This window comes from Artemia franciscana, chromosome 9 (genome assembly GCF_032884065.1).
Source record: "Artemia franciscana chromosome 9, ASM3288406v1, whole genome shotgun sequence".
Classification (NCBI taxonomy): domain Eukaryota; kingdom Metazoa; phylum Arthropoda; class Branchiopoda; order Anostraca; family Artemiidae; genus Artemia; species Artemia franciscana.
The window spans coordinates 29,200,142-29,254,611 of NC_088871.1; the positions used below are offsets into that span (position 1 = coordinate 29,200,142).

At 35.5% G+C, this 54,470-nt stretch overlaps 2 protein-coding genes and 1 long non-coding RNA gene across 3 annotated transcripts in view; 2 read left to right on the top strand and 1 right to left on the bottom strand.

Moving 5' to 3' along the window:
• Positions 1-6,309: 6,309 nt before the first annotated feature.
• LOC136031242 (uncharacterized) lies at positions 6,310-24,338 on the top strand. Its single transcript, XR_010618473.1, has 2 exons — positions 6,310-6,542; positions 23,879-24,338. It is a non-coding gene; the product is annotated as an uncharacterized LOC136031242 (long non-coding RNA).
• A 7,227-nt stretch (positions 24,339-31,565) lies between these two features.
• LOC136031244 (diuretic hormone class 2-like) lies at positions 31,566-39,735 on the bottom strand. Its single transcript, XM_065710648.1, has 3 exons — positions 39,574-39,735; positions 33,708-33,806; positions 31,566-31,798 (listed from the first exon to the last, which is right to left on the bottom strand). The coding sequence occupies exons 1-3, from the start codon at positions 39,660-39,662 to the stop codon at positions 31,672-31,674; spliced, it is 315 nt and encodes a 104-aa protein (XP_065566720.1). The 5' UTR covers positions 39,663-39,735; the 3' UTR covers positions 31,566-31,671.
• A 6,344-nt stretch (positions 39,736-46,079) lies between these two features.
• LOC136031243 (thioredoxin domain-containing protein 3 homolog) overlaps positions 46,080-54,470 on the top strand; it is an 8,392-nt gene continuing 1 nt past the window's right edge. Inside the window, exons 1-3 of the mRNA XM_065710647.1 lie at positions 46,080-46,234; positions 51,674-51,948; positions 54,343-54,470. The exon at positions 54,343-54,470 is cut by the window's right edge and continues 1 nt beyond it. Coding sequence (XP_065566719.1) covers positions 46,209-46,234; positions 51,674-51,948; positions 54,343-54,455 — 414 coding nt within the window. The 5' untranslated portion in view covers positions 46,080-46,208 and the 3' untranslated portion in view covers positions 54,456-54,470. The remainder of the gene's footprint in view (positions 46,235-51,673; positions 51,949-54,342) is intronic.

Below are 54,470 nucleotides of genomic sequence, written 5' to 3' on the forward strand. Positions count from 1 at the left end.
CTTATTCAAGTATTTAGTTGGTATTTTGGTTTGGTTAGGTCGCGAATTTAATATATTTTTATATTAAATTCGGTTTTACCCCCCCCCCCTAATGTGCAAATATGTAGCCCAGATTTGTTTCTAAACTATTATATTTTCACCATATTTTGTTTGATTTCATTAGCATTAATCGAACTTCACTTCCCGAGTGTTTACTGTATAACCGATAAGTACCAAAAATAGTTTCAGAAACTACCGACTAGTCTGGATGAAACAATCTCAGAAACCGCTAACCTGATGGAATTTCGATTTTTTGGGTAAATAAACACAACTTGTATTGTCAGTTCTTTGAATTTTTAATCGGATGCTCCCTTTTTAATTAAATTGAAAGCATAGCTTTTTATAGATAAGATCAATGGCGTTCTTATGAGTAGATTAAACCCTTAACACCCCCCTTCATTATTGGAATTGTTTTGGACTAAGCCAGAAATGTAGGTGCTGCGGAGTGCAGCTCCCATCCCGTTACACAAGTATTTAAAGTGTAACATAAAAGATTACATTCATATGTGTACCTGCACAGAGAAGGAGTTGGACAACCGCCTTGAAAAAAATCTACTTGAAGAATTACATCTTGAAAAACCCGAATGATGCCCTTAAAATTTTTCTTCAGTATTTCCGACCCTAACTTTCCCCTTCGAAGAGAAATTTTAAGGGGTAAAATTTAATATTCAAACTTGAAAGTAAACGAGAATAGAGGTCATAGGGATCGCAACCTAAGTTTTGGGAAAGCCCTGGTTCGGCCAGTTTATAGTAATAATGAAAGAAGTTTGTAGGAAAGAGTCATACTTGTTAATAGAAATAAATCGATACTTTAGTAAACGAAGTTTAAATCATGATGTACGCTTCAGTATCTACTTTATGTACCGAGTCTAAATATGAAATTAAATTTAAAAAAAAAAAACAAGTTTTTTAACTGAAAGTAAGGAGCAAAAATAAAACTCGTACAGAAACTATTAGGTATATGAAAGTTGTCCTCTCCTAAACACCTCGCTCTTTACGCTAAATGTTTTGTACTTTTAAAAAAGCTTTTATTGTTCTAATTAAACGACCCATGTGTCTCAGAAACAGCAAAGTTGAAACTTCCGGGAAATATTGAGGGGGATAATCAACTAAATCAAAATATGTTGTGTGGATTTCGTCTTTCAAAAGGATATATCTGAAAAATCTTAGGAAGGGCTAAGGCTATTAAGTTAAAGCTTTCAAAAATACTAAAGGGGATGCTGAACTAAATCAAGGAACACGCTTTCTATCCAGGTTGTCTGATGGGTATGTCAGTAATTTGTCGGGAACGGTTGAGGGTATTATCAGTTGAAACTTTCAGGGAATCTTAAAGGGGATGTTGAACTAAATGAAATGACGCCATATACATTTGCGCTAGGAAAACACGTGTCTGTAATATATCAGGACCTTCTAAGGGTATCAAGTTGAAACTGTCTGAGAATGTTAAAGGGGATTTTGAACTAAGAGCAAAAGCTGCTATGTGCATCTAGGTTTTCAAAAGGGTGTATCTCAAAAATCTCAGAAAGGGTCTTGACATGAAGTTGAAACTTTCGGGATTACTAAAGAGGATGTATAACTAAATCAAAGGACACCTTAGTATCTCAAGACCAGCTAAGGGTATCAGTTTGAAACTGTCTGAGAGTGTTGAGGGGGATGGTGAGATGTATCCAAAGACACAATGTGCATCTACTTTTTCAAAAGGTTGTTTTTGGAAAATCTCAGAAAGGACTTAAGGCATTGAGTTGAAACTGTCTGGAATGAAAAAGGTGGTGTTCAACTAAATCAGAGAACACCTTGTGGATCCAGGGGCCTAAAAGGTGTATCTGCAACATATATCGGGAAAGGCTATGGGTATTATTAGTTGAAACTTTCAGGGAATGTTGAGGGGAATGTTGAACTAAACAGAAAGACATTGTATACACCAAGGTTACCGAAAACGCATGTCTGAAATATCTCGGATCAGCTAAGGCTATTAAGTTGAAATTGTCTGAGAATAGTGAGGGGATTTTGACCTATATGAAAAGCCACTATGAGAATCTAAGTTTTTAAAAGGACTTATTAGCAATATATAAGGAACGGCAAAGAGTATCAAGTAGGAGGGTCCAGGAAATGCTGGGAAGGCCTGTTAGACTAAATCAAAAAGCACTTTATGCATCCAGGTTGTCAAAAAGATGTTTTTGAAATAGCTCAGGCCCTGCTAAGGGTATTAAGTTGAGATTTTCGGGTAATGTTGAGGGGATGTTGAACCGAATCAGAAGATACTATTTGCTTCCAGTCTGTCAAGAGTTTTTATTTATAATATTACAGGAGCAGGTAAGGGTATTACGTTGATTTTTTTAGAGAATATTGTTTAGGATGTTGAAATAAATCAAAAGAAACTATGTTGATCCAGATTTTTTAAAAGGCGTATCTGAAAAACATCAGGAACGGCTAAGGATATTTAGTTCAAACCTTTAGGGAATGTTAAGGTGAATGTTAGACTAAATCAAAAGCCACCATTACATCTAGGTTTTCAAAAGGGCATATCTAAAATATATTAGGAACGGCTTAAGGTATTAAATCGAAAATTTAAGGTAATATCGACGGAGATGTTGGACTATATCAAAAGACACAAAGTGCATTCTAGTTGTCAGAAGACTGATCTGTAACATCTTAAACCCGGCTAAGGATATCAAGTTGAAACTTCCTGGGGATGTTGAACCAAGTCAAAGTTATTATGTTCAGGTTTTCAAAAGGGCGTACCTACAGCATATCAGGAATGGCTAGAGGTGTTAAGTTGAAACTTCCAGGTAATGTCGAGAGTGGTGCTAGATTAAATCAAAAGACACCAAGGGCATTCTAGTTGTCAAATCTATAATATCTCAGCCACGGCTAAGGGTATAAAGTTGAAATTTGAGGGAATATTGAGCAGGACTATGACCTAAATCAAAAGATAATAATGTACATATAGATTGTCAGTATACCATATCTACAATACATCAGTCACGGTTAAGGGTATAAGTTGAAACTTTTCAGGAACAGCTAAGGGTGTTCAGTTGAAACTTTTGAGGGATGTTAAAGGGGATGTTGAATTAATTCGAAAGACATTAAGTCCATCCAGGCTCTCAAAAAGGTATATTTAGAAAATCTCATGAATAGCTAAGGGTGCTAAGTTGAAACTTTCAATGAATAATGAGTGGAACCTCAATAAAAAGACATTATGTACATTCAGGTTGTTGAAATGACCTCTTACACACCACACCACGCTTATGCTCACTTCAAAGTTGTAAATTAAAAGAGAGCTGAGTAATGCCTCTGATCTATATTTATTTGCTTATTCTCATTTCACTAATGTGTAAAAAGGCATATTAAAAGAACATGCATATTAACAAGCATATATAAATTTCTATAATAATAGTTCAAACTTGAAACGACCAGAAATTACTATTAAAGAATGAATAAAACCCAGAGCTAAAAGAAAATTAAATAAATAAAAAGAAATTTTTTAACGAAAAGTAAGGAGCAACATTAAAACTTAAAACGAACAGAAGTTACTTCGTATATGAAAGGGACTGCTTCCTCATCAACGCCCCGCTCTTTACGCTAAAGTTTGACTCTTTCTCTTAACTCTAATTTTTAAAACAGTAAAAAACTTTAGCGTAAAGAGCGGGGCGTTGATGGGGAAGCAGCCCCTTTCATATACGAAGTAATTTCTGCTCGTTTTAAGTTTTAATGTCGTTCCTTACTTTTCGTTTTTTTTTTTTTTTTTTTTTTTTTTTTTTTTTTTTTTTTTTTTTTTTTTTTTTTTTAATTTCTGAACGTTTTTGAATCAATGCATGTTTTGATTTTGGCTCTCCGCAGATGAATAATTAAAACAAAATTTGCTTATTTATTTTTTTGGCTAAATGGCTTTCTCATAGTTTTGATCGAATGATTTTGAGAAAAAAAGCAGCGGGAGAGGAGGCCTAGTTGCCCTCCTATTTTTTGGTTACTTAAAAATGCAACTAGAACTTTTAATTTTTTACGAATGTTTTTATTAGTAAAAGATATACGTAACTTACAAATTAGCTTACGTAACAAATTTCTGTATTCTCATGTTTTTATTACGTATATGAAGAGGTTCACCCCCTCGCTCTTTACACTAAAGCTTAAATGTTGTTCCAATTTCTTGAGAATGACCCCTGAATCACAAAAGCCGTAGAATAAATAGTTGAAATTACTGAAAATACTTTAGCGTAAAGAGCAAGGTATTACGAGGAGCTGAGCCCATCATATGTGTAATAATTTCTGTTTGTTTTAAGTTGTAATGCTTCTCCTTACTTTCAGTTGAAAAACCTTTTCATATTTATTTTTTCATTGTTTTTTTTTTTTAATAATGCTGGAAAATCCTGCGCTCCCTTCATGAAAATTTTCTTCCCCATGGAAAGTTCCCCCAACATATCTCCCTCTTATCAACCCCCCCCACAACCTAAACATCCCCCTGAAAACGTCTGTACACTTCCAAATAACCATCACTATATGTAAGCACTGGTCAAAGTTTTTAACTTGTGGCCCCTCCCATGGGGACTGTGGGGGAGTAAGTCGTCCCCAAAGACATGGTTATAAGGTTTTTTGACTAGGCTGAATAAAATGGCTCTCTCAGAATTTTGATTTGGTGACTTTGCGAAAATAATTAGCGTGGGAGGTGCTAGGTGCCCTTCAATTTTTTTCGTCACTTAAAAATTGCACTAGAACTTTTCATTTCCATTAGAATGAGCCCTCTCGCAAGATTCTAGGACCACTGGGTCGATACGATCACCCCTGGAAAAAAAAAACAAATAAACACGCATCCGTGATCTGCCTTCAAATTCCACATTTTTGCAGATAGGAGCTTGAAACTTCTACAATAGGGTTCTCTGATACGCTGAATCTCATGATGTGATTTTCGTTAAGATTGTATGACTTTTATGGGTTGTTTCCCCCTATTTTCTAAAATGAGGCAAATTTTCTCGGGCTCGTAACTTTTAATGGGTAAGACTAAACTTGATTAAACTTATATATTTAAAATCAGCATTAAAATGCGATTCTTTTGATGTAGCTATTGGTATCAAAATTCCATTTTTTAGAGTTTTGGTTACTTTTAAGCCGGGTCGCTCCTTACTACAGTTCATTACCTCGAACTGTTTGATAAGATAAATTATCAGATCAAAGATTTGAATATGGATATTGATATAGATAAAAAAAATCCTACAACTATATAAAATAAAATGAATCATCGAGTCAAACATAAAATGAACAAATATTACTAAACACAGTAATAGGGTTACTGTCCCCTCCGTGTCCCATGGTCTGATAAAGGGCGCTTTGCTGAAAACCAAATATGTTTGAATAAACATTTTCTTTTATAGTTATAATCTTGAAAAATAAAAAATTCTATGAAGTAAAACTTGAATTGCGGAAATTTCCAGGAATAATATCATTATCTATTAACCGTTCAGATCATTTTATCCAGTTCTATCAAGTCATATTGATTATTAAGTTTTTGTTTAGATATTTAGATATTTTGAAAAATTAAACCACACTGTTTAAACTCATAGTTTCCAATAAAATGTAAATGATGCAATAGCCTTTAGAAGATTTCAGGGTGGGGTGGGTTATTAAACCTACTCCTGTTAGTAGACTCCAGTCGTTCCAGCCCGTCAAATTTAGGACAACTATGGATGTGGTATTAAAACAAACAGAAATCAAATAATAAAGAATATTCATTTCGAAATAGAAATAAAAACGGCATCATGACTTTTAAAAATATAAATAAGGATGCAAATGACTGTAACTGTCCCCTACTATTTTTGGTAAAGTTTTACTTTTTTTTTCCCCGATACTTCAAGAACAAATTTCACGAACGCACAAGGGCGTTGAATAAATAATGAATTTTTCACAATTCATCTAGAACGGAAGGGTCTGTTGTTGTGGATTTGATTCAAACATTAAAATTTGAATTCAAAATTTGTCCGTTAGTAACTAAAACACTTGCACCTACCCACTGACTATCTTAGTTGCACTCAAATTTCTTTCAGTAAAATACAAGTACAAATGACGGGGTAGTCATTCCCCCTCATATAGGATTTATTTCGTTTGAGTGTTAATGTTTCTCTTTACTTTCATTTGAAAAAAAATCTGTTTTTAATGCTCCCGTGAGAGTTGGATTAAGAGTTGAAAAATGGAAACCCGTGACTGTTTAGTTGTTTTGTAATCAGAGATGTAATCTTTTTTACGACCCATTCAGGCTCTATGATCGTCTGCTATTTTTGGATTTTTTTTTTTTTTGCTCTTGTTGTTTGAAGTATTGTCATAATCTTTCTGGAATGGTGAGGGCATGAACGGTGATGTTGATTTTTGGAAAGGAGGCTCAAGCTTATTAAAATAGTAAAAACTAATAATTTATGTGGAAATCATTGGAGAAACCTTGCTCACGAGATTTGGAGGGCATCGTCCTCGCCTCCCTCCTCTAGTCTGCTGTACTTTCTGAATACACGCGTTTTCAAGTAAGAAAATCCGTAATATTTTTCTCTTGATTTCAGTTTCAACAATTTTCCATGAAATTGAATAGGTATAGACTGTTGGTGCTTGCAATGGGCTGTTACTGTTTTTTAAGTAAATTATTACGTTTTTAGAGCAAATTTAAGGTCAGGATTTTTTATTTCACCTTACTTTTTGGCTGAAGATAGGTTTTACTGTCTGTTTATAGTTTTTACTCCGCTCAGATTTAATTTTATACTAGGTGTCGGTATTTTGGACTAGAATTGATAAAGATTGACAGTTTCCTGGGAAAAGTGTCTCTGTGGTGTCAGTACCAGACTTGTGTGCTTGATTGGAGTCCTATTCTGGACGTGGTTTATCTCATGCAATCTTCAGATGCATTTACATTTCTGTTCCAAGCTTTATTTTTCCCAGAACTGCACCTGATCCTTCAGCCACGTATTCAGAATGACGGAGTCGTGGGACACACTCCTTCCCTCCTCTTAAAATCTGAGGACCCTTTCAGTTTTTTAAGTTGGAATGTGTAAGCCATTGGATCATTCTTTAGGGCACACCTATCAAATTGATAGTATGTTTAGACGCACGAAAAAACGTCATGCAAGAAACTTCGATGAAAATCAAACATCACATATGAAATATTTATTTGTCACTTAGGATCACAACTTAAAACTGTTGAGGGATCACTTAAAGATCCCTTCGCAATAAGATTTTACTAATCCCGAGAGTTCAATAGTGTTAATTTGTGCAAATTAAGTATTTTGTAGGATTTTCCGATTTCCCAAAAGCTCTGATTGGCTTAAATCAGCACTAGCCAAACTTCGGTATTAGTAAGATCTCATTGTGAATGGGCCCTAAGATCGCCTTAGGTAATCCGTGAACAATAATGGACTGAATCAGTTACGATGTATCTGTATCTATAGAGACAGCTAGGGAGTTTTTCCCAAGGAACAGTACTTTGAGTCTTCCAATTGTATTCCCTAAATGATCCCTAAGCGATCCCAAGTAAAAATAGTGCAAGATTTCTTTGCTGATCAAATTAGATGGAACAACAATTCAGCTATGTCGTAGACTTCCCTTAATTTATTACCAGCAAGCTTAGAAATTCCTGAATTTTCAAGGCTAGGACTACTCCCTAAATAATTCCTGATTAATTATGAATATATGAAGAACATTATTTATATCTCTGTGAAGTTGGGGTTGATTTTATGGATGGGATATTGGTCCTAAGATCCCATTTGGTGGCCCAATCATACGCATTGAAAAATTTTTTACTGTGATTCCAATAACTTAGGACGGTTGGTCATTTAAGAAAATTTATAACAAGGGTGTCTATTCTTTGCGTCTATTTTTATGGCATTTGGTATCTACCAAGTGACATATAGCGATCGGAAATTCTGTCGGTTTTTCGGTCCCGGTTTTGCTAGTTTAAGCACTTCCAGGTATGCTAGGACGATGAAATTTGGCAGGCGTATCAGGAACCAGGCCAGATTAAATCAGAAATTGTCGTTTCCTCGTTCGACCATCGGGGGGGGGGATGATTAAATCTGAAAAAATAGAAAAATGAGATATTTTTGAATTACGAACGGGTGATCGGATCTTACTGAAATTTGATATTTAGAATGATATCGTTTCTCAGAAGTCCTATTCTAAACCCGAACCGGATCCGATGACATTGAGGGGAGTTGGGGGGCCTTAAATCTTGGAAAACGCTTACAGTGGAGGGATCGGGATAAAACTTGGTGGGAAAAATGAGGAGAAATCCTAGATACGTGATTGATATAACCGAAACGGATCCGCTCTATTTGGGGGAGTTGGGGGGGAGGGTCAATTCTGAAAAATTAAGAAAAGAGGTATTTTTAAATTACGAAGGAGTGATCAGATCTTAATGAAATTTCATATTTAGAAGGACCTCGTTACTCAGATCTTTTATTTTAAATCCCGAACAGATCCAGAGTCATTGGGGGGCGGAGTTGGGGGGAACCGGAAATCTCGGAAGACACTTAAAGCGGAGAGATCAGGATGAAACTTCGTAGGAAGCATAAAAACAAGTCCAAGATACGTGGCTGACATGACCGGACCGGATCTGCTCCGGATCTGGTGATATTGGGGGGAGTTGAGGGGACCCAAAATCTTGGAAAACGCTTAGAGTGGAGGGATCGGGAAGGAAATTGATGGGAAAAATAAGCAGAAGTCCTAGATACGTGATTGACATAACCGGAACAGATCCACTCTGTTTGGGGGAGTTGGGGCGGAGGGTGAATTCTGAAAAATTTGAAAAAATGAGGTATTTTTAACTTACGAAGCAGTGATCAGATCTTAATGAAATTTCATATTTAGAAGGACCTCGTAACTCGGATTGGGGTCGGGGGGGGAATCTTAAAAAATACTTAAAGCGGAGCCCCTGAAACTTCCCACCTAAAACTAGGTGGGAAGAATAAAAACATGTCCAAGATACGTGACTGACATAACTGGACCGGATACGCTCTCTTTGGTTGAGTTGGGGGGAGGGGGAGTAATTAGAAAAATTAGAAGAAACGAGGTATTTGTAACTTACGAACGGGTGATCAGATGTTAATGAAATTTGATATTTTTAAGGATCTTGTGCTTTAGAGCTCTTATTTTAAATCCCGACTAGATCCGGTGACATTGTGGGGGAGTTGCAGGGGGAAACCGGAATTCTTGGAAAACGTGAAAATTGAGGTATCTTTATCAAACGAATGGGTGATCGGATCTTAATGAAACTTGATATATAGTAGGATCTTATGTCTCAGATGCTCCATTTTGAATTCGAATCGAATCCGGGGACATGTGGGGCTGGAGGGGGAAACAGAAATCTTGGTAAACGCTTAGAGTGGAGAGATTGGGATAAAACTTGATGGGAAGAATATGCCTTTTATCCAATCTTTTATTTAAAAAAAAGGACGTTAGTAATTCTTTTAAAAACAGAAATACTAAAATAACTATTTAAAACTAGCTGCATAACATAAATCAACTAGTTAAGTTTTGTTACTTAGAAGTTATTATAGCTATGATTTATTACAGTTATTATAGAGGCTATATGGGTTTTGCGACATTTTGGTGTAGTAGAGTATACAGAGCCTGATTTAAATCTTTGGCGCCCCTAGGCCCAAACAATTTTTGTGGTCCTGAACAGAAGGCCACTGACGAGTGGTGAAACAAAATTAATGCATGAGAGAGGTGTTATAGAGTTCTCAGTTGCCATTCTTGGGAGACATCTGACAGTTTATAAGGGGTTGCAGAGTTCCTGTGTTGTTTTAAAATCAATCTTAAGTGAATTTTCAGCGCAGCAGCAAAGTGCACCTGGCACTTTGACGGTAAATCACATCAGTCCAGTTTTATTTTGAAAAAAAAAATCCCTCAGTGTTTTTTGCTGTTTTTTGCGCCCCTCGGCATTGTGCTCCCCTATTTTTAGATCGTGGCCTGGGAGTATAGCATACACGACAAAGAAGGGGTACCAAAAAATCTCGTACGGTTAGGTACTCTCTATAGAATAATTAAATAAATAAAAGTTTTTTTAACTGAAAGTAAGGAGCGATATTAAAACTTAAAACGAACAAAAATTATTCCTTATAGTAAAGGGGTTGTCCCCTCCTCAACGCCTCCCTCTTTACGCTAAAGTTTGACTCTTTGTCACAACTCTACTTTTTAAAACTATAAAAAAAACTTTAGCGTGAAGAGCGAGGTGTTGAGGAGGGGACAACCCCTTTACTATACGGAAAATTTTCTGTTGGTTTTAAGTTTTAATGTCGCTCCTTGCTTTCAGTTAAAAAAAAAACTTTTTTTTTTATTTAATTTCTGAACGTTCTTGAATTAATTCATGTTTTGGTTTTGACTCTCCGCACATAATTAATTAAAACTAAATTTGCATGTTAGTTTTTTTGCCAAAATGCTTTCTCATAGTTTTATTCGGAAAATTTTGAGGAAAATTAGCGGGGGGAGGTCTAGTTGCCCTCCAATTTTTTGATTACTTAAAAAGGCAACTAGAACTTTTAATTTTTTACAAACGTTTTCATTAGTAAAAAATACACGTTACTTACGAATAGACTTACGTAGCGAACTTCTATATGCTTATGTTTTTGTTACGTATATGAGGGGGTTCACCCCTTCGTCAATACCTCGCTCTTTACAGTAAAGCTTAAATTTTGTCCCGATTCCTAAAAATACTTTAGCGTAAAGAGCGAAGTATTACGAGGTGGTGAACCCTTCATATGCTTAACAATTTCTGTTCGTTTTAAGTTTTAATGCTGCTCCTTACTTTCAGTTGAAAAAACTTCCTATATTTATTTTTCATTGTTTTTTTTTAAATTATGCTAGAAAATCCTGCACCCCTTTCATTGAAATTATCTTTCCCCATGACCAGTTCCTCCATAGAAAGATCCTCCCATGTAACTTCCCTTCAACTTCTCCCCCCCCCCCCAAACGAAAAAAAATCCCTGTGAAAACGTCTGTATACTTCCCAATAACCTTTACTATATGTAAACACTAGTCGAAGTTTGTAACTTATAGCCCTCCCACGTTGACTGTGGGGGAGTAAGTCGGCCCCAAAGACATAGTTAATATGTTTTTTGACTATGGTGAATAAAATGACTATTTCAGAATTTTGATCCGGTGACTTTGGGGAAAAATGAGCGTGGGAGGGGGCCTAGGTTCCCTCCAATTTTTGTCACTTAAAAAGGGCACTAGAACCTTTAATTTTCGTTAGAATGAGCCCTTTCGCGACATTCTAGGACCACTGAGTCGATACGATCACCCCTGGGAAAAAATCAAACAAAAAAACAAACTAAGAGCTAAGAGCTCATATCGCACTTGTGACGAGGTCGGAAGAGCCAAGAGCCAAAAGCTTATATGGTATGAGCTCTAGCAAAATTCTAAGAATCAATAGATTGCTTTAAAAGGGAAATCAGAGGCTTAATGCAGGTCGGGATTTAAAATAAGAGCTCTGAGTCACGATGTCCTTCTAAATATCAAAATTCATTAAGATCCAATCATCCACTCGTAAGTTAAAAATACCTCAAATTTCTAATTTTTCTCTCCCTTCAGCCCCCCAGATGGTCAAATTGGGGAAAACGACTTTATCAAGTCAAGTTTTTGCAGCTCCCTGACACCCCTACCAATTTTCATCGTCCTAGCACGTCCAGAAGCACGTAACTCGCCAAAGCACTTTACCCCACCTCCTAACTCCCCCAAAGAGAGCGGATCCAGTCCGATTACGTCAGTCACGTATCTACGATATTTATAAGCATTTTCAAGATTTCCAGTTTTCCCCTCCAACTCCCCCGAATGTCTACTTGTCGGGATTTGAAATAAGAGCTCTGAGACATGAGTTCCTTCTAAATATCAGATTTCATTAAGAGGCGGTCACCCGTTCTTAAGCTAAAAATACCTCAATTTTTCCAAATTAACAACCCCCAGCTCCCTCAAAGAGAACGGATCCATACCAATTATCTCAATCTCGTACCTATAACTTGAGCTTATTCTTCCCATCAAGTTTCATCCCGATCTTTCCACTCTAAGGGTTTTCCAAGATTTCCGGTTTCCAAGATTTCTGTTTCCCCCCTCCAACCCTCTATGTCCCCGGATCCGATTTGAATTGAAAATGGAGCATCTGAGACATAAGATTCTTCTATATATCAAGTTTCATTAAGATCCGATCACCCATTTGTAAGATAGCTCGATTTTCACGCTTTTCAAGAATTCTGGTTTCCCCCTCCAACTCCCTTCAATGTCACCAAATCTGGTCGGGATTTATAATGAGAGTTCTAAAGCACAAGACCCTTCTAGATGTCAAATTTCATTGAGATCTGATCACCCGTTCGTAAGTTAAAAACACCTCATTTTTTCCAGTTTTTCCGAATTACCCATCACCCCTAATCCACTAAAGAGTGCGTATCCGGTCCGGTTATGTCTGTCACCTATCTTGGACCTGTGCTTATTCTTTCAACCAAGTTTCATCCTGATCACTCCGCTGTAAGCGTTTTCCAAGATTTCTGGTCCCCTCCCCCTAATGACACTGGGTCCGGTTGGGATTTAAAATAAGAGATTTGAGTTTCAAGGTCCTTCTAAATATTAAATTCATTATGATACGATCCCTCTTTCGTAAGTTAAAAATACATCATTTTTTCCCGTATCTAGGACTAGTTCTTATTTTTTCCACCAAGTTACCTCCCGATCCCTCTACTCTAAGCGTTTTCCAAGATTATAGGTTCCGTCCCCCCAACTTCCCCTTCATCAGGTCCGGTCGGGATTTAAAATAAGAGCTCTGAGACATGATATCCTTCCAAACATCAGATTTCATTATGATCCGATCACTCCTTTGTAAGTTAAAATACCTCATTTTTCTAATTTTCAGAATTAGCCCCTCCCCCCAACTCCCCCAAAGAGAGCGAATCCGTTCCGGTTATGTCAATCACGTATCTAGGACTTGTGCTTATTTTTCCCACCAAGTTTCATCCCGATTCCTCCACTCTAAGCGGTTTCCAAAATTTTAGGTTCCCCCTTCAATTCCCCCCAACGTCACCGGATCCAATTGGGATTTAAAATAAGAGCTCTGATTCACGATATCCTTCCAAACTTCAAATTTCATTAAGATCTGATCACTCCCTCGTAAGTTGAAAATTCCTCATTGTTTTTAATTTTTCAGAATTAACAATCCCCCCCAACTCCCCCAAATAGAGCAGATCCATTCCGGTTATGTCAATCACGTATCTAGGACTTCTGCTTATTTTTCCCACCAAGTTTTATCCAGATCCCTCCACTCTAAGCGTTTTCTAAGATTTTAGGTCCCTCCCCTCCAACTCTCCTCAATGTCACCGGATCTAGTCGGGATTTAAAATAAGAGCTCTGAGACACGATATCCTTCCAATCATCAAATTTCATTTAGATACCAACACCTGTTCGTAAGTTAAAAATACCTCATTTTTTCTATTTTTTGGGAATTAACACCCCCCCCCAACTCCCCCAAACAGAGCAGATCCATTCTGGTTATGTCAATCACGTATCTAGGACTTCTGCTTATTTTTCCCACCAAGTTTTATCCAGATCCCTCCACTTTAAGCGTTTTCTAAGATTTTGGGCTCCTCCCCTCCAACTCTCCCCAATGTCACCGGATCTAGTCGGGATTTAAAATAAGAGCTCTGAGACACGATATCCTTCCAAACATCAAATTTCATTTAGATTCCAACACCCGTTCATAAGTTAAAAATACTTCATTTTTCTACTTTTTCCGAATTAACGGGCCCCCCACTCCCCTCCCCCAGGTGGTCAAATCGGGAAAACGCCTATTTCTAATTTAATCTGGTCCGGTCCCTGACACGCCTGCCAAATTTCATCGTCCTAGCTTAACTGGAAGTGCCTAAAGTAGCAAAACCGGGACAGACCGACAGAATTTTCGATTGATATATGTCACTTCGTTAATACCAAGTGCCATAACAATAAAAAAAAAAAAAACAAATAAACACGCATCTTTGATCTGTCTTCTGGCAAAAAAAAAATGCAAAATTCACATTTTTGTAGATAGGAGCTTGAAACTTCTACATTAGGGTTCTCTGATACGCTGAATTTGATGGTTTGATTTCCATTCATATTCTATGACTTTTGGGGGATGTTTTCCCCTTTTTTGGAAATAATATGAAAAAAACTTCGTTTTCTTAAAGAGTTAAAGAGGCTGCGTCCCAAAGTCGAACCTTAAAACGTACAGGAATTAGAAGAGGCAGTTGGGGGGCTGCCGCCCCCCAAACCCCCAGCTTTTAAAGACTCTTTTGTACAGGTTTTTTTTTGTGGGGGACTTCATTGTTACTATTTACTAGTTTCGGCGCAATGGTTCTCCTGTCCTCTTGTGTTTAACATTTTTCGAAGTTATTCCATTATTCATTCATTTCAATTTTTTGTTAATTAAAAGAGGGCCTTTCCGAAGCCAAGAGCGGGGGGTTAGCAAAAACACAAAAAACCTGTACAAAAGAGTCTTTAAAAGCTGGGGGTTTGGGGGGCGGCAGCCCCCCAACTGCCTCTTCTAATTCCTGTACGTTTTAAGGTTCGACTTTGGGACGCAGCCTCTTTAACTCTTTAAGAAAACGAAGTTTTTTTCATATTATTTCTGTACGTTTTTCTACAATCCATGGTGGATGTAATTTAATAATTCCTGTACTCCTCGTACAGGAATTAGGAGAGGAACTTGGGTGGCTGCCGCCCCCTCCGCTTTTAAATCATTGTATAAAATAGAAAAAAATTAGGACTATAAGAAGACTATTAGGAGAGGCAAACCCCCCGCTTTTAAAGACTCTTTTGTACAGGTTTAATTTTTTTTTCTGGAATGGAGCTGGATTTTTATGATGCTTGCAGTCATTCTCGCCGTGCCGAGCTGATTATTTTGATGTACTTGAATGTTGATATTCGTAACTTTTAAGAATTTCAAAAATTAACATGGGACTATTAGACTATTAGGACTATAAGAAGACTATTGGGAGAGGCAAACCCCCCGCTTTTAAAGACTCTTTTGTACAGGTTTAATTTTTTTTCATATTAATTCTGTGCGTTTTTCTACAATCCATGGTGGATGTAATTTAATAATTCCTGTACTCCTCGTACAGGAATTAGGAGAGGAACCCCCCCCCCGCTTTTAAATCATTGTATAAAATAGAAAAAAAAATAGATAGAATGACCGAAATGTTTCTTTTGCTCATAAGAAGCTAATATTCTGTTATCTCTCAAATGATAAGCTGTCCAGGTGTTATCAAAATTTTTTTGATGTTGTGAAAAAAAACCGCCCGTAACGGACTTGAACCCTTGACCCGAGGATTAAGAGTCTCACGCTCTACCAACTGAGCTAATAACTTGCATGTGTGTAAATATAACTTCTCAATAGCTTTTAAAAATTTCAAATTAACATGGGCTCTTATGGAGAGAAATCCGTTAATTAAATAGCTAATGGGTGGTTTCTGGAAAACAGGGAAGGAGTTATCGGATCAAGCTGAAATTTCGCGGATAAGCTCCTGGGCCGTAGGGGACCTTAACTTGTGAATTTCAGCCCGATCGGACAACGTTTAAAAGGGGTGGGGGGGGGGGGGGGGGGGGGGTTGGAGGGTCGAAAACTTTCGGGGGGTTAAGATTTTCCTACGAAACTTTCATGGGCACTTACTCGGAGAATTCCGCATCGAATGAGTCTTCGTACACCCAGATCCGATGTCGGATGTGACCTGTAGGCGTCTAGGAAAAAAAAGTAAATGAATTTTAAGTGGCTATGCGTGGTTTCTGGAAAACAGGGAAGGAGTTATCGGATCAAGCTGAAATTTCGCGGATAAGCTCCTGGGCCCTAGGGGACCTTAACTTGTGAATTTCAGCCCGATCGGACAACGTTAAAGGGGGGCTTGGGTTGACAGGTCGAAACTTTCGGCCAGATTTTCCCCATGAAGAAAAAGTTGGAGGGGGATGAAATTTTGCAGGTTTCTTAGTTGGAGCTCGGGCTACGAAATGCATCCCTCCCCATCCGTCTGCGACCACTGGAACCGAAGATCGCTTAACATTGTCGTGTGTCGCCTCTTTATAGAGGCACGAGTGTGCCTCCTTGACTACGGCAAATTTTCTCAGGCTCTTAGCTTTTGATGGGTATAATTAAACTTGATGAAACTTATATACTTAAAATCAGCATTTAAAATTCGATTCTTTTGATGTATCTATTGGTATCAGAATTCCGTTTTTTTAGAGTTGTGGTTACTATTGAGCCGGGTCGCTCCTTACTACAGTTTCGTTACCACGAACTGTTTGATCTTTTTATAGATATCACCTTCACCGAAAAAGGAACAAGACATTTTTGGTCATACTGTAAATGCTATACTGTGTACCCTATCTTGCCATAGATAAGCGGTGAAGGTCAATCAATGAGGAAAAATGAAGATGGTAGAAAAAATTTCTTTCAAAACTAGGGGCCTTTAAGAATCTGACGGGCTGTTGAAATGTTTCTTCATGGAAGAAAACAAGAGGAAAAAATAGTAAAAGTAATGTAGTTTGAGTAGGAACTGCCATAGTTCGGTCTTCCAATCGAATGATATTCCATATTTGTATGTTTAGCATGTATAGACTGTGTTTTGGTCTCGAACCGGCCACACCTCCGTCAGCGAAATTATATTTTCGGGTTTTTCAGGGTCTCCAGTTACAAATCCGAAGCCAAGATTACAATACCACCATTTCAACAAGTAAAAGATAGTGTTTGTTCTGCCGGTCGAGTTTAAAATCCCTCACTTTATGCATATTTCATTAAAATGTAATTGTAATACAAATTCTGGGCTCCAGTTAGTCTCCCAGAATGTGTTACGAATAAAAGGGCAAATGCTTACCAAAAACCTATTCATCTACATATGAAACACCGGCATGGAGAATTCCAACTTTTTCCAAACTAATATCAAACTTAAGGAAAATACTTCAAGCTTGATAAAACATATACATAAATTTAGAAACTTTCTTCTGAAAAAGGTGGGACAGACTCTTGGAAAAGACAAGATAAGAGAACATGATCCTCTCAAGTAATAACTGGGAATGTTTGATAACTAAACCTTTAGAAAGCCAGAAAAAACTTCCATTTCCCAACTGTAAATTACGCACTATTCTTCTTTTTTGTTTTTCTTGGCAAACACGCAAGGTTACATTAACAACACTAAATATCTTAAAAGACAAAGCGTTGATTGAGTTAGACCAGTTTTATGGATGCAGAACGACAGATGGCCAAAGATTGCTCTTCGGCCATTCATCAGAGGTAAAACGAAGAGTAGATCGTCACCGAATGGAGTGAGAAGAGATCACAAGGAAGTATTTAAAGGAAATTGCAGCTTAACGGGGTGGGGGGATATAGTGTAAAACTTTGAATGGATGTAGTGGATAAGTCTGCGCAGCTGTGTTGGCATCTTGGTGCTGTAGTGAATTTTCAGTAGTTGTAGTTAGATAGAGGATTTGGGTCCAGTACGCACTTTTAGCGAGGAGGAGGTTTTCTCGTTCGTGCCTTTATCCTTTAAAATCTCGCAGTTTTTCCGTCACCTCAAGGTCCCCCCCCACCCATCCTTACGGGGTCAGGTTTAACTTGCTTTCACACTGAGTCAGTTAGCTTGTTCTTTCTTAGAGTCAGTTGGTAGCAGGGACTTAACTGGGTGGTTTGGCAACAAATCAGAACTTATCTCGTTTTTCCATCTATTTCCTATGGATCATCATGCAGATTGAAAGTCTTGATAAGATTCCAGTGTTAGAATAATGCAATATGAATACTTATCAGCTAAAACATATGGTCTTAGAGAAATATGTGCGTGTTGTGGCGGCCACGGACGAAATTTGTGCCTCCGACTTTACATATTTTATTCCTTACGTGACTTTAGTTTTAACAACTGCAAAATTCCCACCTATTCTACGAAAAAATATTAGTTAAAAATTGACCATTTTCATAATTCCAGCCCCTTTCCCTTGGAATGCATGGCTTATGCCTTCCTCCCTTTTGGCACTCTATTGGGGGTTTCACCCATTTTTAGTGCAAGAAGTGTCTCAAAATTTTGATCCAGTGGAAAGGGGGCTCCAAGAATACCCGTGGTCCAAAGGGGCATTGGAGCGGGTTGTGGTTTAATTGGTTTTGACTCTAAAAAGGGACATTATAGCTCAGAAGCTGTGATGACCTCTTCCTGATTTTCTTGAATAATCAATTCATTGTGATAATCCTTGGCAAAAAAAAATCAACGCTGTTATTATGTTGACTGTGATAATCTATAATAGAGCTTTGTGAAAAAAGAAATAACTTAATGCATTTTTAATGAAGTAGAATTTAAGTAGACATGTAGACTCATTTTAAGCTATATAATTTTCTTATTTCTTCTGAAGCCAGTGACACAGAATGAAGCATTGTTTTTTTTCGTAGTTAATGCAATATCATTTCATCGTCTTCAAGGTAAATCTTGAACTGTCATTAAATAAAAAAAAACTAGTTTTTTTTAACTGAAAGTAAGGAGCGACATTAAAACTTAAAACGAACAGAAATTACTCCGTATATGAAATGGGTTATCCCCTCCGCAATCCCTCGCTCTTTACGCTAAAGCTTTTAATGTCTTTAAAAATTGAATTGTGGCAAAGAGTCAAACTTTAGCGTAAAGAGCGAGGGATTGCGGAGGGGACAACCCATTTCATATACGGAGTAATTTCTGTTCGTTTTAAGTTTCGATGTCGCTTCTTACTTTCAGTTAAAAAAACTAGTTTTTTTTTTTTATTTAATTTCTGAACGTTTTTGATTAATGCATGTTTGATTTTGGCTCTCCGCACATAAATTATTAAAATGAAATTTGTATATTAATTCTTATTTTGGCTAAATGGCTTTCTCTTAGTTTTGATCAGATGATTTTTAGAAATAAGGGGTGGGGGAAGGAAGCCTAGTTGCCCTCCATTTTTCGGTTACTTAAAAAGGCAACTAGAACTTTTAATTTTGAACGAACGTTTTTTATTAGTAAAAAATATACATAACTTAAGAATTAACTTACGTAACAAACTTTTATATCCTTATATTTGTATTGTGACGAGGGGGTTTGTACCCTTGTTAATACCTCACTCTTTACACTAAATCGTAAGTTTTGTCCCAATTCTTTAATAATGACCCCTGAATCAGAAAGGCCGTAGAATAAATAGTTGAAATTACTTTAAATACTTTAGCATAAAAAGCGAGGTATTCTCCTCCTAAATACCTCGCTCTTTATCCTAAAGTATTTTTAAAACCCCTCATATGCGTAATAATCTCTGTTCGTTTTATGTTTCAATGCTACTCTTTACTTTCAATTGATAAAAACGTTTTCATGTTTATTTTTTCATTTTTTTTATAGTAATGCTAGAAAATCCTGCGCCCTTTTTATTGAATTTTCCTTCCCCCATGACATATTCCTCCAAGGAAAGATCCTCCCACGTAGCCCCCTCCCCTCAACCACACCCCCGAAACCAAAAAAATACCCCTGAAAACGTCTGTACACTTCCCAATAACCATTACTGTATGTAAACACTAGTCAACGTTTGTAACTTGCAGCCCCTCCCCCAGGGACTGTGGGGGAGTAAGTCATTCCTAAAGAGATAGTTATTATGGTTTTTGACTATGCGGAACAAAATGGCTATCTCAAAATTTTGATCCGTTGACTTTTGGAAAAAAATTAGCGTGGGAGGGGGCCTAGGTGCCCTCCAATTTTTTTGGTCACTTAAAAAGGGCACTAGAACTTTTCATTTCCGTTAGAATGAGCCCTCTTGCTACATTCTAGGACCACTTGGTCGATACGATGACCCCTGGGAAAAAAAAATAATAAAAATAAATAAATAAACACGCACCCGTGATCTGTCTTCTGGCAAAAAATACGAAATTCCACATTTTTGTAGATAGGAGCTTGAAATTTTTGCTGTAGGGTTCTCTGATACGCTGAATGCGATGGTGTGATTCTATGACTTTTAGGGGGTGTATCCGCGTATTTTCCAAAATAAGGCAAATTTTCTCAGGCTCGTAACTTGTGATGACAAAGACTAAATTTGATGAAACTTATATATGTAGAATCAGCATGAAAATCCATTTCTTTTGATGTATCTTTTAGCATCAAAATTCCGTTTTTTACAGTTTCGTTTACTATTGAGCCGGGTCGCTCCTTACTACAGCTCGTTACCGCGAACTGTTTGATTATGCGAAGTTTTTTGACAATTAATTTTCTCCGATATTGACGACATTGATATTCTTCTGTCATATTTGGAAAGTAGATCGTTGTGAACAAAATTGTGTCTTTTTGTTCTCTTTTAACCGACTTTTCTCAATTTAAGACCATCTTGTATTATCTCTAAATACTTCATAATCGTGATATTTTAAAGGGGGGGGGGGGAAATTGTAAAAACTCTCCCTCAGAACAGAGTTTTGGGGAGATTCTAGACAGCTTTGACTTTTGTCATTTTCAAAGATTTCACCTCCTATTTTTCTTCTTTTCTTTTCTCTTTTTTCAACTTATAGAGAAAAGCAAACTTCATTTTTTTTTTTAAGGTTTTAAACACGCCATGATATAAGGACAGTCCCTAAAAAGTGCGTGATTTTATATGTCTCTCAGGAATAACCTTAAAATATGACAGAACTGATATCAGTCATTGCTAAGTGGGCTTATATAATTCTCTCAAACCTTACCTTGATTTTGAGCAGCATTGCTAAGTAAACTTAACCTTTCAAATATTTTGAGTAAACCTTTGGTTTATATTTATGCAACTGTTCTATTGTTTTAAGTAAGCTTTAACGACGGGAAATTTGTAAAATTATTTGCTGAATGATGAAAATGTTTAGAACACTAGCGCAATTACAATAAATGTCACGATTTTGATTTTACCTTTTTTTTAAGTCTTTAGTTTATAGTATTTGTGGTACAGTGTACTGATTTTCTTAGGTCTCTCACAGCTGCTTCTTTGGTTTAATCCCTTTCTGAGCGCTCGTTGGAAAAATTATTTTTGTGGTCTTACTCGCCAAGAAAAGTTAAATGCACGAAGATTGCGAACAAATAAAAAAGGAATAAATGTTACTGCAATGTACCATTTCAAAAAAAAAACGCTTTTCTATTAAATTTTACGGCATGGAAATTTGGAAGTTCTAATAAGTAAAAGATGTCGCTAAGAGTAATTAATCATCAAATAATATTTCAATACACATAATGAGTTATTTTTTATTCCAAAACTTACTTCAAAGGATTGGTTTAAAAAAAATAATGTTTCGTCTTTGAGTATTACCTTCTCTTATATCTCTAGTAAACCTACTGTGATAAGCTGTATTAATCAACTTTTCAACAGATTATTTTAATCTATATATATAAAAATAAGTTGTCTGTCTGTGGATGTGTGGATGGATGTGTGGATGGATGTGTCAGGTGACGTCACCTGAAAAAACTGGATTAGGTGACGTCAAAACTGAAAAAACTAAAAAAAAGGCAAAAACTACAAAAAAAAACTAAAAACTAATAAAAAAAATAAAAAAGCTAAAAAACTAAAAAAACTATAAAGGTAAAAACCAATAAAAAACTAAAAAAAAACTGAAAAAAACTAAAAAAAGGCAAAAACTACAAAAAAAAACTAAAAACTAATAAAAAAAGTAAAAAAGCTAAAAAACTAAAAAAACTAAAAAAACTAAAAAAAGGTAAAAAACTAAAAAAAAAAAAAATAAAAAAAAACTAAAAAAAAGGAAAAAACTGAAAAATAAGCTAAAATAAAGGTAAAAACCAATAAAAAACTAAAAAAAAAAGGAAAAAACTAATAAATGACGACACTCAAAGAGAAAGCGACCAGGACAAAAAACTAAAAAAAAAGGCAAAAACTACAAAAAAACTAAAAACTAATAAAAAAAATAAAAAAGCTAAAAAACTAAAAAAACTAAAAAAAGGTAAAAAACTAAAAAAACTAAAAACTAAAAAAAAACTAAAAAAGGTAAAAACTAAAAGAACTAAAAAAGAAAAAAATAAATGACGACACTCAAAGAGAAAGCGACCAGGACAAAAGGAATGTTCGATTAGCAATCAACAAAGCACCGGGACACAGGGAGTATAAATGACGACCAGGACACAAGTAAAAAAAAAAATTAACAAAACTAAAAAGAAGGTAAAAACTACAAAAAAACTAAAAAGAAAAAAAAACTAAAAACTAATAAAAAAACTAAAAAATCTAAAAATCTAAATAAACTAAAAAAGAAAAAAAAAGGAAAAAAATAAAGGAGAAAAACAAAACTAAAAAACGAATGTATATACAGACCGGTACACCGGGATACAAATGACGACCGGGACACAGGGAATATAAATAACGACCGGGACACAGGGACACAACTACAACGGGGACACCGGGGGAAACAGGGGGATATAAATGACGACCGGGACAAAAAAACTAAAAAGAAATAAAAACTAAAAACTAATAAAAAAAACTAAAAAATCTAAAAATCTAAATAAGCTAAAAAAGAAAAAAAAAGGAAAAAAATAAAGGAGAAAAACAAAACTAAAAAACGAATGTATATACAGACCGGGACACCGGGATACAAATGATGACCGGGACGCGGGACACAGGGAATATAAATGACGACCGGGACACAGGGACACAACTACAACGGGGACACCGGGGGAAACAGGGGGATAACCTGACAATCTATTTATATGCAAAGACAATGGGACAGCAAAGAATGTTGTATATTCGCAAGTTTTACGTAGTTAAAACCATATATATATATATATATCTATATTCACAGGTGGGACATAGGGACACAACTACAATGGCGCGTAACTATTATGGCGCGTAACGACTTACGCGCGCGGGGGGGCTTGGGGGGGGCGCGAAGCGCCCCCACCAACTAGGTGTTGGGGTGGCGCGAAGCGCCACCCCAACAGCTAGTATCTTCATAAACATTCCACACAATGGAATATATCAGACAATACTTGTCCTTTTTCTATTAACCACCTGGCTTTTTCAGTAGTGCTTTTCACTTTGCCTCTTGGCTCTTGGACTATCAGTTTGTGCAATTTTATTTTTCCTGCTTCCGTGATTAGAGCAAACCTGAAATTTCTTGTGTAAAGAGTAAGAAAAATTGGAAATTTGAGATAGTCGCTTATTTTCTTTTTTCTCCACTCACTGTGGAATGGTGTTAAACATGGAAGTAAAGCCTAAGTATTCCCGTAAGTTTTAATCTATATATATGTAAATATACTGTTTGTACCTTTTTACCTCTGTTAATCTGCCAATCTGTTACCCAGTGGCGTACGTGGGGTACTAAGGGTAGCTTCAAAAAAATTGAAAAAAATACAAAAAAAGAAAAAAACAAAAGAAAACACCCCACGTGTCAAAAAGACGCGTGGCACGGGTCACACCGCGTGAGACGAGTAACTGGCATTGACACCCCACGTGTTATTGGGCAGCAACGCGTGGCAGAAGTCAGCAAGTATAAAAAAAAAAGAAAAAAAAATTCGTATGTAGGCAATGATCTGCGTAACGCAGATACCGATCTCCCGTTCCTCTGCCTTCGACCAGGAGTGACTTGTGTGGTTTGGTGCAAATTATCAGCCGCTTCCTGAGTTTTCTTCCAGATTTCCCCAGGTGCCTGTTTATAGCTGGGTGGAATTTTTGAAATAATCGGAAGATAGAATGCATATCTTTGTATACCTTTCTTTATATTTAGATCTTTTGTTCTTTTTTAGACGTGACAACCGTGTTTGTATAATAGAAAACATGGGAAACAAGGTAATGACTAAAATACTGTTTTCCAAAGAGTAACTTTTAAATATGGACTTCAACTTGATTCTTCAACAATTTTATCTATATATATGTTCTTTTTTAGGGAGAATCAGCTGTGCAATTTTATTAAGACATTATCATCATCTAGTGTCACCGTCACTCTGTACGAAGAGTCTTCGTTTTTACGGGACAAGCGACTGCTTTCATATCTATCAACTATTTTAGGACCATTGTGTGAACTCAAAGTTATTTTAGAACCTTCACTATTTAGAGGTTTAAGTGAATAGTTTTTTTTTGCTAGTGGAGATTCTTAGAGTGTAACTACCACGTTTTTTAGGTTGGTGTGATGTCGTTTTTGCGCAAACGTGTATTCCATTGACTATTATTTTCTAACGTTTCCACACAATTGCTGTCATTTTATTTTCAGGGCAGCAGTCACAAATCCCCCCTTTTATCGTGAACTAGTATATGATGTGTACAAGAAGTTTTACGTAGAAATTATATTGATCTTGGAGCATAAATGTTGATTCGTTGGAATTTTATAATAAAAAATGTAATCACTGTCCAGTTTTTATTTAAACTTTAGAAATATGACACTATTGAAATAACGTTAATTACATACCTCCGGGGGTGTGAGGGAAATTCCTTCGTCTCCTAAGATGTTCTTAAAGAATCCCTCCCTCATATACCAAAATACTGGAAGTACGAAGTTAAAATGCATTAAAAATTATGGATTTTGATCTTAATCTGTAATTTTTTGAAGAATTAAACGTGCAAAAATGTCCTGACTCTCCCATAGGTCTTGACTCTGTTCCATGGGTCAATTACATGAAGTGTTGTTTGGTCGCTTCTAAAAACAATAACATTTCGGATATTCTTGCGTCACGAATTGATGGATCCAAATTCTCACAAGTTTTTGTCTGTTTTGTTTTTTAATTTGTCTTCATTGAGTAGACCAAATGGACCCTCCTTGACATGGACTATTTGCCAAGTAGTTCTAAGCCGATTGAAGATCTCAAAATTTATTAGCTCAGTTTCAAGCGTCACGGAACGATACAGACAATTTTTTGCGAAATATGTTGAATTCATTAAGGTCCTACTTTCCCTGTCTACATACTCTGTGAGTTTATAGAGCCTATAAGAGACGAAAAAATGGTGATTCGTTGAAATGGGTCCATTTTCTAGTTCTAAGATCAATACAGTCAATATGTCTTTCTTTTCTGCGGTAGGGTCCACTTGGGCAGGGCCTGTGCAAGTAATTTTTTTTAGCCGAGTTGAAAAACAAAAACTATGGAACTTTTTTGAGTTGTTTGAGTCCTGAGTGGTCGCGAAAAATTGATGTTTGTCCATGTTCGGGTGAATTAAGACTGTTGTTTGTGCCTTTTTCTATGTATTGGGTTTCCTTAACCCAAAGCCTGGAAGAATTAAGCTTCAAGCCTTCTGGAAAACCTGTTTGATCCATTTTTGGGTAAACTGATTTCAGAGAGTTTTTTTAGGCTTTCACCTCTTCTCTCAAATGCAAAATGTAGGGTCTCCTTGCCACCTTTTGCCCCCTCCTCCAAAACCCATGAAACTTTCAAAAGGTTCAGCCACTCTCAATGTATTGCAGATTTTATAGCGTTCATTTACTTCGCTGTGAAAAAGAATTACCCAAAAGCCCCTATGTGGATCAACAAAGACGTGAAACTTTGGCCACATGCCCCCCTCCTCCCCATTAACACACATGTGTACACATAATTTGAAGTCCCTCTCCCTCCAAGACTCCCTGAAAAGTTCCAGTGACTCTTCCAAGTTATTCCCTGGATATTGAAGATGCACTATTTTGATAAATTATGAAGCATACAGTGACTTGCTCACAATTTATTACCTCATTGATCACTGTAAAAGAAAAGAAAATCATAGGTACTCATAATTTAAACTTTCAGACAGGTTATATACTCTCTCCCTGCCCATAATATTTCAAGTCCCCTCGACCTCTCCCTTCCCCTCCAACACTTGATCCGCTTAGTTGATTCTGAAATATCAAGCAATTAAGTATTTTGAAAATCGGGTCTATATAACACCTTTTGATTCAGTTAAGAGCGTTGGTTTTTTGGGAGCATATTCTGAGAAAATCCTTTGAAACATTGACCTAGATCCTTAATAGATAGAAGCTAATCAGACAGCCAAGACCAATTATGCCCGTCTTTTCTATTAAACCTATCTGTTGACAAAGGAAAATTTAAATAACTAGGAACCATTGCCTCCAAGGGAAGTGGGGCTTATGTAGACCCATGAACCATACCTTTCGGCTATTCCGAACAAAATGGCTGTCTCGAAATTTTTTTGTTACTAATGGTGGCTTTGGTGAAAAACGTCTTGGGGTGGGGGTAGTTGCCCTTCAATCAATTTTTATGACTTAAAACGCACAAAAAACTTCAATTTCCAAACAAATAATCTAAGTTTTTACGACTACTCCTTCCTTTTAAAGTTCCTGAGGAGAAAAAGTTTGAGAGTATCTTTTCCTAGGTGATACATTTGGTAGGATGTTCAATGTGTCGTTAACCAAGCTTTCTTGTTTGATGCTTCCACATTTCTAGAATGATTCTATGTTTATTTAAATCAACGATAGCCAACTACACGCCACTATAAAAGACAAGCAATCTCCCTTAGCAAAGGACCCAGGGACAGCCTCAAAGTCATCACCGCTGAAAACTGTCGACTCTAGAGTTTTGTTATACACTGTATTTTTCTGGATATTTCGCCCTTCTATAAAACAATGTTTGAGAATGTTTACTGGCAAAAAGGCAAAGTTGAAATGTTGGATCGGAAACAAGAGCCACAACTGACTGATGTATTCTTGAATGGCTTAGCAACGCACTGAGCCGAATCTGAAATCTCAACTTTTGAGAGTATGGTTCCTAAAGTTGAGCTACTAAGATTTAATATGTTACTTTCGGTAGTGATTTTGTAAAACAAGTGGACAATTGTTACATGAAGTTATACTGAGCAATACCATAAATTCAATTGTTGATAAGATCTAAAAACAATAAACCAGAACAAAGCCGGGGAATCGGGTGCACTGTTGTTATGAAAGGAAATCAAGATATTTTCAGAGAATTAAAGCAAATGCCATAATACTTTGGTTGATCCGCGAATGACATCGAGCACGGGAAGGTACTGAAATATATTTAGTTTAGATTCGCAAGGCATCCGTATTTTGAAATTGTAAAAATTATATGAATAGGGTTTTGTCAGGTTAAATTGAAGCCCAGACAACTCATATATATATATATATATATATATATATATATATATATATATATATATATATATATATATATATATATATATATATATATATATATATATATATATATATATATATATACTAGCTGTTGGGGTGGCGCTTCGCGCCACCCCAACACCTAGTTGGTGGGGGCGCTTCGCGCCCTCCCCCCAAGCCACCCCGCGCGCGTAAGTCGTTACGCGCCATATTAGTTACGCGCCATTGTAGTTGTGTCCCTATGTCCCACCTGTGAATATAGACAGATTTATATATGTGTTTCAAACTACGTAAAAATTGCGAATATACAACATTCTTGGCTTTCCCATTGTCTGTCCATATACAAAGCCGTATGTACTAATAATGACGTCATATGCAAACGCTCTTTTTACAAACAAACAAACATGCATACACACAACTCGTTTTTATATAGATAGATAGATAGATAGATACAATACAAATTAACTACGTAAAACTTGTGAATATACAACAGTCTTCGCTGTCCCATTGTCTGTGCGTATAAATAGATTGTCAGGTTTACCGACCCTCAAAGATGCAACATACAATTGTACATTGGTAAAGCAATCTGTATTAAGATCTATACCGCATTTTTCTAGTGATTGCCCTTGAGCTTTGTTGATGGTGGTTGCAAATGCTAATCGAATTGGGAATTGCAATCTTTTAAATTGAAAAAGCAGATCCGTTGGAATCATGGGAATGCGAGGAATAAGAACAGCCTCACCCTCATAAGGCCCTGTCAAGATTGTGGCATCTATTAGGTTTTCCATTGTTTTTTTTTTTACGGCAAGTCGCGTGCCATTGCAAAGCTTTGGTGCTGTAACTTTTTTCACGATTCACGATTTCGTACTGTAACTTTTTTCACGATTCAATTCTACACATGTCGAAACAGCAGCGATACGGTTAGGTGAAGGCATTCCCAAATCCTGAAGAGGTTTGTTTGCCATACGTACGCACAAATCTTCTATAATAACTAAAGTGTAGTTATAAATTTCTGATGTAAAATCAAAAGTCATATCTGACGTCTCTAACTGTTTTCGATTGAGTATATCTTCGGACATTTTTGACTTATATTTTCCCATAACTCTCTAGGAGCTGATGGAGAGCAAGTTGTTAAAATGATGCCAAACAATGCACGAATTTGACTTGGGGTTGACGTTTGACTAATGGGGAATATGGAACAACCCACTGGTTATCTACTTCGATGGTGGTACCGTTGCCATTGTAGGTTCTTCAGTCATTTTACAATTAGAAATTTCTCTTTCAACGGTCTTCTTACAATTAAAAATTTTTCTTTGAATGTCACTGATTTCTATCACTGATGAAGTACAATTGTAAAAATTTATGATTCTCGCCTGAGAATGGTAGAAGGGACCCTGCTTTATGATAAATTTGCCCTTTTACTTTGAAAGTAGACATAAATTGATCTGGATTTTCGATTTGGGCTCCAAACGACGTCATTTGGAAACATGAGTTGTATTGTCTGATTTTTGACAAAAAACGCTTAGATTCTGACGTAGTTCCAGTAAGGAAAGTCTTCAATGGCTCTGGTGGTGCAGCCAATAGAGGAAGTTTAACTTTTCCTGAGGCGCAACACATTCCCATTGTTTCACCATTGAATTTCAAGGCCTTGCAATAGGGACAAATTTTAGACATTGTCCCGATTTGAACACATCTACTCAAGCTATAATCATCGACTGGGTTGTACCTGAATGCCAGGCGATAACTTTCAGATTGCTCTGATTCCTCGGCACGCTTTCTTTTCTTACTTTCTCTATCAGCAGCAAGCCTGTTTCCCTGCTGGTCTTTTGATTCCTCGACACGCCTTCTTTTTTCACTTTCTCTTTTAGCAGCAAGTCTGCTTCTGCGTTGCTCTAGTAGTTCCTCGGCTAGTTTTTTTTGTAGTTTTTACCTTTTTTAGTTTTTTTCTTCTTTTGTATTAGTGTGAAATAATTCAGACGTCATATGCGGACAAACATGACGTCACCTGATCCACACACAGATCCACACACAGACAACTTATTTTTATATATATAGATATAATATGTATGATACTGTGAATGTCCAAAATCTGGTTAATGTCGAAATTCACCGGTGAACGTCCGAAACTGCTTTTTCTCTGATTGGATTCAATTAGCTCTGGGAATCAGCAACATTTTCATTTTTATGCAAGCTTTGATGGTAAAGGTTAGGTTAGATTAAATTAGGTTATAAATCTCAAAAATGGATTAAAAACCTAACCCATGAAAACCTCACCATGAAACCTTGCATACAACTGAAAAAGTTGACCAATTTTGAGCATGCACGGTAACATGCATATAATCGGTTCCACACTGTTTTTTTCTCCCTCTTCTGAGCTTCTAGTACTGGTTTCAAGCAGGCTGTTTAAATTCCCAGTTTCTTGTGCTAAAAAAAAGTGGGATTTGTTTTTGAAATAACCTTTTTTTTATGACGATCACTATACATGTGATCGAAATATTCAGTATATTTTTTTTTTATTATTATTTTAAATGTCTAATCAAAATATTTATTCTTATTCGAACTATGTTCTTTGAATTTACGTACGTCGCTCTTATTCTTAGGAAGATTACTTTTAATTCTTCTTTTAATATTGTACGTGGTTCCAAACTGTTTTCTTCTCCCTTTTCTGAGCTTCTAGTCCTGGCTTCATACAGGCTGTGTCTGAAAAACAAGTCGGATCTGTTTTTGAAATAATGTTGTTTTTTTTTTCTACACAAAACCTCTTGGAACAGTTCTACCCCTGGGTCCCTCCCGTGGGTATGCCCCTCTATATACATTACTTGTAGGACAAAAGCCTTAAGTGTTTTCCTAAGCTGGCACCAAGTCAATCATATATGACATTATACCCCAGAAAAGCAACTTTTCAAAGGATACGCCGGTCGAAAATATTTTGGCAAAAAATACGTGTACATTAAAATGTAGCTTTGTCAGTAATTGCATTTAATTTAATATTAAGTTTTGTTACTTATAAAAAGCATGTAGAAAAGCCTATATCAAGGTTATTGTCCCATTAGGGATTGTGAACCCTAAGTTGGTATCGTCAATTGAGTAATATTTAGGCTTACCAGGCTATTGCTCTTCGTTATAAATGAGTTTCAGATTATGGTTTCTTCAGTAGATATTCAACAGGCTTGTTTTGTTGTAATGGCTCCCATATCCTTCAAATTTACTTTTCTTCTATAGGTTGGATCTACTTTCTGTATGTTGTTCTAACAAGAAATCATTACGGCAAAGGGTTTGAGCATAGAAAAAAGCCATAAATCTACTCTTAAATGAGCAGAAATTTCATTTTCGGTTCCTTCAATTAGGGCTTCACATGATTCTGGGACATCTTCCTGTTGTGTTTCTTTTAGGAAAATCTCTAGGATACAGGTTCCAGAATTTACATTGTGTATAGGCAGTGAATATGGGAATTCTAGATTTTTAAATGACAGGGACTCTTTAAAGTATTGTGTGTTAGGTAGCGTATATTTTCATCTATCTTGATCAATTAAAATGTGCTCTGTGCTTGGTACAATATTAATAAAAGCAGTTTTCCCCCCAATAGTAACTGGAAAGCTTGTTTTTTTTTTTTATTGGTCATATATCGACTGTTGATCTATTTGTGGAATAGTGAAGGGCTGTTTTTTAACTCCACAATATGTAATCTTACTTTTACATGGTAATAATCCATGGAAGATATCTCCAGTTCGTTTGGCTGGTAGGGGAAATCTAAATGTTTGATGGACCGTTATGTTGTCCAATATGTCATTTAAGTTGAATGATCTGAACAAGTCATGAGATGGTTTTTTCTTAACATATAAAAATCTAGTTCGAATTTGGTTATGTTTGCTACTAGATGAAGTAAAGGCGTAGTTGCTATGTCTAGAGCAACATCTGTGACATTGGGATATGTTGTGAATCTATCTACCTTTTTTTACAGAAATTAATTATATTAAGTTTCTGATTTGTTTGTAAATATAGCAACTTTTGTGCGTGTAGGTTTGGGTTCAACCCACCACAAATGAAAATTATTAACTATCTTGGGCTAGAGTTTATTCTTTGCTAGGTTGCAGCAGTTGCTACATCCATGATTTACATGTCAACAGGATGCACCTTTGGGATAAATTGGACAGTTGTAAAGGTTGCATGTATCGGATATGATACTTATTATGGGAAAGGTAAGGGATATAGAATAAAGGGAGAGTAATTCATGGAATTGAAAGTATGGCTCAAACTGTTGGAATGTCTTAATTTGGTCCGTATACTGCTGCAAGCCATCATTTTTGCGCGTATGATCCTCACAGGGTCATACAGGGTTTCAATATGAATCATTTTATTTGGGAGGAGGGAGTAAAAAAAAAAATACTATAAACCTAAAGGTAGGGAAATGGCCTTTATACAAGTGATGAATACTTCAAGGATACGGATTTCCCCCAGGAAAGGACACTACCTTTTACCGCTTATAATTTAAAGCCCTTCTCGTGGTTCAAAAATGAGAATACAGTATGAACGATAAAGTTTTATTTCTTTGCAAAAATAATATTGCCGTTGCCCTTTCCCAAAAGATTCAATCAAGAAAATAGTGTAACAAAGAGGTATTCGATGTGGGACTATCTCTTCCCTGGACCGACTGCATATTTAGCTGCTGCTAGACCCATGTAATGTTTAGCTGCTTTTGAACCAGAAAAACTTCGTCCAAGACCAAAGTCGATACCACGTTTCATTGTTGGTGAATAACTAAAAGATAAAAATATTTTTTTGAAACATGTGATAATTATTAATGTAACGTTTGTAAAAATATTTTTGGGGGAAAATTGTCCAATAGTATTAAGAGTAACGCACATCCAGACGAGTAAAGAATATTAGATAATGCTCACATTAAAGGGAGTAAAATTTTCACTTAAACAAAATCATTTTTGCTTTTTTAAGCCGATTCCATGTCAACCTAGAATGCTAAAAAAAAAAATTATTGTTCATACTACTTACTACACAATACTTATAAGGAAAAGAAATCACAGAAAGATACTGGAATGCCAAAAAGTAAAGTAATTTCGAAACTGAGGTTGGAAGTCACTCTTCTAAAGCAGATTTTCTTCAATGATAAAAGGAAACACTTTTGAATGGCAGAAAATATTTTAATACTTCTAGCTAAAATAATAAGCAACACACTATACGACCAATATTTCAATCAAGTAATTTCTTCACTAGTCTGAATAGTTTTTTAGGTACCTGAGACCAATATAACTGCGCACGGTCCTATTCCACCCCTGTCTATTCGAAGCTTCACTTTTTACCCCTCCCAGAAATATCCCAATTCTTTTAAATCTTTCTTACTGACCTATCTTCAGCCCGTTCAAGGACGACCCATTCTTTGTTTGGCCCCAAATGGATGGCAGAAATTGCAAATCTTTGGCATTCTGACATTTTACACACTTATCTTCCTATTCTTTAAACTTTTTCAACTGAGGAAAAAACACCCAGCGTAGCTGTCCCCTTGGCCCCGCGGCAAATCACGCTCCAGCTTATTATCAAATAACGTCATAAAATTTCTCGCAGAAGAGTAGATTCTATAATTCTGGTTAGGTAAGCCATGCCCAGTTGTGGTATCGCCCAGCCCGGTTAGGTATCAGCGCGGTCGTGGTAGTACCAAAATATTTCCAGTTTTTGGTACTTGTCTTTTATATAGAACACACTCGAGAAATAAAGTTTGGTAACAATAAAATATGATGAAAATGGAATATTTCATTACTAAAATTGTGAAGGTTAATTATAAATTATTAAATTGGGAGCTTTGGCGTCGGCTGACAGTCTCAAAGACAAAGAAAAGTTAATTTTTAACGCGATTCTTGACCTAGTTCATTATTAACGCGATTTCTTGAGGAAACCAGTTAGTTTGCTTTGACTAATGATAGAATATAGTGTCTCGCCATGGATGTTCAAATTAAGATTTGGAATTTGCCAAGGACCGAAGAACAGGCAAATTATATATTTCCAGGATAAGTGGTTATTGCCCAAAACAAAACAGTGCGTCAATGGACACAGCATGACTTTGTACTCTTAAGAGAAGCAACATTTTTGGAAGTGTAACACTGCGTTCTGGGAGCATACTTCCAAGTTTTAGTTTTCACAATTTTGCCAATAAAGTATTCTGTTTTCATCATATTTTTTTTTCTTTAGCATTAATCAAACTTCACTTCTCGAATAATAATAGACAAGTACCAAATCCGTTGATCTGGCCATTCTAAAAATAATATCCCAGTGCTTGTAATTATTACCAATGAATCTGAAATCGAAGGGTCACTTTTCGTCAATGAAGCTGAAATTAACATTTCATATCAAGTTTATAGATTGTAAAATTAGGAGAATACATGGAGTTACAGATTTTTATTTTTAGCAGATTTTTCATATTCTTTGTATAAATGCAAGCTGAGCTGTTCTCCTTGGATGACAAAACACATGCAAAATGTAACAATTCGTATACCAGTGAGTGTTACGACTATATGACTTTGTCACCTCTTCCAGAAAAATTTGACGGAGGTGTTTGCATTTATATGTCTCTTTGGTCACTATTTTTTTTAACACACATTTTATCGGATTTTGATTCAGTCTTCTGGTTGCTTGTGCATAGCAGGTATATTGTACTTACCTGTTCAAATTATTCCCTTGTCTTAAAGCGTGTCCCAGTCTTGCGAGCATATGAAAAATGGGCCGATCTTTTGGTTGATAGACGTATAAATTGTGGCTCCTAGGAGAAAAGGAAAAAAGTAAAATCACATTTTCATGACTTTCATAGCTTTAAGTAAGCATGCAAAAACAAAGAAATATACTATTATGCTTCTGTTATGCTTGTTATGCTAGTACCTATGAATTTGTAGATTGTTTGATTTTTTAATTACTCTCTGGATCCCTAAGGTAAATTTAGTTAGTGACAAAAGGTCGGTTTTCTGAGACAAAGCTCAATGGGTTATTTTTTCTGAAACCCTTTCATATGGAAGAGGCTGTCGTAGAAATGTCGGGCGAACTCATCGATTTTCAAAATAACAATTTTAATGTCCATTTTTGGGGTTAAAAGGGGTTGGAGGGCAACCATTCCCCCTCAGTTGCCCTTTTCCATTAACCGCCCTCCCCTGTAACCTCCAAAGATATCTGATCAAATTTTTTAGATAGTACTTTTGTCCAAAACTGTCGAAAGGCTCCGTAAATATGCCTTCTGGGCTGATATAAACCCCACGAGCCGTTAGAAAAGGGCCACTACTGCAAATTGGCTATTACTTGATAAAGTTTTTTAAACATGGAAAGGTGGGGCTTTTGCCATATCTAAAAAAAGATGAAGAATATTGAGTCCAAACTTACAAGAAATATTCAAGGACTGTTGAACTAAATTAAAAGAAGCTATACGTATCCAAATTGTCAAAATGGTGGATCTGCAATATCTTTCAAATGACTAAGGGTAATAAGTTGGGATTCGAGAAAATTGAGGGGATGTTGGACTCAATCCAACAACGCTGCGTGCATCCAGGTTTTAAAATGAAGTATCGGCAATGTTTCAAGAACAGCTAAGGGGTTTTGAGTTGAAACTTTCAGGGAATATTGAGGGGAATGTTGAACTAAATCGAAAGACACTATGTGCATCCAGATTTTAAAATGGTATACCTGGAATACCTGATAAACGGCAAAGGGCATTAAGTTGAAATCTTGTGGGAATGTTGAGAAAGATAACAAACTAAATGAAAAGACATTATATACATCCAAGTATTCAATGTGATGTATCTGCAATATTTCAGGAACTGATAGGGGAGTTAAGTTCAGACTTTCAGGGGATTTCAAAGGTATCAAACAGTTCGTGGTAACGAACTGTAGTAAGGAGCGACCCGGCTCAATAGTAACCAAAACTCTAAAAAATTGAATTTTGATATCAATAGATGCATCAAAAGAATCGCATTTTAATGCTGATTTTAAATATATAAGTTTCATCTAGTTTAGTCTTACCCATCAAAAGTTACGAGCCTGAGAAAATTTGCCTTATTTATGAACATAGGGGGAAACACCCCCTAAAAGTCATAGAATCTTAACGAAAATCACACCATCAGATTCAGCGTATCAGAGAACCCTACTGTAGAAGTTTCAAGCTTCTATCTACGAAAATGTGGAATTTTGTATTTTTTGCCAGAAGACAAATCACGGGCGCGTCTTTATTTGTTGTTTTTTTTCCCAGGGGTCATCGTATCGACCAAGTGGTCCTAGAATGTCGCAAGAGGGCTCATTCTAACGGAAATGAAAAGTTCTTGTGCCCTTTTTAAGTGACCGAAAAAATTGGAGGGCATCTAGGCCCCCTCCCACGCTCATTTTTTTCCCAAAGTCAACGGATCAAAATTTTGAGATAGCCATTTTGTTCAGCATAGTCGAAAACCATAATAACTATGTATTTGGGTATGATTTACTCCCCCACAATCCCTGGGGGAGGGGCTGCAAGTTACAAACTTTGACCAGTGTTTACATATAGTAATGGTTATTGGGAAGTGTACAGACGTTTTCAGGGGAATTTTATTTTGTTTGGGGGGTGGGGCTGAGGGGAGGGGGCTATGTTTGAGGATCTTTTCTTGGAGGAATCTGTCATGAGGGAAGAAAAGTTCAATGAAAAGGGCGCATGATTTTCTAGCATTATTATAAGAAAACAATGAAAAATAAACATGAAAACGTTTTTTCAAATGAAAGGAAGGAGTAGCATTGAAACTTAAAACGAACAGAGATTATTACACATATGAGAGGTTCTAAAAATACTTTAGCATAAAGAGCGAGGTATTTAGGAGGAGATAAATACTTCGCTCTTTATGCTAAAGTATTTTTAGTAATTTCAATTATTTATTCTACGGCCTTTCTGATTCAGGGGTCATTCTTAAAGAATTAGGACAAAGCTTAAGATTTAGTGTAAAGAGCGAGGTATTAACGAGGATACAAACCCCCTTGTATACACAATAAAATATAAGATTATGAAAGTTTGTTACGTAAGTTGCTAATTTATAAGTTACGTATATTTTTTACTAATAAAACGTTCGTTAAAAATTAAAAGTTCTAGTTGCCTTTTTAAGCAACCGAAAAATTGGAGGGCAGCTAGGCCTCCTTCTCCACCCCTTGTTTCTCAAAATCGTTTGATTAAAACTAAGAGAAAGCTATTTAGCCAAAAAAAGAATTAATACACCAATTTCATTTTAATAATTTATGTGCGGAGAGCCAAAACCAAACATGCATTAATTCAAAAACGTTCAGAAATTAAATAAAAAAAAAAACTAATTTTTTTAGCTGAAGGTAAGGAGCGACATTAAAACTTAAAACGAACAGAAATTACTCCGTATATAAAATGGGTTGTCCCCTCCGCAATCCCTCGTTCTTTACGCTAAAGTTTGACTCTTTGCCACAATTCTACTTTTTAAAACAATTAAAAGCTTTAGCGTAAAGAGCGAGGGAAAACTTTGAGTTGGGAGAAGGGAAGGGGCTAAATTATTGTGTCTTTGAATCACCAAAACGCTTGCACACTGTAAGTTCCAAAGGGACTGAAAGTTCATAAGCAGTTTGTTACTGAGGTCAATCAAAGAACAATAAATGTGTTTAAACAAAATTAAACATAACATTTACATTGAAAATAATTAGGGAAGTTTTTATTACCTGAATCTTTTAACCGTAAATATACGACAAAGAATAATTTCTGAGTGTTTTTTTTTTCATATTAATTTGCAATTATTACTTGCAAAAATAAAGTAAAGCAAAATTTTCATAATCTATATAAACTAACTAGTAATTACATGGCCTATTCTATAAAATGTATCTGCCAGAGAAATGTTGGTCTATTCTAATACGTAAGTTTCTAATGAAACAAAATTAAAAAAGAACTGTTGTTCTTAGACACTAGAACAGTGAAGGATCAGATAGAAATTTCTAAGTGTTTTTCGTTTTACTAAGTTATCAATTTTATATATTCGCAACATCTTGGAAACGTAGGCATCGAGTCAGTCCTTTCAGAAAATGTTGACAGGATGGTGTGGGAGGGAGGGGGCCACTATACATTGAATTGTGCATCCATTATATGCATCCAGTCTATCCAAACACCTTGTTTGCAACATTTTGAAAATAGCCTTTTGGCCAGGGTTGACGTTTTTAGGTCGCATAGGAAAAGAAAGGGAAACAAGCAAGGGGATTTCTAATATTGTGATAGAGTGGGGTAGGCAAAAACGTCATGTTTTCGTTCCACTAAAATCTTTTCGCACTTAAAGCCCCAATAGAAAATATAATTTATTTACGTCCAACTATTTTGGTAAAGCAATTAACCAAAAAGAAAAACTTCACAAGTATCCTTAGTATTAACCAACAACAAAAGCATGGAAATTAAAACAAATAAAAAAAAGTTTTCCCAGAACAATTGACGTTCCTGGTTATTATTAATCCTTCCTTTGGAAAGTTTTAGTGTTCCTGTACTATCACTAAATTGTCTCGTTTTTTTCTTTGATTTACGTATAGGGAGAGCCGACTTGCAATTAATCTATCCATAGACATATCATATTATCATTAATAAAGCAGTTGCTTTTCTTTTTTCTCGTGGCCACAAAAATACAGCAAGTTGTGAAATGCTATTCATCAGAACAAGTAGTTCTTGGCTATTTTGTTTGTTACTTTTTACCAGTTTTAATCTTATGCTTTCAAAAAGTATGCAATACTTTTTAGTTCAGAGTACAAGTTTTTCAAATCCATTGGGTTTCAAAGCTTAAGTAAAACTGTCAAATTTGACTAATCTGAGATAAGGAAAATTTAGCAACTTTTTATTCAGGGCTTTCTACTAATATTTTGTAACCGATAGAATTGTTCCGGAAGAAAAATATGTCTCTTTTAGTTTTGATATGCAGACAAACAATAATTAAAATGAACTCGGTACAAATATGTTAAGACTGCCCACAGATTTAACTCATGCATTTTAGTAATATAGTATGACTGCACAGATTTCATTCTGCAGAAACCAAGAAAGGACTTGATTTGAACCAAGAAGGGCTGACTAAATTGATTATTGACCAAGTTCATTTTCTCAATAATCACTTTTAGGGGAGTGCGTGTTTTGGTTCTATCGGAACTATTTGATTACCTTGGGTATCAACTTCGTACAATCACAAAAAATAAAGATTAATTCCAAAAAGGAAAAAATATCATTTTCTAAGCAGGCAATGCTTTGTGCTTGTAAACTAGTGCTTTACTGAAAACACAGAATCAACGCAAAAAAAAACAGGATTAGGAGCAGAAAAATTCCTAAGTACCCTGCAGGAAAACCTATAAAACTAATAGTCTTCTACCGGCCATGAAATCAATAAATTTTAATATATAACTCGCAATCTCTAAGAAACTCGAACAAGATTAGTTTTTAGTGAAGCACCAGTGTTTCAGAATTCTACAAATATGAAGAAATATTATGGGCAAGTCTATTTTAAAAAGCTTTTCGACATCGTGTTGTACAAACATCGGAGCGCTAATTTTTGTTCTTTATAAGTTTCAACTTTCCTCTTTACTTTCACCATAAAACTTTTGTTCTTTTAAATTCATTTTGTTCTTTTTTAGGTTTGAAAAAAAAATACAATAAACTTTACAAGAAAATCGTTGTTCAACTTAAGAAAAAAAAATATGGAAGTCAATATGAATTCTTGTAAAATAGAGCATTAAGTACAGGTTTTATTTCGTGTTTCTCTTAAACTTTCCCTTTAAAGAACAACAATTTAGTCATGTGGAGAGTGTATGGGGTATATTATCCGTGGCATCTTTAAAGAGCTCTAGATGAAAATTTTTAAATATATTAAATATTATCCTTTATGAACTTTAAACTAAAATTAAAATCTAAAGGACGTTAAAAGAATTTACGACGTTCGACTAATATAGCTTACAGAAAATTGATATTCTGTGATTCAATCATATATTTGATTGATATTTCGTATTTGATATTCTTTCCAAATATCATGATTGCTTTTCTGACAATACATCTCACCTCCCCAACCCTCCTGACGGCCCCAATATATTATTAATATAAATCATCGTTAATTGAACTTAATTATACGTCATTAGTTCTTAATGACGTTATTTATAGCGTTCGCTCTTAATAGCATCCAAAGTATAAACATGAAAATTAGCGTTTAAATGAACCCTAAAACAGCTCTTCGTGAGGGTCCATCAGTGGCGAAAAGGAAGAAGAAGAAGACAAGAGTCTTATCAGTGCTTTCGATACAAAAAAATCCTTTGTAATTTCTATCCAACGCCATTTTGAGGGGTCTATTCCTATAGCGTCTTAACAAATTGAACAATGTGCAAATTGCATAATTAAATATCTGTTATATAGAAACATGATTAAATTTTTTGAATGAAATGTTTTTTTAGTGTCAATCCAAAAAACTTGGTGACGAAATTATTACTGATAATTTTAAGCTATAAATCCAGTTTAAGAAGAAAAAGGCCCGTCAAACGGCTATGCAGGAAAACAAAACTACCTGGAACCTGCCGGTAGTGCTTCTGACCAAGACGGTACCAGAGAAACAGCTATTGCAAAAAGCAAACATACTGAAAAGTAATTCCTCATTTCTACTTTTTAGTTTTGATTTTTCACTAAAACCAAATAACTTTCATCGCTCAGATAATGGTCAATGCTAAACTCTGACTAGAATCCTTTTAGTATATAAACTCCTTTAATTCAGACAAATAGCTTGATTCTTCAGTCAGTGCGTGGAGTCTTTGGTTATGTTCTGTGGGAGGGCTCAGTTTTTGCTTTAGCAAATCTGGGAACACGGACTTACGGAGAATAGACAAATAGGAATATTGTTGATCCACTAAAGAGCAATCCCTTGTCATTTCTTTCCTCATATCTTTCTTAAGAAAATGTATTTGGTACGTTCGTGCTCAGAAAGGTAGCCTCTCAGCGTGTAATCCTTCAGGATTAGCCCGGGATTGAATCAAGTCTACAATGAAATATCTAATTGATATATTTTAAAGGAGAGCATGGTGCCTCCTCTTTGTCCAGATTTTCAAAATGGTGTCGTTTTTAAAAATTGTTGAAAAATTTTCTCTAGCATATATTTTTTTTTTTTTTTTGTGTGTGCTTTTTTATCTTATACTCCATCTGTTTCTTTTGATGGGAAATAAATATATGTATGTATGTATGTATAAATAGTAGCCTGAACCTAAAAGATTCTTATAGAAAAAAAATATTTAAAACATTCTTTTCTCTTCCAATAAAAAGACTGTCAATAAAAAACGAACATAAATTAATTTTTCAAAAACTACTTCACAAAATATATTTTCAATAAGGATAGTAAAGAGCTAAATTAAACACTAAGTTTGAATTTTGCTACAATTCTTTAAGAATAACCCCTGGGTCGCAAATACCGTATGATTAGAATAAATAACTCTTTTGAAAGTGCTAGAAAAGCGAGTAAACTAAAAAACTTTACTTTCAGTTGAAAAAAAACTTGATTTTTAATTACTTTTTGATCAAAATTTTTAAATACTGCTGGGAAATTTGGTGCCTCTTTCATGGAAAATTAAATTCCTCCATGAAAAATTCCTCCATGAAAAATTCCTCAATGGAAAGATATTCCTATGTAACCCCTCCGCACGACCTCCCCCACTGGAAAAAATCCCCTCTAAAAATGTCTGTATACTTCCCAATAACAAAAATTGTATGTAAACATTGGGCCAAGTACATAACTTGCAGCCCTTCCCCCGGGGACCACTGGGGATTAAGTCATCCTCAAAGACATAGTTATTACATTTTTCGACTATGCTAAACAAAATAGTCGTCGAAAAATTTTTATCGAGTGACTTTGGGTAAAAATCAGCGTGAGAAGAGGCCTAGTTGCCCTCCAATTTTTTCGTCGTTTGAAAAGGGAACTAGGGCTTTTAATCTCGGTTATACAGATCCTTCTCGTGATATTCTAGAACCACTGGGTCGATAAGATCACCCCTGAAAAACAAGAGCTAAGAGCTCATATGGCACTTGTGACGGGGTCGGAAGAGCCCGTCACATATGATAAGAGCTCTAGCAAAATTCTGAGAATCAATAGATTGCTTTAAAAGGAAAATCAGAGGCTTAATGCCGGTAAGGATTTAAAATAAGAGCTCTGAGTCACGATGACCTCCTAAATATCAAAATTCATTAAGATCCGATCACCCACTCGTAAATTACAAATACCTAATTTTTTTCTAATTTTTCCTCTCCCTTTAGCCCCCCAGATGGTTGAATCTGGGAAAACGACTATATCAAGTCAATTTGTGCAGCTCCCTGACACGCCTACCAATTTTCATCGTCCTAGCGCGTCCAGAAGCACCAAACTCACCAAATCACTGAACCCCTCCCCCCAACTCCCCCAAAGAGAGTAAAGCCAGTACGGTTACGTCAATCACGTATCAAGGACATTTGCTTATTCTATTCACCAAGCTTCATCCCGATTCCTCCACTCCAAGTGTTTTCCATGATTTCGCCCTCCAACTACCCCCAATGTCAAAAGATCTGGTCGGGATTTGATATAAGAGCTCTGAGACACGAATTTCTTCTAAATATCAAATTTCTTTAAGATCCGATCACTTATTCGTAAGATATAAATATCCCAATTTTCACGTTTTCCAAGAATTCCGGTTTCCCCCTCCAACTCCCCCCAATGTCACAGGATCTGGTCGGAATTTAAAATTAGAGCTTTAAAGCACAAGATCCTTCTAAATATCAAATTTCATTAAGATCTGGTCACCCTTTCGTAAGTTACAAATACCTCAATTTTCAAAATTACCCCCCCCCCCCAACTTCACCAAAGAGGGCAGATCCAGTCCGGTTATGCCAGTCACGTATCTTAGACAGGTTTTTATTCTTCCCATCCAGTTTCATACTGATCTCTCCACTTTAAGTATTTTCTAATATTTCCGGTCCCCCCCCCAACTGCCCCCCCCCCTGTGACGCTGGATCTGGTTGAGATTTAAAACAAGAGATTTGAGTTACGAGGTCCTTCTAAATATGAAGTTTCATGAAGATCCGATCACTCCTTCGTAAGTTAAAAATACGTCATTTTTCTAATTTTTCAGAATTACCCCCTCCCCCCAATAGAGCGGATTCGTTCCAATTATGTAAATCACGTACCTAAGACTTCTGCTTATTTTTCCAACCAAGTTTCATCTCGATCCCTCCAATCAAAGCGTTTTCCGTGATTTTAGGTTCCCCCACCCCAAACTCCCCCCAATGTCACCAGATTCAGTCGGGATTAAAAATAAAAGCTTTGAGACACGATATCCTTCTAAATATCAAATTTTATTGACATCCGATCACCCGTTCGTAAGTTAAAAATACCTCATTCTTTCTATTTTTTCATAATTAACCCCCCCCCCCCAGCTACCCCAAAGAGAGCGGATCCGTTCCAGTTATGTCAATCATGTATCTTGGACTTGTGCTTATTTTTCCCACCAATCCAAGATTTTAGGTTTCCCCCTCCCAACTCCCCCCAATGTCACCAGATCCGGTCGGGATTTAAAATAAGAGCTCTGAGACACGATATCCTTCTAAATATCAAATTTCATTGAAATCTGATCACCCGTTCGTAATTTAAAAATACCTCATTTTTTCTAATTTTTCAGAATTAACCCCCCCTCCACCAACTACCCCAAAGAGAGCGGATCCATTCCGGTTATGTCAATCATGTATCTATGACTTGTGCTTATTTTTCCCACCAAGTTTCATCCCGATCCCTCCACTCTAAGTGTTTTCCAAGATTTTAGGTTTCCCCCTCTCAACTTTGAATAATTGTTTAGTTTTAATATAGCACTTTTCGGCTGACTATACTTAAGAGCCTTAATTTTGAAAAAAAAAACATTTTTTATGTGAATGAGGTCACATTCAAATACGTTTAAAGAGCAAAAAAATACATGAGAGTATTACAGGGACATCACACATTTTATAGAAGGTATTTTTGACACAACATTTTCCTTTTATATAAAATATGTCTAGAGGACGACTAAAAACAGACCAAGCTAATAGCCATCTAAGCTTTCTTCGGGTATACGTAAAATTTTGAATAAAGAAATTTAAGTATCACGAGGGTGGCGTCAGGATTTTTGAAATGCCTAGGTGGGGTATGGTCCAAAACCGTTTGGGAACCACTGATTTAAGGGGTCCGTAGCAATTGGAGGTGCGTCAGATAGGAACAAACACGTATGAAAGTCCGTCAAAAGCCCGTAGTTTTTGCCACTATGTTTTGTTAAGACTGTGCTTGGGGAAAGAAGTTTCTTAGGAGCGAAAATGCACTACAAAAATCTTTTGAACAAAGAAGTGTTGGTCAAGTGAAACACTTGGGTGCACATGTCTTTGGCTTGCAAAAGGTAACTTTAATTCTTAAAAATATGTTTTTTAAGAATTTCTCAGAATATATATTATTCTGAAAGATTTAAATGCAGTCTAAGACAACGCTGGCTATTCATGACTTATGAAACAAAGAAATGAAAGGATATAATAAATAAAAAATGAAAACAAAACAATAAGAGAAAACGAGGATTTTGTTAGGCAGTAGCAAACAATAAAAACGAAAAGAGCAAATATTTCGACAAGGACATCTGCTAAGTCGTCCTCAGTGCTCAGAAAAAAAAAGAAAAAACAAAGACAAAATTTAACCTTTTGAAGTCATCTTTAAAAAAAGAGAAAAGACACTGAATCAAAAAACCCAGCCAGAATCAATGAGAGACAATTTAACAATTGCATTGGACAATTATTCTTTGCTTTGCAATAGGTTTTGCCTGCCGGCAACCTCGATTTTCATTAGATATGCGGACAGGTTGTCGTAAATTAGACTGGGAGAAAATATTGATTGAATGTTTTAATATTAAGTTATTATAAATTGGACTGAGGATATATCTCCTGTATCTCTATTTATAGCAAAATATATATTTAGATTTTTATCTCAATTGCCTCTCTAAAAGCTTATGGTAGGCCATTTATAGTGTACATTAAAGTTTGCTACTGACTGACAAAATCCTCGTTTTTCTCATCGTTTTGGTTTTATTTTTTATTTAAATCCTTTCTTATATTAAATCCTTTCTTTTCTTTGTTTCATAAGCTTGAAAGATGTGTCTTAGGCTAGGATTTAAATCCTAATTTTCATTTCCTACTTTGTTTTCTTCCCAATTTTTCTGCATTGTTTTAGCTCTACGATCCCCATATGTAATAACAGTCTGCTTTGCTAGATCGCTGATTTTGAAACGTCTTCGATGGAGAAAAAAAAATTAGTCGTAACTGGTGAAAATTTTTTTAGTTGGTCGTAAGTCTGTCGGGCGTCTTTCCCTTTTGACTTTAATCTTTTGGTTGTCATTTCCATTGTAAAGAGTTGTACGAACCCCAATAAGGGACAACATAGCTTAAAAAAAAGTAAACTAGGATATTCTCTGAATAACTTAGATTTATGTGAAACCAAAATGCAACATTTGATCCAGCAAAGCTTAGACAAATTTTGAGACTTTACTTTATGGATAAAAACTCATGACCAACAATACGAAATGCCCGAAGAAAAGTCAAAATAAAATTTCCAGCTGTCTAATGAACTTTTGAAAATGTATCACCCTTACGTAATGCCTTCATAAGACAATGATCAGCTGCAATACCAATCGAAAAAAAAAAACTCTCTAATTTATTACGTTACCCAAAGGAGAAAACTTATATGAAATTTGAGTCCAATTACTTAATCCTGAAAGGCCATCTACGCTGGATCTAACCCAACACATATTCCGAGGGTTTTTCCTAAAGCACATCCTTTTGGTTGTTTCCCAACTTGCCAAAGAATTGTTTATTAATTCTAGCCAAATAAATATTATCTTTCCTCGGATTTTGCTACCGGTATTAACAATAACGACGCCTTTGGAATAAGAGTATATACTTTACGACAAGAAGTAAGAATAGAATTCATTTTTAAAAGGGGACTGATTACTCATGTTTAATGCATGAAATTTCCATTAGTCCCAATAATGGATCAAGAAAATCATGTGAGCAGTAATTATGTTGAGGAAAAGGAAATTAATAGAAACAGTGCAGCGCAGATTCAAAAAGTGGTCAATTAGGAACTTCCTCTGTACAAAAACGTCGGATGATCACGAACCATCTCTTATCACCATGCATTATTTGCAAAATGACATCCTTACATAAAGAAATCATGGGAGTAACACTATGGCGTAACCTTAAAATAGATATGAATGATTTAGAGACTTAAGCCCCTCTTCTAGATAATGCGAATTGTGAATATGGTCAAAAAGCAGTGTCTTTTATATCTTGGGATTTATCACAAGCTGAAAATATCTTACATGCTGTTTTAAAGTGAAATTATAAACTTTTTGTATCAATTCAATTCTAAAGACCTACTATCATTATCTGATAGTAACATTATATGGAGCAAAACGCTCCATTCCATATCTTGGGATTTATCACAAGCTGAAAATATCTTACATGCTGTTTTAAAGTGAAATTATAAACAATTTGTATCAATTCAATTCTAAAGACCTACTATCATTATCTGATAGTAACATTATATGGAGCAAAACGCTCCATAGCAGTCACAGACAAAAAGAATGACATTTTGTTCCTGATAGTAGTGCAATTTTTTAAAATTATTATTGCTGAAACTCTCCATTTTTGTATTTATATATGTTAATATTTTATACCAAAATTTTTTTTTTAACTATTTAAGAAATCATTAAAATCTTGCGGTAAAAGGCAAATAGTTGATGGAACTTTTTTTACATAAAAGATTTTGTCAAAACTGACTTCTTTAAATAACAATTCCTCGAATTACCGGAGAAAACATTTATATCAACAGTAAATAATTTAAAATCGAAGTTTTGGTTGCATATTTTTTTCTTCTTTCAGGTGTTTGGCATTCTCACAGGCCTTTCACTTAAATACTTAAAAGGTATATTCCGGCTATTTAAATGTATTCTGTGATAATCTAAGCGGCACCTATTCTAAAAATTTAAACTGGCGGTTAATTCAAAGAGCCCGCTTTTTTATTTGACAACAAAGCAGACAGCTGTTATTTACGTGCTTCTTCCGGCATTTGTTCTCTACTGTCTACTTAACGGTTGAAGGAACGACACTTAGAATTTATTGAAAATGGCAGACAAAACTGTGGAAACTAGGTTCGTACTAAATGATGGATGAAGTAGTTCTGCCCTTAGATTTTGATTTATTTTTAGGCTACCCTAGATCATAATCTATTTTGAGGAGAATGTTCCTGTTTAGGCCTAGTTTCAGTTACTAGAATAAATCTTGGAGATAAATTTTGTTGGAACGCCAGTCTTATAGGAGTAAATAGGAAAATCAGTCTATACTATTGTATTTAATGGTCTTTCCAAATATAACCCAGGCTTAATTGATCACTAACACTATATTCATGTCATAGCCCTCCTCCCTGATGAAGTCAGGTTTAGCCATAAGTTATATACAGAAGCTGACCAATTTGGTGAATTTTTCATTGTCTTTTAGAAGCTACTTGCTCTGCATCAACACTTTATTCAGAATACCAAATAAGCTAGGCTTGGATTCAACCAAAAAAATACCAGCTAGCATTTAGCCTATATGGCCTTGAGTTGCATCTTGAGGTATAAGCCATATTAGGAGCTATTGAGAAGGGAACATTTTAAGAAAAAAAATTCTCTCTTCATAGTCCAACATGCTAAATAATTGTATCCAATACATTTTGATTGCTGCTCCACTACAATAAGTTACATTTTTAGGATCAGAAAAAGTCAGCTCTGTTGATATTTGACTAAAAAATAAAGTACTGAAAGGACATAAACATATAAATAGGATTATTAGTATTTCCAAAAAGAGGTCCTTGTTGGTAAATCAGTAAACTAATAGTTTTTTCTTAAATTTTAGAAAAAAATGGCCTATATAAATAAATAATAATAGGGTATATAATATAGACTAATAATTTTAGCAATAATCCTATTGATGTGTAGCTTAGATTTTTAGTATATTTTTGTTACTTGATTCATTCAGTTAGTTGTAAATCTTTTGGATTCTGTCCAAAAAATCACCACATCTTCCTTAGTCTAATTGCAAGCAAAAAATTGTATTGTGACTAGGTAATTGTGCAGGCATCTTGTGTTTTTTTCTATCACTATGTCAGTTTGTATTTTAGTATATGATGAATCAACTATTTATGTGTTCAGTTCAGTTGTTCTATTTATAGTAGTAGCCTATGGTTTCATTTTAATAGTTACCTTTGATAGAGCAGTGTGAATTAAAGCTCCTGTTTTTTTAATCTCCTAGGATAGGTATCTCCACATCTTCCCCTGCATAATTACAGGAAAAAAAATTGTATAGTTACTGGTCTATGGAATAGGGAAGTCTATTCTATCTTATGAACTAATTGTGTTGCAAGAGCAACACTTTGGTTTTGTCCTGTTTTTTTATGCTGCTGATGTTGGCTTATTCCTGGAAACTGGTAAGGGTCTAACCTGTGCAGTTTTTACAGAAAGTGTGGACCTCAGGCTAGATTGGTGAATATGGCATTACATTTTGGAAAGCTCTGCAGAACTCTTGCCTGGGGCCAAAAAGGATGGTTTTTGCTTGTCCATGAGCCAGAGCCTATGGTGTGCAAAGTGAAGTGGAGTTGTCTAGCCTATGTCAGAGAGGAGTATCTGAAGTTTTGCAGCCAAGCTTTTGTTTCATCAAACCATGTTTCTGCTTTTGAGTGGAAAGCTCCATTCTAGCAGGCAGGCATCACTTTCAAATTGAAGATGGACTGAAATCTATAAGTATTAAATATATGCAGCAGTTACCCGACCCACAGCCAATATATCTTCTTTGAGTGATCAATAGAAAAATTTACAGAAGCAAAAAAGTCGCATTTTCCCACAGGTCCAAGAATCCTGCCATGATTTTTGCTGGGCTTATCATTAGTTTTTTGGACTTGGGATTGATGTAGAGAAATGTTATCAGATGTACCTCTTAAACTTTAAAAGTTCTGTCATTGCTAAAGAAATTGGAGCTTATCCTTTGCTCCTTTCTAAGTGGTGACATTAGAAAGTTAGACTCTGGCAAAAAAAATCTACTTTTGAACTAAGATAGATAGAATTTTTTCTTGAAGGCAATCAATAGCTCTTATTGAGCTGATCAAAGTATATGTCATCCATTTTTAGATACAAAAATTCCTTCATGAGATAAACTAGTTTGAAAGTTTCAAGAGGTTGACAATTTCAGTAATAGGGTATACACTGAAACCAAAAATAAGCTGATACCAATTGTGAGACATATAGGGGACTTGTAAGGAAAGGTCAGCTGTTAGCTCATAATCATCTTCAGCAGTGAGGGGTTTGCAAATTTTGCTATTTGGTGTACCTATTATTTGTTTCCAGTGTGTTTGATGATAAGACCAAGTTGGTTCCAGTGGTAAGACATGTAGGGGACTTGTAAGTAATAATCGTCTGTTAGGCTACAATCATCTTTAGTGAAGAGGGGTTTGTAACTTTTGCTAGTTGGTGTAGCCTACCCATACTCACTGTAACCTAGAATTAAATGTTTACACAATGGGTACAAACAATAATGTAAAACAACAAGGCGGTTTTGTAATAATTAATAGAGTGTCATCTATGGTATTTTGATCCTGATAAGTTACGGATAGCTTTATAATACCAACTAGATTATATAAGATATTGTTCCAAGTCTTGATCCGTCACAATGTCTACGATTGAAAAGGATAAAGTTCAACTGGCTGCAAAGTCAATTTAGTCCCTTCTTTTGATATTCTTTTGTTATTGTTTTTTTTTTTCAATGCTGAGGAATAGCCTTTGATCATGTGATTACTGATCGCGTTCTTCTTTGAACATAATGTTTTAAAAGCTTTGATAGGGTGACAACTTCAGCTTTTAAGTGATAGCAAAGAAACAAAACCAAAGTGTTGCTCTTGCAACACTTATTCAGCAAAGCCAGACAAAGGTTGCTGCAACACTTCACGTTGCTCAGGCAATGTAGGTTTAGTTACTAATACATCAGCAATTTCTGATCAACAAGTCTTATGCTAAATTGCAACTTATTGTACATTTCCTTGTTCCTATCTGATTAATGGTCTATAATAAATCTTAACTGTTGTTTTGAATGCTGAGATCTTAGGCTACTGGATTTGACTTGTGACATGAGCACAAAATATTAGATATGTAGGGAGAGGGGAGCAGGTTGTTTTTAATGAAGATTCAAGGAAATATACTCTTCATATTTTATGGCGGAAATTTGGCTTTTCGTTTTCTTAAATATAAATGCTGGTACCATGAGGCTCACCTTAAATAGCAGCTAGAAGCAAGGATGTCTCATTGTAGAGCTCCAGAATGGTGACTTGAACTGTATACAAAGTTATTCAATGACCAGGTACTGTTTTATGATCAGCAGCATCCCAATTGAGTTTACACTCTGGAGGACCACAGATCATCAAAACTTCATTTGAACACAACAGATTCAGCAGTAACTGTTTCATTAGATAGTTTTTTCCAAATGTTGACAATGTATGATGAAAAGAATTGAGTGCAGATTCTAGGTATTATAGATGGCTTGACAAGTCTCAGGGGATGACCTTTAGTTTTTGAGTTGGTACCAACAGTAGAGAATGACCCTGGGAGAGTATTGACCCTCAACAAATGGTATCCCCTCTATTGCTCCTGTAAACAAGTGTAGGAAGATTCAGCTTAGATAGTCTTACAGGGTAGGATAGCTCCCACATGCCAGATATCACTTAAGTGGCATGTCTTTGTACATTTTCATGAATTTTTATATCTTTTTTAAAATATGGGGAGGCGAGAGACATTCCATTTTCAAGCTTAGCATGCACAAGTCCCTTATATAGAAGACTGATGACTTTGAGGAAACTAGTGGAAATAGCACACTTAATCAGTCCCTTAGTTGAATTAGCCCCAGCAGCAAACTTCTTAGCATGAGTACTGAATTTTAGTTCATTGTCAATAGTGACACCAAGATCCTGATCATTATTTACAGAGGAGAGTGGATGGCCTAAGAAAAAAAAAATAGAAAGAAGGATTTAGTTTGCCAAAGTGAATGAGATGGCACTATGCAACATTGAATTCAAGAAGCCAGGCCTCAGCCTAGTGACCCAGCAGTTGAAGATTATTTGTAGATAGGCATGATCTTCACAGGACAAGGCTGCTCCAAGAATCTGGAGGTCGTCTGCATAAAGAGTTGATTTACTGCTGGTAATGGAAGGAGCATCATTGATGAAGATATTGAATAGTGTAGGACATAAAACACTTCCCTGAGGAACTCCACTCAGAACATGTCTAGAGGAAGAAAGAATGCAATTACCAGAGTCATTAAATAACTGAACATATTGAGATAACAAATAAAAAAAAATTAGGATCCAGAGCAGGGACTTCTCTTCAAGCTTGACTGCATGTAATTTAATTGCAAGTTGCTTGTGACACACGTTGTCAAAAGCTTTAGAAAAGTCAAGCAGAATCATGTCAGCAGGTACCTCCATATCAAGCAACTTGGTGATGTGATCAAACGATTCAGGGAGATTGGTGTCTAAGATCTTCTTCAATTAAAGCGTTGCTGTGAACTGTGTAAAACATTATTTACTTCAAGGTGTTCAACAACTGCAGAATTGATTATTCTTTCAAGAACCTTAACAACTGATGATGCCAGGCTAATGTGTTAGTTCACTGGAAAATTTTTAATCCTCAAGATGCTCAGTCATTTGTGAAATTGAGAGGGTTGGAAACATTTCAAATACATAAATAATGAATCAATATGCTATATCAAAATACGAAAGAAAATTATTTTTTAAATATAGTTTAAAATAGAAGGGAACCATAAAAAACTGAATCAAATTTACTGTATACTTTATTTTAAACTAAGGATTTTATTATGTAGGGGTTGGTCTGGACCCATTAGGGGAGGGGTGTGCTTTAAATTTCAATTTTGATGATCTTTTATTTAATATTATTGAAATTTATGCATTTCTTGTAACTTCATTCAAAATCCTTTTTAATGAATAATAAGAAGGACTTCAATTTTGAGATCAGAATAACCTGAACATCTATCTATTCAGCACATATTTTTTTTCAAATGTAAGTTTAGGGGGATAGTTGTCTTTCTGGATAGTGAAAATCTTATTGTTCTTCTTCTAAGTATTCTACAAAAAATATTTGCTAGACTGCATAGCAACGTGGCTTCTATTGTCAGCATAAACTTTGAATCCTGCTTTCTACTCTAGTAGGAATGTCCACATTAAATAATTTTTGTTACCATTCTCATTGCACTGTAATTCTTTTTTTAATTGAAATTTTAATTCAGACAAATAGTTTTGTTTTAAGAAAATGTGCATCAATGTGAATTTGCTTAGAGAATAATAACTGTAAGGATGGTAGCATGCCAGCTTTTAGAATATACATCAAAGCTTTTACTGGCAAAAGGCAGAAACAATAGTATTCTGCAGTTTTATGGTACATATGAACTTCCACTTTGCTCCTGATGTATGGTTAGAATTTGTTTATTTATTTTTTATTGTAACAGGGATTTCCAACTTGTATGTCAATTCCCTTATGTTTCTTATTTCTTTGAAGTCCTGCAAAAGCTGCTGTTGCAACAGAAGAAAAACAAGAAACTACTGAGAAAGTAGAAACTAAGACTGCTGCTGAGCCAACAAAAACTGCAGCAACCGCTGAAACAGAGGCACCACCAGCTACTGAAGCAGTGGCAGCAGAAAAACAGGCAAAGGAGGACAACAAAGAAACTGCAGCTGTAGAAGAGGAAAAGAAAGAGGAAAAAACTGAAGCATCAAACGGTCATGCTGGTGAGAATGGCCACACTGAAGCAAAGGAAAACGAATCAGAAGAAGGTAATTTGCATTAGACCATTGGACTGTTGAGGATTCTGTTCCATGTAAAAAAAAATTCTATCTTATTTTTCTGCAAGTCTGTAGTCTTATTGTGTAAGATCATTTTTAATGTTAATTGATTGATTTTATTCTGCTTTATTCATCTAGAAAATTGATTAAATTTGTTTTTTCTTAGATGAGAAAATAGGTTGAAAGTAGGACAATTCTCCAATTTTGTAAGCAAGTTCAGATCAGTCTCTAAGCAAAAGTCTTAAACAATATCAAACTTATAGCATAGTCAATGGATATGTATGAGAATAAGAATCCAATTGTGCCAGTATCCTACTCAGTTGGGGCAAGTTGCAACTGTAGACTTTTTTACAAAAACGCTTTGTTTCACAGGACACATATACCTAAATTTTTAAAGTATGCCAATTTTGCAACAAAGTTGACCTTTAGATCTTAGTCAAATCCAAGGATTAACAAAAAATTAACCTCAAGCACCTTTATTAAGCCAATTTTAAGGATTATGTTCGTTTGCTCATATTTTCATGTTATTATGAAATATCTTGAAGTATGCCATACCTTTTACATTATCTTTGGTTCTGAGGTTGTCTTGACATCTTGGGGAAAAGGTTTTATGAGAGAATCTTTCCACAGGGGAAAGGAATTTTTAATGAATTTCCATGAAGCACCGGATTTTTCATTGTTATTTGAATTACGATCCGATATTTCGTATAAAAAAAAATTCAGCTGAAAGTAAGGAGTAACATTAAAACTTAAAACGAACAGAAATTATCACACATATGAGGTAAATCATTACGCCCCCTCGTCAATGCCTCGCTCTCCACGCAAAAGTTTGTTTTATTACTTTCAAAAGAGCAATTTATTCTAATCAAGCCCTTTGTGATTCAGGGGTCATTCTTAAAGAATTTGAGCGAAATTTGAACTTTAGCGTAAAGAGAGAGGCATTGAAAAGTTGATGAACCCCCTCATAAATGTAATAATTTCTGTTTGATGTTTTAAGTTTTAATTTTAATGTTTTAAGTTTTAATGTTGCTCCTTACTTTCAGTTGAAAATGTGTTTTTTTATTATTATTATTCAATTCTGCTTGGGAACGTCCTGCTTTTTGGTGGCCCTAGATGGATAGCCGAAAAGAATAATTTTTCCCAATCTATTATCTTTCACCTGCAAAACATATCCTATCCATATCACCCTTTCTCTCATTATAGCCACAGAAGGTGGGATAGAACCGCATTTTTTCCTTCACCTTATTGTTTGAAATCCTGTTGATGTTTTCCAGAAGCCCAAATTTGTCTAGCCAAGAAAAAAAGGGGGAAAGCAAAAAATTCTTGTAGATTAGAAAGATTGATGGTTTCATTGCTTCTTTTTTTGAATTGATAACAGAGCAATTAAACTTGTTTTTAGCACTTTATGTTTTATAACCTAAGTTTTTGTTAAATATAAACGTAAAATCTAAAAAAGAGAATATTATGAAAAAATGTTTTTTTGATGAAATGAAAAGTCAGCATAACCCTTAAATTGATATTACTGACATGATCTAAGTTATATACTATACATTTATTTCTGCTGTATTTATACACCATGTATCTTTAAATTATAAAACTTAATGAGGATGGGTGCTTTAGTTTGTTATAAATTTAAATATATTTGAGCTACTTGAAAAAGAAAAATTCGTGAAGGTATTCTTTGTCATGGTTAGGGGTAGCAACATGGAATTTACCATCAGAAGACTAAGACCCAGGTGCTGAATGGGACATATTCTAAGATAGGAATATATTCAGTTTTTCTAAACCTTGGTGATCACCTTAGACAGCAGCGACAATATCAGCTCTTATGCTTTGCTATTTCCACGGATTTAAGCAGGCATGTCGTTTGTGCGTTATGAGAATCTAGGATTTAAAATTTGTTGTCAATGTACAGCTGATTGACTATAAATTTCGCAAGAAGGGTTTCTTTTCTCAGAACTGTAATGATTAAAAAGGTTATTGTAAGGACGTTTCATTTTACATCCACTGTCAAGTTGCTATTTTGTACATGGCTTGGGGTGTGGGGTAGACCAGGCATTTGCCTTTGCTCTTCTTTCCTTTGGAAGACCAGCACGTTCAATGGCTCAAATTAAAAAAAAAAAACCTGTAATATTTAGTTATTTTACTAACATGTATAAGAGGTTTAAGAAAAGCAAAAATCGGGGATTTTTTTTTGCCGAGAAAATATCTCCATATGGTAAAAAAGTTACCATTGTAAGATCATTTGTAAAATTGAACATAAACCCAATCCTAAGAGGTGGGCCAAGAACTTATCCTAGAGAATGGGGAGGGGGCTAGTACATGAAGAATCATATTTTAGGCCAACAACTTTAACGTATATTATGTGTGTGTTTTTACTTACAGACACTTCAACCGAGAAGAGAAAACCTGACACAGTAGAGAAAACTACCTCGCCAAAGAAAGCGCGCGTCGAGGAACCAGCACCCGAAGCCGAGGCAGCTAAGACTGCTGCTTAGTGACATATAAATTTT

Bases quoted from the DNA above. Each gene is read 5' to 3' on its own strand.
- LOC136031244 (XM_065710648.1), bottom strand. From the start codon at position 39,662: ATGAGGAATTACTTTTCAGTATGTTTGCTTTTTGCAATAGCTGTTTCT. The intron at 33,807-39,573 runs GTAGTTTTGTTT...CTTTTCTCCTAG, and splicing joins GCACTACCGGCAGGTTCCAG to GAGCCACAATTTATACGTCT. The intron at 31,799-33,707 runs GTAAGTACAATA...TTTATCTTTTAG, and splicing joins CAAGGGAATAATTTGAACAG to TTATTCACCAACAATGAAAC.